Genomic DNA, 72,089 nt, shown 5'->3' with positions numbered 1-72,089 from the left:
ATAAAAATTTTGCTACTATGCTCTGCTTTGAAACCCTGGATACAGTGTTGACGATGTAATGGAAACCAATGCAATGATTTATCTGTCCAGTGTTTTTTCAACGACGTGGGCGAACATATCACTTTCGCAACGAGCAATTGTTCGAACGTGCAATTGTTCCGTGCCAACCTGTTCATATTATATAAACTAGTTCATATGTTTCATGTTTGTTTCATATTTGAAACAGAGTTCTTATTTCCACAAGTATTTGGGTTACATCCAAGTATTTGAGATTCCAAAAACATTTCGTATAAGTAAAGTTGTCAATTTTTTTTACATGCAAAAATAGTTTGAACATGCACAAATAGTACATTGCAAAAGCTTACATTTTCATCGAAAAGTGTTAATCATTAATTGTTTTTGAAGTTCAAAGAGCTTCATGGCCATATAATTTTTCTTTGAAATTCGAATTGTGAAGTTTTTTTTAAAAACTAAAAAAGTTTAAAAAACACTGAAACTACACTGAAACATTTTTTTTGGATTCTGAACTAGGATTAAAAGCGCTTTAATTTTTGACCCCTAAGAGTTTTGTGGCAGGTGGTCAAAGTTAACTAAAATCAGTTCTCACGCCAAAATCTTTCCCACTACCAGGGCGATCCGAACAATAAGTTATACTTTTTTAAGTCCCCAAATTGAAAATTGTCTTCAATGCGGGATTGCTGTAATACATCCAATTGAATTTGGCTCATTGTGTAACTAATTGCGCGACAAAAAGATAGATTAATTGAGTTTGCAAGATTAAATGAACGTAGTGAAGACTGTTATATCGGTCTGGGTGATTTTTTTTTGTTTTTAGTCTTAAAATGCGCTAACAACTACAGATGTGCTTTCATACATATTGATTTTATGAATGCACTTAGGTACATAAAGATTTTTTGAGTTCCATTTGAATTAATCTGCTGATAATAAGATTAGTTCCAAATGCGAACGTGAAAGAGGCGCGAAAAAACATAAACTACTTCTAGTTTTGAAAGTTGAATTTAATTTTTTAGATTTCCCAGGGGATTAAAAAGTTAACCTATGGATCAAGTTTTCAAAAAAAACAAGTCAGTATTTTTCTTTTTCCTTGCGTTCATTGACTCTTTTCCAACTTTCTGGTCGCAATGTATTGCGAATTTTTGGCTCCTTTTAAATAGTTTTGAAAATGGAATATAATTTGAGATTTCCCAGCCAAATGAATATTTTACTTATGGATTTAGTTTTCACAAATTGGGTTATTTTAAACAAAAAAGTTCCAATCGTAAAAGGTTCTTGCCGACTATCATTGTTTACACAGTAAAGCTTGTGTGATATTATGAACTCTCTTTTTTCCAACCTAACTCGCAAATATTAGTGTTCATTTTAAAAGTGTTCCTTCATTGCAGTATATGCGTAAGACCAATAACCAGCTATTACGTACAGCCAATACTAAGGATATTAAAACCGACTATTATAAACAAATATCACTTAAGCTTCAAGGTATCATGGCTCTGTAGTGTAGTGGTAGGAAAGCAGACCTGCAACAAAATAAGAGGTTGCGAACCTGGGCAGGGTCGGATGTTTTTACTGGTTTTCTCGTATACTAGTTAAAATGCATCCGCTCTATAAATTGAGGCATGTTAGTTTGGAAATTTGTTTTTTCAAATTGACTGGTACTGCTAATGCGTCATAATCGGCTAGCGTCACTTAGCAATTATGTAGACTCTCAGTTTTACTCATTTAGTTTTTACCAGTAGCGGCGTTATCGGTCATATTTTTGCTTCTGTATACGAAGTGCAATTTCGCCTCTGTGTTCAATTTATTTGTAGACAATTTTTTGGGAAGTTTAAGATAAGAGACTGAGATAAGACTCTTATATAGGTTCCCATTTTTTTGTTTTAATTTTTCTGGGAACAGTCAAAGTTTATTCAAGCTCAAATTTGATTTTTCGTGGTTTGACTTGAGTTCTTGGTAAGTTCACTTGATTTCTTTTGTTAAAAAAAGGCAAACTCCAGTATCCTACAGCAAAAATTTGCAGGCCACAAAAAACGTGATCGACTTATTGTTTCGAAAGATTTTGATTGATTTTAATTATAGATTTCCCAGAAGAATGAAAAATTAACTATTGATCCAGTTGTCTCTAATTATTTTTTATATCAAAAAAGTGTCAATAATAAATGGTTATTGAAACTCAAAGAGCTCAAAGAGCATATGTTTTTCTCCTTGAAATTCAAAAGTTAAAGTATTTGTCTTTTTTCTGTTTCCTTGCGTTCATTGACTTTTTCTAACTGACTGGTGACTATGTTTTGTTTATAGTTGGGCTGAGAGAAGCCCAGGGGGTCATATGGGTAAAAGTTTTAAGTTCTTACGTCTTTGGTTCAGAACCCAGAAAGATAACTACCCTCGCGATAAGCAAGGGTGTTGCAACCGGGAACTTTGACTTTGATACAAGTTTGTTCACAGGATGATTGAAATTGGCGATGAACATCTTTAATTTCAACAACAAATTGAAAATTTTTGATCATGTATTCATTCAAAGGCCCGTTTTGTTCAAAATTTGTGCGTTATGATGGTTATAAATTTACCAACTCCGATTTCAGTATGTGAGTTTTTGCTTACTTTATTTTCTCTTTACTCAGTTTAAAAGGTTTCAGCTTTTATTGTCGTCTAAGAGTCCTTTTTTTTAGTCATTCCAAGAGCAAAAAGGTTTTATCAAATTATTTTGAAAGGGGACCTAGTTTTATTTGCGTTTTCAAGTTTTCGTATAAATAATTTTTTTCGGCACAATGTTTGTCTGTTCAAGATTTGTCTGCTTTGTTACTGCTTTGTGAGTTTTATTTCGATGCTTGTTTAACATTCAATTGTCTTGCTTCTTGGCATATTTTCTTGAAAGAACCTCAAGACAAAATCAAGACATGTTTGAAAATTTTTGGTAGAGCATTTTTTTAATATCTTGTTTCAAAAAAAAGTAATTTTGCGGTATTCAGCTCTTCTTCGGTCGATTAATTTGTCATTCTGGGTAAATGTCCTCTCGCAAGTATATGAGCTCTCGCTTTGCTTCTGTTTGTGAAACTTCTAAAGGTGCAGGTAATACAGTTCCAGGATTTCATCTTCAGAGTTAACTTCCAAGAGTGTTTCTCGTTTTTTAAAGTCGATAAACGTAGTTTAGACTTTCATACTGGTCGTGATGATTTTTTTAACTCTTTTCTTCAGGAAAATTTGAAGTTTCTTCAGACTCAATTTTAGTTTTTTGCGGTTTGATTGACTTTTGATTTCTTTTTAAGTTACTTGTTAAAAGGAAGGCAAACTCCACTATCGAGCAGCAAAAGTGTAAAGATCACGAAACACGTGATCAATTTTTAGTTCCGAAAATGGATTTTAATTTTTGGATTTCTCATTGAAATAAAAAAATTACCTATTGATCCATTTTTCTCAAATTGGGTTTATTTAATTTTAAAAAAATGCCAATCATTAATTGTTCTAGAAATGCAAAGAGCTCTCAGGCCATCTTTTTTCTTCGAAGTTGAGATTTTTCTTTGAATCTTTTTCAACTGTCTGTTGGCTATGTTCTGTTAACTATCATTAGTTGGGTTTTAATTAACGTGGTCATAGCATTCTTTGCTACTTTGGGTTAGGTTTCCTAAAATGTATGCTGGCTTATATTTTATTATGTATGTTTATACGTTTATTTTGATTTCTTTTGTAGCTTGCTTCAAATTAATTCGCTAAATGGTTGGCGAATTAAACTATACAGAAACGCTTGACTAGCCAAAAAAATCATCAATAGCGCATTGAGTATCGCTTTCTTTATATATCCCAGAGAAGTGAAAATTTTTTTTAAATTTAGCTCATGAATTGTGTTAGCTTCATAAAAACGTCTCAATCTGAATTTACTTTCGAAATTAAAAGATTTACAAGCTGACACATTGTTTGAATCAGTCTTTCTTCATTTTGAGATTTTTGAAACTCTTTGTTAGCTATGTTTATCATTAAGAGTCTTTTTTACATCTTAATTATGAATAGGCTTGCATTAAGCGTAGCATCCATTATCAAATCGTAAAATAGGTTTTTTTTCCAGATAACAACTTCTTCAAGAAAATCACTTCAAGTGAGTCACTTGCTCTGCGCGAGATTTGTAATTGTTCCGACTTTCGATACGAAAGTAACGGAATATTTGTGCTCGGGGTGGGTTTTTTTTTCTTCAGACAAGTTTCGACTTTTTAACTAGCCATTTTTGATGGAATTTTTTTAGATCATTCGAAAGCTATTGTTGTCCTGAGCTTAAATTTGAAAAGATATTTCACCTGTGATTATTTTCCAGAAAGTTATGAGGGTTTAAAGATTGCCATTTTGACCAATTTGGGACAATTAACGCGCGATATAATTCGCGCCATTAACGCGTAAGCGGAGATTTAATCCGTCTTAGAAATCATTCCAAATTGGTTGAAAGAAGCCTATTTGCCATAATTGATTTGTTACAAGGAGCGAAATCTATTGTTTTGTACTTAATATGGCGTGTGGGGGGATGATTTTCATCGAAAAATTTTCAAATTTTGGAAAATGAGTTTTTCATTCATTATATTTCATTTAAATTTTTATGTTGTTTATGTTATTACTGCTCCATAAACAGTAAAAGGCAGTCGGAACTTTCAGGGCTTTGCCCTGATACGAGCAGTCTTGTTTATTTTTTATGCTTGTAAGTTTAGCATCTCCGATTCGGTCTATTTCAGTTTTTATTTCCTAATTTTTTTTGCCTTTTCTGTATAAAAGGCTATAATTGAGTCATATGGCATCGTTTGATGGCGAAAAAAGCTCCTATGCGTGTGTGTGTAAATGAGTATAAGTTTCTGTTTCGTGACAAACTCATAATTTTAATGATGTATCGCAAGTGGTGCGTAGCTTTGCGTCGCTTCTGTTAAAATTAATAGAATCATTCTGTTAAAATTAATATAATCATGTTGATGGTATTAGAATTGTTGGATACTTTATTAATGTTGTAACGCAAGTGGTGCGTAGCTTCCCCTCTTAGTTAATCATGTTACTTGGTATTAGAGTATAATTTTCGGGGCCTAGGAAATTAGACGATAAGCAAATTAGACGGATGCTACAAAAACGAATTTAGACGGAGTCAAGTTTCACAAAGAGTCAAGTTTCACAAATACAAAAAGAACATAAAATGTCAATACCTATCAAAACAATAAGTTTAAATGAACATAAAATGCCAAATCTGAATATTACAGGAGAGTTTTGAATTGAATAAATTATGCATGATTGACTTGTAAAGTTTTTGGCCACCGAAATTGAACTGTTGTCTACAAACAATTTTGATTTTCTAACGCAATTTGTTTGCAAACAAAGTTGATTTCTCTCACTTTCGTCTATTTTCTCACAATTGCAGTTTTGCAAAACCGTCTAATTTCCTTTTAAGTACCTCCGTCTAATTTGCTTATCGTCTAATTTCTCAACCCCCATAATTTTCTGTTTCGAGACAAACGCATAATTTAAATGTTCTATCGCAAGTGGTGCGTAGCTTTGCTTCGCTTCTATGATAAAATTAATATAATCATGTTGATCGTATTAGCAATGTTGGATAATTTTTTGATGTTGTTAAGCAAGTGGCGCGTAGCTTCGCCTCACCTCTTAGTTTAATCATGTTACTTGGTAGTAGAAATGTTAAAGGAATGGAGAAAATCCTTGGAAAGGAAACTTTGCAGCCGCTCTTCTCATAATCAGGTAAGTTTTTGCATCATCAGGTGAAATTTAGACCCTGTTTATTTGAGGACCATAATTTTGCTCTGATCAGATTTCTGATTTTCCTTCTTTCAAAGTTTATACAACTTTGTGGTTGGACAGAGCAGCTGAATGTTCCCACGAGATCTTAGATTTGAGCTTTCCTGTTATCATTAAAATATCAATATCTTTTTTTTGCTAAATAGTATCACGACAGGGCTGTTTTCTTATTATACACTTGCTACGTTAATTTGGAATCTGAAGAAATAAACGTGTTTCTAGTGTTTTGGGAACTATCAATTAAATGTTCCTATTTTCATTTTCTTACACTTTTCCTAAAATGTTTTTAAGAAATTTTTTTAACAACAAATAAGCAAACAATTTTTTCTTGTTGTAATTGCTAACTCATTTTTTCAAATGAAACCTATCCCAGTTTTTCAAACTAATATGGAATTGCTGCGGAGAAAGGAAATCTAAAAAATTATTTCTAGTTTCCAAAGTTTACAAAATTTCGGACATAAGCGTATCTTATTTTTTTGTTATTTGCTTATTATAAAAATTAGAAGGTTTGGATCAAACAACAGTTCCAAGACAGCAATTTCAGTATCTTCGGCTCTTTCCCCTCAATAGTTCAATTTTTTTGTAAAAAAAAACTACTCTAGCGTTGCCATAATGTAAAGAAATTTTGCGTGGTAAATAAATTTGCTATTTTAAACACGTAAAATGTATGAGCATATCTAGCAAGCCTTGTCCACTCGCTGTTTGTCAGGTAAGTTACTGTACCAAACAATTGATCTCCGCAGTCTATTATTGATTTAATCAATAATTGGAAGGTTAACGCGTGGGCATCAAGAAAGCATACACTAGAATTGCCTGTTTTTTTTTAGTTCATATTTAATACTTGCGGCCTAAAGCCTCAGATCTCTTAAAATTTTTTGTTTCGATGGGAGGGTTCGTAGAACGGAATTCGTCTAACTGAGAAAAAAATCACTTCTGAAAAACTTAAATCTGCCCCTCAGAAATTACGGATTGTTAAACAGCCCAAGTGGCTCAGTGTTTATTTTTCTGTCTCTGTTTGCTGCACTTACGAGAGCAATCAGAAACCAGATCTTTTTCAGACAATAATTTTTCTTACATTTGACAGTGATGAAAACCAAGATTCATGATAAATCAAGAAGATCCTTGGAAGTTTATTTTCAAGTAGCTGTTTTATAAAATCCTGCTTCAGAAAATTAATTACAAAATCGTGTTGAATTAATTTTGTGGTTTATTTTTCCTTGGCTGGAAGAGCATCTGCGGACGAGTAGTTGTTGTAGTAGCTAAACTCAATGCCATCGTCTGCGGGATTTTGTGGGGTTAGCTTTGTTGTGAGTTGATTTTTGGTTCCCATTGCTTTCAGTACATCATCTCCCAAGTAGATGAATGTTGATTGGGTTTGTTTCCGCTAGTCCCTGCTGTGTCCTCGGCAGAATAGTTGAAGCAAGCCACACGTGTAATAACATGAATGCTTGAAAAGCACTGGTTTCATTTAGATTTTGCTGCTCTGAAGTTGGATTTCAGCTCTTCGTCGTTCTCGATATGTGCTGATTAGAAGTCAGCATCTTTTTCTTTAATTGACTGAGGTTTGATTCTTAAAGGGAGTTCAGCTCTCTCGCTCCCTCGGGATATGAAGAAACTTCAAGGGGTTGAAGCCAGAGGTCTGCAGTAGCCAAGCCATTCGCGTTTAGGGCGCAGTTAAATATATGATGGACATCGTGCGGCCTCTCATTACAGTCTGGATAGGAATCGTCTGCCTCGCTGTTTATACGGCCTAAATATGAATTAGTGAGCGGACTGAACCCGGAGCGAGGTTGAGGAAGCAGAATAATCAGGTAGTGTTCTGTGGTAATTCGAATCCACTATCAGATGTTTGAGGTGATTTGAGGTTTTTTTTAACCTCGTTGTGATGGTTAACCTTTAGAGCTTTCCAATAGTTTTTATGACTTACTAAGCACGCATCCAGATGTTGATGGAAATCAACACCGTAGGTTTCAGAGTATCTTTTAACTGGATGTTGAGTTGTATAGTCAGAACGGTGACTCTGGTGGCATCCGACTGGAATTTTTTTGGTCAGCAAAAAGCTGAGTCTTTACAGGTAGGACCTAAGTTTCTCTGTGAATAGCATCAATGTTTGACACTTTCACTGAACCAGTTTTCGTTTTGAGGGCAATGTTTCGTTGAATCTGGAGGTTGTCCCAGTTTGTATTGCTTAGTGATAGGTGAATAGGTCCATAGCCAAGCACACAGCTCCCGACGGCCTTGTATGTTACTGTCAGTGTTTCTTTGGAACAACCAGTCATGGCCAGACAAACTTTTAATGACACTATTACGCTTTTGTAGTTTGTAGTTGGTGGCTTTAACATGTTCATTGAAACTAAGTAGGCCGCCAAAGACTACGCCCAGCAGTTTGGGTTTGGGTTTTGACTTAAGCGGAATAGGAACTGTGTTTCAAGCTGGGGGTTAAAAGATAGTTCCTTTGTGCTAGTTGAAAAGATAGTTGATGATGACTTACCGGCTGCGCAGATCTAGGTATGGTGTTATTTGGCACGTAAGCTCAGCTAACTTTGAATTTGAAGACATCAGAGATATGTCATCAATATATGTAGCAATCGGAATCGATCTGGCGGCAAGGGGAATTTGCTCATGTAGATTTTGAAGAGCATGAGTGATAAGGCTCGTCCTTGTGGTACTCCTTGTTTGAAAGTTATTCCGATACTCAGCATAAGTGAACTGACATTCAAAGTATGACGTTAGCCAGCGTTTATACTGTTGGGCACATCCGTTTTCAAAACATCAGTTAGTAGTACGTTGTGGTTAACTGTATCAAAGGCGGCATCGAGGTCCAGAGCTAATAAAAGAATACGATCGCATGGTTTGTGTTTAGTGAGACCCAGCTTGATGTTATTTGTTACGATGTTCAGAGCTGTTGTAGTTGAATGTTCGGCTCTGAAGTCATGTTGGTGCTCTGCTAGGGGGAAATGGAAAAATTCAATTAGCAGTAGCCTTTCGTTCACGTTAGCAGTTTGAGAAAGTAGTGTGATCTGTGGGAACTTTTGTACTCATTGACCGGTTTCCTGGCCTTTGCAGCGGAATAAATAATCCTTCCTTCTTTCCAGACATTTGGTTTTGTCGCTGTTTGTGTCGATGTATTAATGAACTCTGTTAGGTATTGTATGGCGACTGGGCCCAGATAGTGCAATTGAATAGGCGCAATATGATCCGGACCATGCGCCTTACTTTTCTTCGAGTCTTTCATCGCCACGGCAACAGTGTGGGTGGCTTTTGAACACTATCTTCAATTTTAAAACTCTTCAAAGGCCTTAGCGTGTAGAGACGCTCTTTACTAACTGATGTGGGGTGTGGGCTGAAATGCTGATTGAATTTATTGGCACATTTTTTGGCGTGAAAAATGGTGAAGTTTTTTCCACATAAATTGAACCAACTTATTCATGTTTTTTTTTTGTTTCAAAGATAAGTGCGTCATTGCTTGTGGGAAAATTTAGTATAGTAATTTTGATGTATCCTTAGGGAATGAGTTTTCATGCTGCCTTTAACAATGTTTTCCGAAAGCTTTCTCAGCTTTGTAGACGTCATTTGGCTAAGAAGATTCCGCAGGTAGAACTGGAATACCATAACGGGTTGTGGGCATTGAAGTCTCCAACAATTATGCAGTAGGCTTGAGTGAGTAATGTTTTTTAGAATAAAAAACACTAAAAATTCAAAGTTTATGCAACAAATGAAAAAGTTCGTGATTTTTTGAATTTTTTTTTTCATTTCATTCATACAAAAACTGTTGTCAGGTTCGCCTGTTTTCCCTATGTCAATTATGCATAAGTTCTAGTGTTTCGCTCAGATCCTTGCATGAAATCACGCATAAAAAACGACGCTTATTTAAAAATATGGTAGTTTTTTTTGAAAAATATGGTCGGAACGTTCTATGCTACTTGCAGCAGCAACCGGCTATCCTTATTTTACTAATAGTCATGAAATGTAGTTCAGATTTGTAAATAGGTGTGGCTCAAATGTACTTTTTTGCGATGTGACTTTTTATTTCCGTTTAAGTTAAGTTTATTTCCTTTGTTAAAAGAAAGGCAAACTCCAATACCGTGCAGCAAAATTGTAAAAGTCCCGCAAAACATTGATAGATTTTTAGTTTCGAAAATGGAATTTATTTTTTAGATTTCTCAGCGAAACAGAAAAGTTTACCTAATGATTCAGTTTTCTCAATTTGGGTTTATTTGATCAAAAAATGCCACCCATAATTTGTTCTAGTAGTTTAAAGACCTCTCAGGTCGTCTTTTTTTTTCAAAGTTTAATAGTTAAGATTTTGTCTTGAAATCAAGTCAGTTTTTTTTCTGTTATAGTGCATTCACTGACTCTTTTCCAACTGTCGGCTTTTTTTTACGCTGGTTTATATTTTACGACGTTTATATTTTCTCATGTTTTCTTATACGTTTATTTTGATTTCTTTTGTAGCTTGCTTCAACTTCATTTGCTAAATGGCAGGCAAATTACACTCTCCAGAAAAGCTTGACTAGTCAATAAAAATCTTTAATAACGTAATGAGCAACGCATTGAGTGTCGTATAATTGGTCGTGATGATTTTTTGAAATTTATTCTTCGGAAGTCCGGCTCAAACTTACTTTTTCGCGGTTTGACTTTTGATTTCTTTTTAAGTTCCGTTCATTTTTTTTATAAACAGAAAGGCAAACTTCTCTACCGAACCGAAAATGGTGAAAATCTCAAAAAACGTTTAATTTTCGGATTTCCCTTGAAATAATTTTTTTTTATTGATCTAGTTTTCTCAATTTGGGTTGGTTATATTAAAAATTTTCTTCTGTATTATGAGTTAAACAAACCTAATAAAGATGATGAATTTATCTGTGTTTTGAAATTTGATTTGGATCAATAATTCATCTGTTTTTGGTCTCCTTATGACAGTTTTCACCTGTTTTTTAAAACCGCTAAAAAGACAGTTTTTAGTGCACACTGTGTTTATGTCAAACAAGACAACTGAGTGAAATTTTTGTTTTTAATGTTTTTGGATATAAAAATTTTATATAAATTGTAGATTTAAGAAAAAATAGATAGAGCTCTGTTTGGTTGCGTTTAAAGAAATTGCTAACTTTTATTTTGCTGTGACAAAGTTTTTGAGGTGCTGCTTTTATTTTTGTTGTTTTGTTCACTTGCTGATTGTTTTTTATTGCTCCAGTTATAAGCGCAGTTGAGTGTCTGTGCGTTTTTTCAAGTTTTTAGAAACCTAATCAGGCCATTTATTTTTTAACATAGAGAGATTGTTTTAACATAGTGACATTTTGTTTTAACACCCCTATCACAAATATTCCGTCACTTTCTTCTTGCGATAAGCAAAGGTTATGCAACCGGGTACTGCACTTTTTCTCGTAAACCTATTTTTTTCTCATAATTCGCTGGTGAAAATGTTTTTGTTATAACTTCGTTTTCAAGGAGAGTCCTGAGCATATGGCACAGTGGTAACACCAATGCTGGAGACCACAAAAGCCGAGAGATCGATTCCAGTCGGGACCTGTTTTTTTGCAAAATAAAACTTTTCGGCTTCTTTTTGTCCGCTTAGTTTCCACCGAAACCTCCTTTTCAAAGTTTCTAATGCTGCAGGTTATTTTGTTCATGTTTGTATTGCAGTAGGTGCGAAGCACAGCTTGGCCTCTGTACGAGAGTCTGAACAATACTATCTGTGTTGCTAGACCATTTTCTGGTTGATTTGAAATTGAACGAAAGCGAAATTAGACGACAATAAAACAGCAGAACTGAAATAAAAAAAATCTAATCATGCAACTGAAAATCAGAAAAAGACTTTAAGAAGATATAAGTATTGAAGGTCTAATTGAGTTGAACGTGTTATCAATGTTAATTTCCACGGCCAAGAACTAGATCAAGTAGAAGAATTCACCTACCTCGGCAGCAAAATCAGAATCGACGGTAACATAACCCAGGAAGTCCGCGCAAGAATTGATAATTGGTAAAGCCACTGGAAATGTACGGAACCTCAAAAAACTCTGGGGATTAAAAACTATCCCGACATCAATAAAACGAAAAATCTATGCCGCTTGTGTTCAAAGTTTGCTTCTCTACGGTAGTGAGTCATGGCCTATAAAAAAAGTCTGACCTATGCCTCCTTGACGTCTTTGAAACTCGATGCACAAAAAAGTTTGTACCAAATGCATACAAAATGTCCAGATCAAACATACTCGACAGAGCCCTCCTCGGCAATTCCATCAGCCAAAACATTCAAAGAAGACGCCTGAAATGGCTGGGTCATGTACTGAGAATGCCCCCAAGATGAAATTCCAAACGCAGCCCTAGAGTTTGAGAAAGCTGACAACTGGAATCGTCCACGAGGTGGGAGTAAGTTTACTTGGAGACAACTCGTGCAGAAAAATGTCTAGCCCTTCGCAAAACCCCTAAAAATCTCTCTGAAGAAATGGGAAGAATCCTGGTTCAACAGGACAAAAGAAATAGCTGTCAACCAACTGCAATGGAAAGCCTTGGTTCGAGATGCTCATGTGGCGGGCAATGGGCAGTAGCTGCCTGGAAAGCCCTATGATGATGATGATGAGAAGAGATGAGGATAGAAAACAAGAAGAATCATCAGATTTGTCTACTTTTTATGGAGTTTCACTTTAACTCCAGCGCTTTTTTGCATTACTGAGATATACAGTTTACATCTTTAGCGCCTTTATGCTTGGACCAGTATATCTGTGCATATAATGTGGATGCAGTTTTCGTCGCTTGACGACGCAGTTTTTTGAGTTTCTTGAACCAAATTACAGTGGTGGTCCCTATTTTGTTTTATCTGCTCCACCAAATGTAAAAAAAACTTCAGATGGAAAACGACATCATAGTGGCAGCGAGAACGAGCTAACCAAATAAATAAGTACTTTATAAGTAAACAAACCGGAAGTGTATCAAGAGATTATGGATCAAAAGCTGCTGGAGTTTTGATCGGGAATTTATATCACTGGGAGCTTAGTCTAAGAACGACAATTGCGTGTAAAAATTGGCATTCTTCGTGAAATTGGGCAGGTTGACATTTCTACCCTCCAATTTGAAATTTTGTCGCAGGATTACAAAAAAAACTAAATCCGAGTCTTTGTTAAAACATAGAGCAAAGAGACCCCTTTAAGGCGCAAAAAGTTGGCATCATTTGCAGATACCTGTAGACAAAGGTATTTGAAAAAGTTTTCTATTTGATTCTATTCTATGATTTTTTAATTAATTTTATCGTATATTTGCTGTTATGGTTTGAAATTATAATAATGCTACCAATTTTTTGATATTTGATTCAAAAATTGTTTTCTTTTTTCCTAGTTTTCAAAAAAATGTCCACAATTTTCACCTTATTCCATTCCGTTTTAAGAGCGACAAACTCGGCAAGAGAGCGTTAATTGTAAAAAGAAATATCGGATTTCTTTTTTGCTGAATTACTGATCTTTTTATCGTTTGGTGCCGCAAATCAAGAAATATTCGGTCGGAACTTTTTGTTTCAAAACTCGATCAGATAATGTTCTAAACTGAGATTGAAACTCAGCGATGGTAAGATTTCACTGATACTTCTTAAACATTTTTTCTTAGTTTTTGTTTTATTGGCCACCTTTTTTGAAAAAAAAAACGTTTTAAATTAATCTCTGATGGTTCGTTCCATAACATGACGAAGAAGAAGTAAGATGAAAATATACATATGTTAGCCAAACAATAATGAAGATCTTATTTCTGTTCATTTTTCATTATTTCATTAGTTCATTTTTTGACAACAGAAATAATATCTGTACAAATCAGTTGCTAGCACACTGGAATAAAATTCAGTTTTGCAAGTGCTTCAAACTTATCCAAAACAGGTATGATCCAACGTATGACGCGTCGTTGAAATCGTTCTAGCTTTCGAAGGCTACAAATGTTTGGACACTAAGTGGGAGAGCAGTACTATAGAGAGCAAACAGCTGTATAGACTTTTCTGCGGAAAAGGGACGTCTTTTTTTCTTCTTTTTTGCTGGCTGAATCATAATTTTAATTTTTTCTTGTCGCATTTTTCAATTTTTCTTTCGCTAGCTGTATTCTTTGCTGTAACTTTTAAAAATTGCTGTTCTTTTAAAAAAAATCGCGATATGAGCAAACGAAAAGAAAAGACCCATTATTGAGAAAAATCGGTGATTTGGGTCAGTTTTGAGGGAAAACTAACAAACATCATGCGAAAACAATGTTCGCGACAAGTGTTAGTGCAATTCAAAATAGTCGCATAGATTTTTAGCTTGAGTTTCAGTTTTTTTGCTTTGATTTAGTCACGTCTATTTTTTCAGCTTCTTAGGCAATACCAGCCGTTGCTGATTATTACGTCTGTTTCTATGGGGATTGTTTTTTAAAGAAAAGTAAGGAGGAAATAGAAATAGCTCGAATATGCAGCGCTGTCTAAATTGCATAGAATTGGTGTATGACTATAGGACAAACGGAGGCGTAAAAAACTTATTCTGAAATGGAACGCAGCTTTGTGTCCAAACTGAATTCCTAAAGAGAAATTCGCTAGCGACAATTCGCATTGGACCATTGCCCGTACACGTTAACAATGGCTGCTACATTTTGTATTTTTTTGTGAATTGGTTTCAGATAAATTTGGGAGCTTTTAGGAAAGGTATTTTCTTTCAAATCCCGGGCGCCTCTAAAGCTTCAAACATTTCACGCATGCAACTACACGGAAATTATGAGCAGAGAGCAATTTGAGCCCCAATTTAACACTTTTCATTCCATAAAATTATCATGCCAAGAGGAAAAATCATTTTTGTTGCTATCAGTTGCTTTTTTAAAAATATGTTTTTGCTTTAAAATGAATTGCGAAACCAAGTGTGAGTGAATGAAGTGTCTTGTTTTGCACTTAGCTAATCATTTCCTTCATTAAAATGCGTATAAAATTTGCTTAATAGTCAGTTTTCGAAAATGACTGGTTATCCTTTAGTCAGGAAATTGTCTCTTGAACAGTTCACAAGAACATATCTGATTATTATTAAAGTCAGTATCTGTTCGAGTTACCATTCTGTGCTGAAAACCCATCTCTATTTGCAGTTCGCTTTCATCTAAATCCTCCAATTTGAAACGCAAATTATCGGAGTACTAGAATTTAAGGAACTGGTAAAGTGAAAAAGGGAGTCTATTAGTTTTGAGAGCTCTTTGATTGTAGTGTGGCGAAGAGCGCTTTTAGTATTTATCTTTGCAGTTGCTCTTCAATTAGCAGGGGTTTGGTGGGAGTATTTATGGCAACATCAGCAGATGACTGTAACCAGGTTACCCTTTTGGACAAAATAGAGAAGCGAGAGAGTATCGGGGAGTTGTTGAATGATGACAGGTTCATGATCGAGTTCAGAGCGTGTCTGGCGGCCGAGTTTACTGAAGTGCCAGGTAACAAGGAGAGCAGGAGCAACTTCGTTGACTCCCAACCAAGTAAGCTAAATATTTTCAATGTTTTATATAATGGCTGATTTTTATATGAAAAACATAGCGCCTTTATGATAGCATAGAATGACCGCAAACGAGACGTCGATTTTTTATTTAGTTACTGGGTTGCATCTTAAAGACATCGCAGTTTTACTAAGTTATCACTTATTCTTTCTAAAGAAGTTCCAGGACTTTGCAACCAATCTGATGTATCTGGTTCCTTCATTGGTGATTTGCTTCTGGACCACACGTATAGCTTAGGTTTTTTAAATCTCAACCCTTGTTGCTCTGCTTTGGAGAATCTTCACGCTAGCCATTGGCCACTGTCATCAAGTCGGAACATACATTTTTTCAAGTAAACAGTTTATCTAACAGAATCATTACTTTAATATAAAATCAAATTCCACGTCGTCTTGGGTATACATGGTCTAACGGCGACGATAAGGGAACGACGAACTCGGCCAGGACGTGTTTCTGTTTCCAAACTCGTTGAAAAAAGATGTAGGCCTATCGTTTTCCCGCTTCAGTTTTGTCGGGTTAGTTGCCACAGTGCTGAATTTTCTTGTTATTTAACAGTTTCCGCTATAATTTAAAGTCATTTTCATTTATTCCTGTAATTTGCTCAATCCAGTAAATTTTCATGCTTTTCTTTTTCCTTCTATTTCAGCTGAAATGGTTCTAGCTTATTATTCCGACCATTTGAAAACTGTGGAGGAACTTTGTGTTCAGGTGTGTTTTAGTTTTTTTATTTATGTTTTCCACGCAACATCAGGTACCTCAATTAGTCTTCGGAATAGGTCCAGTGATATATCATATTTAAACCCTTCCAGTCGTGATTCGAACGACAATTTGAAATTTTTTAGTTTTCGTCCATTTTCTAGCGTGTAAAGTGATAGAGTAACGTTTGTTATATATAAATATTGGATTTAGGCTAAAAAAGTAGATTTTGCCAAAAACGAAACCAGATTTGAAAGTTTCATTAAGATCTTTCTTGGTCAAAAAAATTTTCTTACAAACTGAAAACTTTTAGAACTTCTTTTCATTTTTTATTTTTTTTTTGGAGACAAATATAGTGTTTTTGCCTAATTTACTATTTTTCTACCCTTTTGTTTTGTTCTAAAATCACACCACATAGAAGAAACGACGCTAATTTGAAGATGAAAAAAAAAGTTTTGTAGTTTTTAACGAATTGGCCGGAATATTATGTGCTACAGGCACAGCAACTGACTATCCTCGTATTATTTTGGTTTCGTAACCTAGTGTTGCGTTGTTTGAAAGACAAGTAGGTGTCAATATTTCTGTTTCCCGAAGGTGATGCCGCTAAAACTTCGTTTTTAAAAACTTGATAGCTTAAGTTTGTCCCACTATATTTTCATTTTTGACTCAACTGGCTTCTACCTTTGTATTGTCGGCTTAATTGCCGCACGATAATTTTTTTGAAAGCTTATTCCATGCTGGTGATTTTTTTTCTCTATATGTTTTTTTCGCATTGAACACGATTACGCTTGCGATAAGCAAGCGTTATCAAACTGGAATATAGACTTTTTTTGGGTTAGCTAGTTTAACAAAATCAATTGAATCACTTCTTTTCCTTTCTCTTCTTATCTTCACTTCTTTCCTTACGTTCTCTTAACATGATTAAGGTTGCTTCCCCGTTGGCCTGGAGGTAAAACAGTTGCCTTTGTACCCTATGGCCAGGGGTTCGAGTCGTGGCCGGATCTTGTTTTTTTTTCAGTATCAAGGAAATTGAAAAAAAAAATCCGACAAAATTGAAGTGTTGATTTTTCGTTTGTTCGCTCAGCTTTTGTCGGTTGAATTGTAGCTCCAAGTGCAAGTGTTTTTTATCCTAATATCAAGGGGGAGTTGAAAGATTTCGCAAAATCTTTTTGAAAAAAAAGTTTTCGCAAAATCTTCTTTTTTTTTCGTTTCAGTTGGTGTCTGCTCAAATATGGTCGGTTTAGTTGCCACATCACTGTTTTTTTGCTTTAAACAACTTTCATTGCAGTTGCATTTGCAAGTACTGTTCATTCTAGTTTCAAATCATTTTTTTCGGTTCAAGTGGTCTCAGCTCAAAGATTGTTGGCTTAGTTGCCACATCACTGATTTTTCTTACAACTTACATTGTAGTTTCAAGTGAAATTGTTGTCCATTGTTGTTTAAGGTGGGACTTCAATATAAAAGCATATTTTTTCGGTTCAACTTGGGTCTGCTCGAAGATTGTCAGCTCTGTTTCTTTTTCTAAATTTTGCTCCGTTGTTGCTGCCTTAAAAATCATCTGTAAGGTATGTTTGCTTGGAATGATTTTCTATCGAGACATATGAAAGTATCAGTTTTGGCTTTTTATCTTCTTATTTTATGTTAGTGTTGTATCGCAAATGGTGCGAAGATCCCTTTTGCCTCTGTGTTCAATTTTAATGCAAGAATTTTATCGACTTAATTACTTCCAACTCATTTTCAGTCTGCTAGCTTACTATCCTATGTTTAGATAATTTGCTAAATGACATAACTCCCAAATAGCGTAAAATGAATTTATTTTACAAATATCATAAATTTAAAGTTTTGATTGAAATTGAAACATTTTGTATCAGCGAATTTTTCGCATTTGTATCAGTAACGAAAACTTGTGAACAAGATTCAGAATTAATTGCTTCCAAACAAGTGTTAAGAAACAGTTGCGATGGAGAATCTGATTCCAAAAAATCGATTAGTAACAGCATACTTTTCAAAATAAAATTTATTACATTTCATCCCATGTTAACATAAATATCTTTCGCGAATATTTGTTTCAATGCAACTTGCATGAATTACATGGCATGAATTTTACGCCGCTAAAGTACATGATTTTAATGCCATTTGGGAATTACATGGCATGAATTTTACGACATTTGGGAATTTTTTCATTTTATGCTATTTGGGAGTTATGCTTGTATGGCATTGCAAGTGAAATTTTCGCTTCGCATCAGTGTCAAATTGTTTTGGTGCAGATAATTAGTGGGTAAATTTTATTCCCCATTATTTAAGAGTAATGAACATAGTGAAGACTCTTATATAGGTCTTGCTGATTTTTTTTTCAGGACTTAAATGCACTTAGCTATAATCCACTTTTTGAGTTCAATTGAAATTTATCTACTGAAAGTGACGTAAATAGCACTCCAATTACGAACGTGGAAATGGCGCGAAAAAACGTGAACGATTTTCCAGCTGAATAAAAATTTAACCTATTGATCCCTTTTTGACAGAGCTTAAAAGGCATCTACTTTTTTCTTGGAAATTCGAAAGTTGCGATTTTTTCAAGAAAATCATTTTTTTATGTTTACTTGCGTTCATTACTTTTCCAATTGGAAGAAAATTGAAAGTTGGAAGGAAATTGAAAATATGCTGATTTTCTGTTGTTTTTAGGTTTTTCAGTTATATACTGGGTCGTTGAAACATACGGACAATTAAAAAAGCGAGTGTTCAAGTGTTTAGGAATACACAATTTGGTTAAAAGTAATCATTTTTTAGAATTACAAAGTTCAACAACGGTTGTTGGAGTTGAAAGCTCAAGCGGAACAAAAAGAGCGTCTCTGCTCGCGTTCGGCACGGTCGGATCCTCCGATGACATTGTCCACACACCTCCTGACATAAAACAACCACACAATAGAGTAGTGTTCGCCAACGAAGTGTCCGTGTTTGCATACCACAATAAGGACCCAGTTAGGCCTGACCTCTTTCAAAAGCGCAAGGAAGGACAGCTCAAATTTCGACAGCTTGTGCAGCAAAAAGTGATAGGGAAACAGAAACAAATTCTGACCTCGTGGCATAACTTGGTCACGAAGGCAAAAGAAAACTCGAAACAAGAGAATAACTCAACTGGACTTTGCGACGAGTCTGTAACAGGAAACAAAAGAGATTATCAGCATGTGACAAATAATCAGCAGGGTAGTCCAGCTACGGGCAAGTTGAGTTATAAAGAGAGATGGCGCAAAATAGTTGAGCAGAAAATTATTTCACGACAGAATATGCCCGTACATCCAGTGTTCGCACAACATCTGGACGAAGAATTAATGGAGGTTCGCCGTTGTGCTAATTCATCGCCTAAATTTTTCTCTGGAAGTTCCTCGAAATTCAATGCGCAAAAGCCTCAGTTCCAAATTGACCTGGATCAGAACAATATTAAAATAGAAATGCCGGTGATTCATGTTTCGAGGGGAGAGGGAAAGTTGCCGGAAGAAGTGACTGAATCTATGGAGACTAATTTTCTGCAAAGGAGCAACACATCCACAGGAGCTGTTCTGGTCGATGGTGTCACGCAAGACGTGAGTTTCCAGAAACTGTTTGTTCTTTCCTAGAGAGATGTTCATTAAGATAGTAGAGCTGAGTTGTAAAGTTCCGCTTTTGATTAGAAACTGGTTTCAGGATGCTAAAAGAGAAACACGGGAAGACGTGGATGCTCTGTCGAAGACTGAGCCAAAAACGCCAGTTGCTGAGCATATGAAAGAGCAGGCTGTTTTCGATTCCGAGGAAAAAGCTCTGTCTAACAAAGGTTGTGCTTTTAGTTTACCCATGTTGTTGTTGTTTATTTTTTTTTTGCGAATTGCTGACTTAAATTTTAAATTTAACGCTGTCTTGGCAAAGGAATTGAATATTTGCCTTGTAATTGTGAATAGTATTTCAGACCCCGAGGTGGAAATCAAGCAAAACAACGGAGAAGTTGACACCAATTATGAACCGAGTGTTAAAGGTGTGTATCGCGTATATTTCCATTTTTTAAGATCGAAAACTTTTTCTCTTACGAGAGCAACTGTATTTTTTGTAATCCGGAGCTTGAATTTCCATTGAAAAAATTTTCGCACAAATCTGCAAAAAAATGACCTTGCTTGATAATGAAACTTTATTAACGTTCATGCCTCTCCCACTTGTACTAATGGCAAGTCGCGTGCCTTGGGAGCTTAAGCTTAGCCGTTGGGTCCCGGCAGGACCTTATCGATCTCCATTGAAAACCTAGAGAAATTGAAAAAAAAGTTCTGTGAAAATTTGAAAAGTCGGACTATCGCTAGCATGCTCATTAATAGTCGCTGACTTTCCAAAGACTTTTCTACCGAGCAGTTGTAATTCAGAGTCGTTCTCTAACTTTAACTGTAAGTTTACCAACACTTATTTTGTACAATAATTTCCGCTTAATGTTTTCGCCTAAGTGGTTTCGCCTTATGCTAAATAGGCTCATTCACCTTAAATTCGTTTTAAATGCAAAAATTGATTTTTTTTGTGTTTCAGATGGGGTAGGGCGTAAAAATTTCAAAACTTTATTGCTTAGCCGTTTTGGATTTCTGTAACTATATCCCCGCTTTAGCAAAAGCGGGATTCATTACTAGCTATAAAATTCTCATATGCTTAACCGTTGATTTATTTCTTTATAGGGGGTATTCGTTACTAGATACCCGAGGGGTGTAGTTAAAGAGATCCGCCTTTTTTATGACAACATTTTTGTTTTGGGTCAACAGGTGTGCACCTAAGTGTTTACGGCTTAGTTCTCGCTCGGTGAATGATTCTGAATGGTTATTAATGCTGATGATTGTCCTACTTGAAGGAATATTCAATCTGTTAAGCAGAGGAGAATGCGTCGAAGAGAGAAAGGAGAATACAGTGTTCGTTTTTATTATTTCTCGACAAAGTTTTTTGAAATTTTTTAGATTTGGTTTTCGTCAATGTTTTTTTTCTGACTTAGTGGCTTTCGACACTTTTTCTATCCTCTATCTCTCTATGCTATGTTTCTGTTGGATCGCAAGTGTAGCGAAGCTCCGCTTCCTTTCTGTAACAATCGAAGCTTCTTTTAATTTAGGAAACTGTAAAACAAGTAAATGTGGTGTACACGCGTTTCGCTTTTACGCAGTTCGGCCTTTTTTGTATTTAGTGGCACAGTTTGCCTCTCACATATATTGCCGTTCACATATCCCGCAAAGTCCCGTATGAGGAGCAATATGTACCACCAAATATAAGAAGGGTGAAACATGAGAGGATAGAAACACGCCACATGCAGTAAATATTCATCAATAGTTCTGTCAATTTGGGCACAGTAATCTATTATATATTTGAATGCGGGCTTCACTATCTCGCCATGTTTAGCTTTTTCAACGTATTATTTTTGCATGTTTAACAAAAGAATTCGTCAGGCATGTTTAACGTTAGGGTTTCTCCGGATGTTGCAATTTCGGCTTCCATATATCAATTAGCAATTCTTTTAGGTTACGAGATACGGCAATTTTCGAGATTTTTCAAAAATTTCTAATAAAATTTATTTTTAAAAGTTTCCGAAAATTTGAAATTCCCAACCCTGTAGTTGGGGGATGTCAGGGTAGTCTCAGGGATTACGAATCTTGCCTCTAAATCTTACTTCTCAAATCCTTGTTGTTTTCGAGATATTTTTTAAATTATTTTTTCAAGATTTTAAAAAGAACTTAGATTTTGATAATTTCACAAAATTTGAAGTTCCCACCTCTATAGTGAGGCTCTGTTAGGGTACTCACAGGAGTTGTAAATTTTTTCTCCAAATATGACTGCTCAAATCCTTGTAGTTTTTGAGATATGACGTTTTTTGTTTCAGAAAATTTTAATCTATTATATATTTAAATGCGGGCTTCACTATCTCGCAATGTTTAAGCTTCTTCAACGTATTATTTTTGCATGTTTAAGCTATATCGTATATTGCAATGGTTAAGAATTTTTTTTTCGATTTTCCAATTTGATTTTAGTGGTTATTTTACCGAGTTTAAATTAAGCAGCCCAATATCAAATTAGGGGTTGCGAATTTGGCCTCCAATTTTGAATGCCCGAATCATTTTCGCTAACGAGATAAGAAGATTTTTGAGATTTTTTCAAAAAATTTTAGAAATTTCAAATAACAAAATAATTTACCAAACTTGAAGTTCCCAACCCTGTAGTTGGGTGCTGTCGGAGTACTCTCAAAGATTGCGAATCTTGCCTCCAAATATGACTGCTCAATTCTTTGTAGTTTTTGAGATATGAAGTCTTTTGTGATTTTTTTCAAAAATTTTCAGAAAACTTAAATTATTTCTAATCTTTAAAAACTGAAATTCCCAACCCTGTAGTTAGGTCCTGTCAAAGTACTCTCAAGAATTGCGAATCTTGCCTCCAAATATGACTGCTCAATTCTTTGTAGTTTTCGAGATATGTTTTTGTGATTTTTTTCAAAAATCTTCAGAAAACTTAAATTATTTCTATTCTTTAAAAAACTGAAATTCCCAACCCTGTATTTAGGTCCTGTCAAACTACTCTCAAGAATTGCGAATCTTGCCTCCAAATATGACTGCTCAATTCTTTGTAGTTTTCGAGATATGACGTTTTTTGTGATTTTTTTCAAAAATCTTCAGAAAACTTAAATTATTTCTGTTCTTTAAAAAACTGAATTTCCCAACCCTGTAGTTAGGTCCTGTCAAAGTACTCTCAAGGATTGCGAATCTTGCCTCCTAATATCACTGCTCAATTCTTTGTAGTTTTCGAGGTGTGACGTTTTTTGTGATTCTTTCAAAATTTCCAGAAAGTGCAAATTAATTATGTTTCAAAATTTGAAATTCCCAACTCTATAGTTCGGTGTTGTCAGGGTACTCTAAATCTTTCCACATGCGACTGCTCAAATGCTTTTAGTTTCCGAGATGTGACGTTTTTCGATTTTTTTTAAATTTCTCAAAGAACTTATCTACAAAGAAATTCAAAAATTTTTAAACTACTAACATGATGAAGATACAACCTTATTGTCAGCGTACACCCAGGCGTCTCAAATCTTGCCTCAGTGGTTGCAAATCTGGCTTCCAAATTTTTCCAGAGGCCCATAAAGTTTTCGAGATGACGCTTTTAAAATGGGAATTTCAAAAAAATTTAAAAGTTCGAAATTACCAACCCTGTAATTGGGTGCAGTCAGAGTACACTAAAAGTTTCGTGGTGCGTTAATTGCTAGTTTAATTTTATTTCTTCTTTTTTAAAATTTCATAACCATTTAGTTTTGGCTGTCAGAGTACTCTCAAGGTCTGAGGTGTTGCTAATCTTGCATCCAACTGTGACTGCTCAAGTCTTTGTAGTTTTCCAGATATGACAATTTTTGTTATTTTTTCAAAAAGTTTTCAGAAAACATAAATTTACTTTTTTTCTTCAAATTTTGAAGTTCCTAACCCCCTGTAGTTGGGGGCTGTCAGAGTACTCTCAGGAATTGCGAAAGATCTTGCCTTCAATTGTGGCTGCTCAAATCTTTTGGTTGTTTTCGAGATATGACGTTTTTTTTCTGGTTTTTTCAAAAAAGTTTTTTTTTAGAAAACTTAATTTTAAGTTTCAAAATTTGAAATTCCCAACGCTGTAGTTGGATACTGTAAGAGCTCTCTCAGAAGTTGCAAATCTTGCGTCCAAACGCGAATGCCCAATTTGTTTTAGATTCCGATATGTTATGGTTCTTAATTTTTCAAAAATTTTAAAGTTTTTCAAAGAACTTAGATATAAAAAACTTTGGTTTTTAAAAATTTGAATTGAAAAAAGTTTCAAAATTTGAAGTTACCAACCCTGTAACTCGGTGCTGTCAGAGTACACTCAAAGGATGCTGATTTTTTCCAATATTTGCGGTTTTTTATGAGTTGTGAAAAATTGTCTTTGAGTTGTGAAATCTATTATCTATCTATTTCTATATTTAAATGCGGGCTTCACTATCTCGCCATGTTTAAGCTTTTTCAACGTATGATTATTGCATGTTTAACGTTAAAGGTATATCGTATATTACAATGGTTAAGATTTTTTCCAGTTTGAATTCAGTGGTTCTTCCACTGAGTTTAAAATAAGCAGCCCAATAGTGGGACGCTGTCAGGATTCTTCAAGGGATTGCGAATTTAGCCTCCAATTAAGAATGCTCAAATCCTTTTAGTGTACGAGATACGACATTTTTTGTGATTTTTTTCAAAAATTTCCAGAAAACAATATACAAAATAATTTACAAAACGTGAAATTCACAACGCTGTAGTCGGGGGCTATCAGAGTACTTTCAGGGGTTGTGAACCTTGGCTCCAATTAAGACTGCTCAAATCCTTGTAGTTTTCGAGATATGATTTTTTTAATGATTTTTTCAATAAAATATTTCAGGAAACTTAAACGAAACTTTTTTCTTCAAAATTTCAAATTCCCAACCATGTAGTTGGGGCGATCAGAGTACTCCAATTATGATTGCTCTGATCCTTGTAGTTTTCGAGATATGACGTTTTTTGTGATTTTTTTCGAAAATTTTTCAAAAAACTTGAATTAATTTTTCTCTTCAAACTTTGAAATTCTCTACCCTGTAGTTGGGCGCTGTCAGGGTACTCTCCTGGGTTGCGAATCTTGCCTCCAAATATCACAACTCGAATATTTGTAGTTCTCGAGATTTGACGTTTTCGGGATTTGAAGGAAAATTTGAATTAAAAAAGTTAATAAATTTTGAAATTACCAACCCTGTAATTAGGTGCTGTCAGAGCACACTAAAAGCCTGCAGATCTGGTTTCCTATATAAGTGGTTTTTTTCATGAGTCAAAACAGGAGGTGCGTTACACGCTAGTTTAGTTTTAAGTCAACAAAATTATTTTTTGCATGTTGGTTTAGTCTACAATGTGTGGGCTGTATACTTTCTGTGCACTGTGCATATCTTCTCTGCTTTGATGTTTGTGGCCTTATCTTCTACTGGACTAGAACTGGCTGCCTCAGAAGTTGCAAGTGTGACAGAATTGCAACGTAACAATGTATCTCTTTTGGCACCCGTCAACGTCTTTTTAGGCCCATCAATCGTATCTCTGTCGTCAGGTGAGCGTATTTTTCTCCGATTACAAGTTCAAAGCAAGATCAGGTAGCTCAGAAAATTTCAGACGAACAGTTTTTTTGTATTGGAGTCAGTTTTGTCTTAAATGAAGCTGGAAAAAAATAGTGTTTTAAAATTGTCACAGTTTTGGGACTTGAAATATTTTTAAGAGCGATGAACGTAGTTCAGACTTTTATATAGGTCGCCATGATTTTTTTCCAGGCTTAAATTCACTTTTTCGTTTCTTTTTTAAGTTCAGTTCATTTTTTTTGTTAAAGGGAAAGCAAACTCCACGATCGAACAGTGGAAGTGTAAAGGTCACGAACAACGTTATCGACTGCCAGTTACGAAAGTGGAATTTATTTTTCAGATTTTCCTGTGAAATAAAAAATTTGCCTATTGATCCAGTTTTCTCAAATTGGGTCAATTTTATCAAAAAAAATGTACCAATCATGAATTGTTCCAGAAATTCAAAGAGCGTTAAGGGCATATACATTTTCTTTGAATGTCGCTATTTGCAATTTTTTCAAAAAATAATTCGGTATTTATTCTGTTACCAACTATTCTGTTCAACTGTCTGTTCGCTATGTGTTGCTTTCCAGAGTTGTAATTGGGGGTAACAGATATACCTCTTTTTACGGGTGGTAGGTAAATAAGACGACAAGACACTAAGATAACATGGCATTAGGACGACAAGTGATAGTTATTGCATGTAAACGGATTGGTTCGAATTTAAGCGATTTATATTTCTCATAATTACAATTGGAGACGTTGTGTGTAGCGTCATGTTAAAGTCTCGTCAATCTAGTTGTCTTAGCAGCTGTTGCCTTATTTGCCGGACGCCCCTTTTACGACACTCCTTTTCAGTCGATCTACTCTATTTTCAGACGATCCAATTTTTTGAAAGGGTTATTTAATGAAAGTACATGTTTTTGAGAGGGAGGGATTTTAATTTTTAACTATTCAAACATTGCTCACAAAATCTTATACCGGCCTCAAAAAACTAAAATGGCTGATCTAAAAAATCCAAATTTTCAAGCTTTCTATAATGCTCATGGTCGCAATATACTGCTCTTATTGCACAGCCATGAGATATTTGTGTTCACGAAATCTTCTTCTGTAGAGGAAGTCTTTTATTTGAAAAATGGGATTCTATTTTTTTAGGTTTGTCAGCGGAATATCAAAAATATCCTTTGTTTTTTTTTCAAGTAAACATCCATTTACTTTTTAAAAATTATACAGGCTAGACGTCACAATTTTGACGCCTTAAAATTGGTCTGAGAAGCCTGAAAGCAGGCTGGATTTGGAATTATGGTGCTCTCTCAAGTGATGTTTTTGCAAAAGAATTTTGTGTAATGACTTCACTTGGAAACATTATGATATTTTTTTAAATCTTCTTTGTCCCATTTTAAAATTTTGTTGTTGGAATTCTTACTTTTCTCGCCATTTCAGATAATTTCGTCAGTTTGTCGGTTTTCACTCATTTAAAAAAGAAGTTTTTTGTCACTAAAACAAAACTCGACTGATTTATGCACATTAAACTATTTAATTATCATTTAGCAAGTTTCCGTAACAGTATTATTATTTGTAAATCGAAACTAAGAGACTTTTTCGGTTTTCCTTTAGTTTTTGTTGCCTTAATTCTGGACTCCATTTCAATATGTTTTGATATGAACCAGCTCAATTTGTTTGATAAACACATCAATTTAAAAACTTTTTCACGTTTTTGATTTTTTCCCAGATGTTTTGTTTTGGCTAGTTTTCTACTGGTTCAAGTGTAATACTACTTTTTTTGCTATTTTTATGAGCATGTTTAGAATCGAAGTGTATCCTGTAAATAGTTCATAGTCCGAGTGGAAAATGTCCTCAGATAACCATATCTGAAAATAAGTATCTATATAAAGCAAGCATAGACGGCGGTTGCGTTCTATGTTCGCAAAATTTTTTCGATCACTCTGTTAAAAGAAAAAAGTAAAACAATCGAAAAAAATCGGTTTTCTTATTTTCTGTTTTAATCCAAGTTTTCCTGTTTCTACGAGGAAGGGCGATTGAACTAGGCGAAGGAATGCACAAATGAACTGCAATTGATAGATTTAAAACTGTAACAAAACGATAACGTTAGAACCGTAGTAGAGTTGAATAGTAGAACTGTAGTAGACCATTCATTCAATTTTTTGTCAGCTCTTATTTATTTTAGCTTGAATAATGAAAAGTTTCAGAGCAGTTTTTCTCGACACTCAGGCATTTTTTTTCAACACATCAAGAAGAAACATTTGAGAGTTTTTTTCAGATACTGAAAAACTGAATTGTCTGATCTTGAAACATCGACGATGTTTTTTTTTACGAAGATGATAATGGTCGTATATTCTGTTCTAGTTGCACATTAACTAGATATTTGTGTTCATAACGTTTTTTTTTGCATATTGCTTCAAAGGTTTCATTTAGTAAATTTCATTTGCTGAATGGAAGGAAAAACCCATCTTCTTAAATTATTAATCGAAAAAGAGAGCATGTTTGTCAATTGCTAACGTGGATTCAATTTTTCTTGTTCGCAATGAAAATTATAAAAATTTGTTGGTTTTATCAGCTAAAATTTGTTCTCTCAAAATTCAAGGCCGTTTTATAAATCAATTACAGGTATAATTACTCTAGCGATTAGCTTAGTGTTTTATTACGAACTTTCTTTTTTTTTTATCTCACTCGCTAATAAAAGTGTTCATTAAAAGCGTTCCTTTATTTGGAAATTTCACTGTAGCATTGGAAATTGCAAAGCATCTGTTCTTTGCTTTTTGTAGCTAGTGTTCTGTACCTTTTCAGCTTCCGTGGCTGAGTGGTTAGTGCGCGAGACTCCTATTCTCTAGATCGCAGGATCGAATCGCAGACGTAGTCGAATTTTTGCTAATTCGAGGCTGATTTCTACTTTCCATTGCACTTTTACGAGCTGATTTTTGTCGTGGTCTCGCTAGTGTTTGCGAAGCGCAGCTTCGCCTGTGTCGATGTTCAATTAGTAAATAATTTGCTAGATTAGGTGTTTCTCAACCTGCTACTGTATTTCTCCCATTGAAACTTCGGTTCTCGGTATGGATAAATTTCATCATATCTTATCTTATATATGAAATGAAGGACAGAAAATTTAATGTCATGTTTTAGCTGACATAAGGCGCAATGTTTTCAGAGCGATCATTGAGCACAATGTTTAAGAATCAATCGGAGCAAGATGAACTAAATTAAACTTCAAGGCTAGACAGTACCTGCCCACTCTTTGTCAGAAATGTTGCGTTTACGGATTCATTTCAGTCTGAAATGAATCAACTAGAAACAGCAACCTCCATGCTTAGAAAAACAATCATTGAGCAGACCGAATCAGTCTTTGCGCAACCTTGAAATATTTCAGAGTTTTTTTTAGCCTAAATAGCTTGCATAGGAAAACTTAAGCTTTCCGCGAACCGATTCGTCTATGAGACAACTTGAAAGTTTTTTCATACGTTGAATAGCTTGAAGAAACTTAAACTTTTCGTGAACCGAATCAGTCTACTAAAAACTTAGAAATATTTGAAAATTTCAAGGCTTGAATAGCTTGGTAGTCTTCATTTAATAATAAAAAATCAGTCAATTTAAATATTCTAGAAAAATTCGGCTCACTTTTGGCATGGTTGCAATCGGAATTGAGACGAAGTTGCGGGAGCCCTTTGTGAATTTTCAACCATCTAGCAATGCAAAAAAGGTCTCTATCCAAGACGTGTCTGACCCCTTTCTAAAACCCCTTTTCGACCGTGCGAATTAAGTTCTGCAGAGTAATTCTACGTTATGACACGTATACGTAATGGACTGCAACCATGCATCCCTTTGGACTGGACATAGCCTATGAGGAGGGTAAAACGGGATTGTCAAAAAGACCTGAAAAAAAAACATTTTCATTCACGGTAAACATCAGTTGAAACATTCAGAGCTTCGCCTTGATACGATCAGTTTTTTTGTTCAAAATGCTTGCTTAGATATTGTCGCATTTCGTCTGGACTGCCTGGTGGCTGCATTTGGGCACACACGATCTGAGCTTTCTGACACTACTGCCGAACTACGCCAGCTCGGAATAGACGAAAACCAAACGACCTGTTGTCTTTCTCCTTTCATCTGTGCAACTAAGGACGGTAGCTTGCATTACGAGAATAAATCGAAGTACTGCGTGGATTTGGGTAGAACAGAACAGGATAGGACTGACGGGGAAGTCTGCCGTAACAGAGTAAGCTGTTGAATAGAATTAGTAAAGTGGAAACCATTTGCGTGGTGTTCAAGTTTGCATGGCTCCAAGCAGTAGCTGTTTGGGGGGAGGGGGGGGGGGGGGGGGGGGGGTGGACGTCCTACCTCAGGAATTCGACCACCTGCCCTGGCTCCAAGACGGCTCGGGTTTCATTAATCAGCGTCACAATGGTTGGTTATCGGGCATTTTTGGGTTTTTGGGCACTTCGTTTTGATCTAGCCTCAAAGTCATCTGTGGTAATTGAAAAAACTGGGCTTAGTCTGATTTGTCTTGTTTCGTCAGAACCATAAGTTCGATTACCTTATCGGAGAAAGATTAATTTGAAGCTTAAGTTTAGAGAAACTTTAGTTTTCATATGTGCGTAAGTTCCTGAGCTGCGCGTGTAGTTATTATCATTTTCCGGACAAAGGTTTTGAATGAAATCAGGAAAACAGACATTGTTTTCGTTTCTACAACGCGTGGAGAAATTGTTGCAATGTTTGCAGGAATGCTTTGCACAAATATGTGGAGACGTGTCCTCTTCAGTGCGAGTTGTGCTCTACCTCATATCGACTCTGTTCTACCCTCTGGGAATACTGGACTGTGCATTGTCTGTATGTTTCATCCTTTGCGTGGGAAGAGTGCTGGAGAAGCACTTTGGGTTTCTTCTCATATTCTCTCTCCATCTTTCATCCTTGAATCTATCAACAGCGGTGAGCGAGTAACGTAAAGTTTTAGGGTCTCACAATAAGAATATGCATGTCACCATCAGAGCCTAAACATTATCTGCATGTCACTGACTGAAACATAAATCTTCCTTATTTTGAAAACTTAATTTTGTGAAAACTTAGTGAAAATAATATATGCGCCTCAAAAGTCGTAAGATATAGTTGCAGCAATCTTGCAGAATAATTGTTCGATTTTCTGGTGTTTTTTCTCGTAGATCTGATCCCAGAAGCGACATATAATTTAACTAGGGTAGATTTTGTTCATTTACGGAAATATTTTGAAACGGTAGAAAAAAAATGAGCCAAAGATTTTGGCTTCCTAATTTGTTTCACGTCATGTTTGAGCCAACTTTCAACAGTTGCACTTATTCAAATTCAAATCAAGTATCTGTACATTCTCATGAAGTTTTCTGATGATGTGGTTTCTCTCATGAAGTTTTCTGATGAGATGGCACAAAATAATACCAAATGGGGGGCTCTTTGGTTGGTGAGGGGATCGAAACCCCCCCACCCCTCTCTCTATATTCGCCCCTGCTCGTGGATAAATATACTTACGTTGAAATTTTATTGCAATATGTTTAATCTATATGTTTTATGTATTGATAATTTTACTTTTAGACTCTTTCTTAGATCTGTTGATTGGAGCCTGGCATTGTTTTCTGCGATTTAGAACTAGACTAAGCACAGCGTGTTTTCGCTGTTTCAGGCTACGTGTCTCTTAGTCCATGACAGGACTCTGGTAGGTTGGACACCCCTGTGCTTCACATATGGCACCCTTTGCTTTGCAGCCAGAAGTCAATTCAGTCAGTGCTGCTTCAGATCGGCGACCAAACGACTAGCTGTATTCTCGGTCTCGGCGCTCATCATCACTGTTGCGATCATCTTGCCCCTGCATTACCTCATTTCTCTGTCGGTTGCTTCAGCTGTCGGACTAGTTCTCGGATTTTTAGTCGTGAACAAATTCGGCAACAGAGAAGAGATCCTGATGAAGAAATGTGCCCTTACTCTTGTTGTGTTCACATTAGTATCTGTTGCAGTTTCTGCGGCTGTTATAATTCTTCAATTGAAACTTGACTATTTCACTAATAGAGTCATGAATAGAAGTAAATATAGCCTAGATTGTGCACTGTTTTCATCTTCATTTTCATGGTGCTACTTGTAGCCTAATATGGAGTAATAAAGAAATTGAATTCTAGTATTTTGATCTTAGCCTTTTTTTGCTCCCGATGTAGTTTATGTGGATTAAGTCGGTTAACCGAAGCGTTCTTTCATTTTTATCGGCAAAAGTTTCAATGTCAGAATACCTGATGAAAAACGCCTAATGAATCTCGGGAGAAGGCATAAAATGGATGCAACATTATTTCAAGTTGAGTTTTTGTATGATAAATGAAATTAAATGGCTGAAAGCAGCATGAAAACAGTCGTAAAAACTTCTAAAAACATATTAAAAAAATTGCAATGCTGCTTTATTTGAGAAAAAATTATCTAGAAACACAGCTCCCGATGATCAATAAGTGCTCAAGAGTTTTTATTGAACGGTACCTAAGCCGACGAAAGTTGTTGTCAAGAAAAACTTGGAAGTTCTAACTTCCTAATTTTTACGCTCCCTTTCACGAAACACACTAAGGTATAAACACCTATTTTTTCTTTCAATAGACGCAAAATTAGGTCCCCAAGATGATAGAACAAGTCAAAGCATTTGAGGCCAAATGAAGGCTCGAGGCGGAAAAAGAAGGAAATTAGTAAAAATTTAGATTAAGTAAATTTACAAATTACAAGAATAAATCAAACGCATTCAATTGCAGCGATAATTGCTTTCAGCGCCAGAAAAATCTGAATTGAGGAAATTTAGCGTACTATTTTTAAATGACAAACAAAAGAACAATTTTTTTTTTGAATTTAAGGGATTTGCCATCCCATGCATAGTTTAAAAAAATTGAATCTATTGTATATTTAGCTTTTCAACGTATTTTTTGTGCATTCGTTGTATTGTTTATTGAAAAAAATTTTTCACGTTCAAGCTATATCGTACATAGCAATAGCTAAGATTTTTTTTATGCGATTTTCCAGTTTGATATCAAGGAGTATTTCATCAATTTTGAAATAAGCAACACAATGGTGGGTTGCTATAAAGATTACCTAGGGATTGCGAATTTGGCGTCCATATATGGATAACCAAATCCTTTTAGTTTAAGATATACGGCAATTTTCGAGATTTTTCAAAAATATCTAGAAAACTTGAAATTGAAAAACTTCACAAAATTTCATTATCTCAAGCCTGTAGTTGGGTAGTCTGGGGGTACTCTGAGGGATTACAAATCTTCCATTCAAATCTCACTTCTCGAATCCTTGTAGTTGGAAAGTCTGAGGGTACCCTCAGGAGTTGCGAATCTTGGCTCTTAATATGACTGCTTAAATTCTTATAGTTTTTGAGATAGGACGTTTTTTTTTTCAGTATTTTTCAAACTGTTTCAAAGAAATTGGTTATAAAAATTTTGAAATTTCTATCTCTATAGTTAGGATCTGTCAGGGTACTCCTACAAATTTCAATTTTTGCTTCTAAATATGACTGCTTAAATCCTTGTAGGTTTCGAGATAAGACGTTTTTGTGATTTCTTCAAAAATTTTCAAAACTTAAATTTAGGTCAGTTTCTTCAAAATTTGAAATTCCCATTTTTGTAGTGGCGGCTGTCAGAGTACTCTAAGGGTCTCAGGGTTTGCAAGTTTTGCCTCCAAATATGACTGCTCAAATCCTTGTAGTTTTCGAAATATGATGTGTTTTATGATTTCTTTTTAAATTTTTTTGAAAACTTAGATTTTAAAAGTTCAAAAAACTTGAAAGTCACAACCTTTTAGTTTCGTACTGCAAAGGTGCTCTCATGACCTGCAAGTTGCAATTCTTGCGTCCAAATGCCACGACTCAAATTTACAGTAAACTTCATTTTATATATTTTTTTAATTTGAAATTCCTTACCCTGTAGTTGGGGCTGTCAGAATTTTCTCAGAGGTTGCAAATCTTGCCTCAAAATATGACTGCTCAATTTTTTGTGTTTTTGTGATATGACGTTTTTTATGGTTTTTTCAAAGTTTTTTTTGAGAAAGTTTGATAATGAAGTTTCACAAAATTCGAACTTCCCAACGCTGTAGTTGGTTAATGTGAAGGTACTCTCATGAGTTACAAATTTTGCATTCCAATACGACTGCTCATTTTCTTTTAGTTTCTGAGATGGGGCGTTTTCTTATGTCATTTTAAAATGTTTTTGAGAACTTCACAGAGTTTTATGGTTTTTCAAACTAAGTAAAAACAAAAATTGAGTAAAAATTTTTTTACAAAATTTGAAATTACCATTCCTTCAATTGGGTGCTGTCAGAGTACACTCAAAGGATGCAGATCTTAATTCCAATATCTGCGTTTCTTAATATTTGTTTAAAAAATCGAAGTACCGGAGGGGGCGTTACACGCTAGTTTATTTTTAACAAGTTGTCAAATAATTCAAACGCCTTTAACCCGGAACTTTTTGGGTCGCGGATGCTGAAAAAAATGATTTTGTTTTAAAACAAGCTATCAATTGATTCAAACTTCTATATTCCGAACTCACTTAATCCCAATTTTAGATTTGCTAATTGCAAATATAGAGGGAGTATTTTCAAAAATGATTTCAAAAGTCTGCATTTAGAAATTACTTATTAAGTATAAGTTTGAAGCACAAATTAAGAGATGATACCACACTTTTTTTTCATCAAAATTGTTCTGAAATCATGTTTTAACAACAGTTTTTACTTGCACGCGAAATCGTTTCAACTGGTTGTGATAAAGTTTTACTTTGTTTTCAGGCCCACAAACAGACGGTTAAAAGATATTGGTACAAATTAAAACCCAGTGTGAAGCCTGATAGACCGTCAATAGACTAAATGGCCCGTTTGAACGTATCTGAGCGAAAACTTTTCCATTTAAGTATTCCTAAAAGTGTACAGGAACTACAGACTAAAAACTATAAAAGCTAAATTCAAAAGTACAAAAAACTGCTGCGAAAAACAATTTCTTCAGATAAAAATGGTTAAGAGAAGTCCATCATTACTAGAGATAGCTACGAAAGGCAGGCTAGAAATGTGAAAATCTTTGCTAAAAAACTGGACTTCCATTAAGAGAGACTAGACAAAAAGAAAATTTTTTTTTTTTTGAAATTTCCAATAACTGACCGGCAACAAAATTGAAAAAAGACGGCAGTATATAAATGAACCAATGGTTAACATTTAAATGACTTTCTTAACAAAAGTTTTTCTTAACAAAATTTGGAAAACATGCTAAAAAACCGGAAACAGGGGCAATCAAAACTCAAAAAACCAAAAGCATAAATCAAGATTGTCTGAAAACAATCTACTTAGATTAGCAAAACACCACTTTAGGGGCGGTAGACGCAAGGTTTGAGAAAATCCCTATGGATTTGCAAAAAGGGACCATAGGTGCAGTTGTCACAATTGTTGAACCAATAAAATCCGACTGGGAGAAACAAAACACCATGATTCAAAGTACTTTTTGGATCTACGAAAAGCTTATGACACCGCAGATTGCGATTTAGATCACTTAGAGAATGCAATTTGTGTGGATTAAGGGGGGTTCAGCGTATTTTTCAATTAATTTTGCTAAAAATGTAGAGGAGCTACAGGCCCAAAAACTATAAAAGCAAAAATTAGATTTGTATCACACTGTGTAATACATGCGTATTACATGAAGTTGAAAACAAACGAATTCATGTATTTTTTAAAGTTTTTTAACGAAAACACTACCACCAGATCTAATGTCAGTTGGAGATGTTTATTGGTGTTAGAAGTCCGTAGAGATCAATACCACCAGCTTTCTCATGTTGAGAATAGGTACATCACCAGTAGATTAATCACCAGTTTTCCAATGTTGAGAGTAGGTATAATGTCCTCCAGCCATTTAATTGTCCTGTCAAATGCATTTTGAAGACTCTTTTGTATGACAGTTTCTAAAGTAGTGTTGAAAGTTGCATTATTGTCAGCATGTACAAGTTAATATTACGCATCAAATTTTTCATGCGTTTGACAACAATGTCAGAACAAGAATCAATATAAGCAATGAAAAAGAAGTTCGAACATAAATGAAAAAATTGATGCCCAATATGGGTCTGAGATAGGTCCACAACTTTTCATTTTTTCAATGATCTAGTGTCTGAACAAAAAAAATACAAAGACTCTTAAATGATGACAATAAAGCAACTTTGAATATTATTTTAGAAACTGCCATACAAGAAAGTCATCAAAATTTATTTGACGAGACAAATAAAGGGCTGGAGAACAATATAGCTGCTCTTAAAACTGGAAAACAAAATCAGTTACCTGAAAAAAATGCAGACGTCAAATAAAACTAGAGTTTTAAATGAGTGAAGCTGTAATTGAAATAAACATTTAAATTAAATTTTACAAAAAAAAGTTGAGACTTTGAACCGTTTAACTGAGTATAGTCATCTCTAATACTGGTTGTTTTGACCTCTACGAACTGTTTAAAATTTTGAACACACTGGTTAGAACTGAAAATGTTAAAATAATAGCAAACATAATTTTCTTAAATCAAGATAAACAAATAGATACCAATTGATAAACACAAAAGTACAAATGCTCGCAAGAGCATGAAAAGTATCAATGATCATATGATTTAGGCAAGTGTTCAGTGTTTCACTCCGTTATCAAACTGACTTTACAGAAACAATATTTAAAATCTTAACTATTGAAAATAGTTTTTGAACAAATAGTTAGCAATCATGGTTTGGCTAATTTTATATTCAACTGATCCTTGATATAGTAGTAGTGTTTTTGTGAAAAAAAAATTAGAAAAAAAACATGAATTCGTTTGTTTTCAACTTCATGTAATACAATTGTATTACACAGTGAGATGCATATCTAATTTTTTGCTTGTATAGTTTTTGCGTCTGTAGTTCTTCTACATTTTTAGCAAATTAATTGAAAAGTACGCCAACACTTAAGCCACAAAACTTGCTTTCTCTATATGATCTAACTCGCAATCTGCGGTGTCATAAGCTTTTTGTAGATCCAAAAAGTATATTGAATCATGGTGTTTTGTTTCTCCCAGTCGGATTTCATTGGTTCAGCAAATGTGACTACTGCACCTATGGTCCTTTTTTGCAAATCGTAAAGAATTTTCTCAACCATTGTGTCTACCGCACCTAAATTCAAGTAGATTGTTTTAAGGCAATATTGAATTCAGTTTTTGGTTTTTGAGTTTTGATTGCCTCTGTTTCCGGTTTTTTAACTTTTGTTAAGAAAGTCAATTAAATTTTAACCATTAGATCATTTATATCCTGCCGTCTTTTTTCAACTTTGTTGCCAGTCAATTATTGGAAATTTAGAAAAAACGCTTTTTCTTGTTTGTCTAGTCTCTGTTAGTAGAAATCCAATTTTTTGTTTTTAGGAAAAATTTTCATATTTCTAGCCTGCCTTTCGAAGCTATCTCTAGTAATGATAGGATTCTCTCAATCATGCTTATCTGAATTAATTGTATTTTGCAGCAGTTTTTTTTTCAAACTTGATTATCAATCCATGTCTTTTCAGATTAATGTTTTGAGGTTGAGTGTGAAAACTTTCTGAAATCAATTCCTATGAAATCAATTCCTTTCTGAGATCAATTTATGCTTTTTTACAGCTTGTATTTTTCTAAATACGTTTTCTTACGATTACAAAAAATATTCAATCAGTTTTGTTCCGAACACTTCAGGAGTCTGCAAAAATATTGAAACTGTCTTGTTCCGACGACTCAAAGAAATGTAAAACGATCTTGCAATTAAGTTGCTGCTATGGTTACATTTGTGAAAAAGACTAGCAAATTGCATAGAGTTTACTTACGATAGTCATTTTTATAAAATGTATAAGATAGTAACAAAAAAAGTCATGCAGTTCTTTAAGCGGTCGGAACAACAACTGATTGAAAAAATTTTGTGATCATAAGAAAACGTGTCTAGAAAATTACAAGACGGAAAAAAGCAACACTGAGCTTAAGCAATCAAACTTGTCGTGAGAAAACTATGCAATTTGCACAGCAACTAATTTATCTAAATTGCATAGAGTTTTTTCATGATAATCATGATTTTTTAAGCTCGAGATGGCTTTTTTCAGCTTGTAGTTTCCTAAACACGTTTTTCTACTTTAACAAAAAATATTCCACCAGTTTTGTTTCCGAAAACTTCAAGAGTCTAAAAAAGATTAAACAGTTTTTGTTCCGATCGCTTACAGAGTACACATTTTTGCAACAAACTTGTTGCTATGTTATACATTTTCTGAAAATGACTAAAAAATTACTGAACAAATTGCGTTGAGCTTACTTACGACAATAGTTTTAAAGAAATGTATAACAGCGACAAATTTGTTGCAAAAATCTTATGTATTTCTTTCAACGGTCGGAACAAAAACTAAATCAATCTTTTTGTAGGCAATTGAAGTATTTGCAATTACCTGATTGAATACTTTTTGCAATAGTACAAAACGTGTATAGGAAACGACAAGCTGATAAAAAGGAAAACTGAGCCTAAACAATCAAGATTGTCGTGAGAAAACTCAATTTTCTATGCTGTGCTAATTGAATAGAGTTTTCTCACGACAACCTTGTTTTTCTTTAAGTGGTCGAAAAAGAAACTGATTCAACTTTTTCGTAAATTCATGAAATGGTCAGAACAAAACTGATTGAATATATTTTTGCAATCGTAAAAAAAACGTGTTGAAGCAACTATAGGCTGAATAAATAGCAAAACTGAGCGTAAACTGCACAAGATTATGTCAAAAAGGAGAGAAAAAAAAACTGAATTGCGCCGGGAGATTTGAGCCGCGTCCAGAGGAGTAAGATTTTTCAAGGTCTTCACAGCTGAACGATACGGATCGTCTGTTTTCTAGCACTTTCGTTGACCTCCAATTTAAGAGCTTTATGTTGAAGAAAACTTGAAAACTTGCATCAAAAATTATTAATTATTTCTCGCATCCTTAGCACGAATGTAACTGGGGCAATAATGCTGCTTTCCATTGTAACTTTATACTCAGCGCCCTTGTAAATTTATATTATGTTTTCCAACCCTTAGTAACTTTACAAAATATAGCAGTTTAAAAATTGTTCACACGGCATTTTGCATGTAAGAATCGTTCAATTGTTTATGTTTTGATTCAGTCATTTTATAGATTTTCATATCCTGAATTCATGAAAAAATCAATGTGGGTACTAGAGAAAAACGGGTATTTATCTTCCATTTTTTAAAACCGGATTATTTATCGTTTCAGTTTTAACAGTTTGTTTTTGTAAAAAGGTCTCGCAACCGGAATGATTCATTCGCGGGTAACTCCAACGCTTGACGTCAACAAAATGTCGTGACCTGTTGTTTTTGCGAAGCCAGATTTTTCTTTGTCGACTTATCGTCTGCAGTAGCGATGTTGGGAGGGAGCGGACGCACCCTTCAGCATTTTGACCCCTTGACCCAAAGCTTATTTTGAGGTCAGAGACCGCCGAAAGACCCTTGCCAAAAAATTTTTGGTCAATAATTTTCATAAAGGGCCGATTTGTCTTTTTGGCCAGTTTCTTATAACTTGCTTGCAGTGCAAAATTTGCTCATAATAGGGTCTCACTCGTGATTTGGCGGCGCTCAGAAAATCAATTTTTTGTTAGCAAGTTAGCCCTGATATTGGAGAAAACCCTATATACGCTCGTGATTGTCTGCTGATACTATTATTCTAAAATGGTGGAGGTAATTGGCTTTTTCTACGTAGAATTTTATAAAAACTGTTATTAACTGAAAATTTTTCTTATTCGACTAATATGCACGATAAAGTTACGCATTCCATAATTATGCTCCTTTTTAGTATGTGTTACCAAATCGGAACATAAATTTTTGGTATGAAAACAATTTTGTCTAAAACAACAACTCACTCATTTTCTAAATTCTGTACTTTCTGTCCATATCAAATCGCCTTGATTGCTTCCAATTGCGTCGTTCCCTGAGTGAAACAAATTGCTTATGAGTGTCTGTTGAGGGGTGACTTAACTTCTTTGTTTTTAAGCTAAATAATGAATCCAATTTTTTCGGGCTGTTTTTTCTTCAAAAATTTACGGCTTTCCTTCCACTAAGAAACTTTCTTTTGATGATAAAGTAACATTGAATTGTTTTATTTGGCTAGTTTTGCCATGAAATAAACCATAATCAACATTGATGCAGTTTCAGGCAAAAACAAGGGGTCAGATAATTTTTCCTAGTGGACATGTAACCTAGGGAAATTTTTAATGTAAATTTAGGTGAGCTGAGTGAACTCCTCTTAAAAATGAGAACATAGCCAACAGACAGTTGAAAAAAGTCAATGATCTCTTAACTTACGAATTTCAAACAAAAAATATTCGCCCCGAAAGCTCTTTGAATTTCAATGACAATTTATGAGTGGCACTTTTGTGGTAAAATTTACCCAATTTGAGAACTGGATTAGAAAGTGATTTTTTTTATTCCGCTTGGAAGTCCGAAAATTAAATACCACTTTCGAAACCGGAACTCGATCGCGTTTTTTGTGACTTTTGCTGATTGATAAGAGAGTTTGCCTTCGTTTTAACAAATGAAATGAACTGAACTTCAGAAGTCAAACCACAAAAATAAATCAAATTTGAGCGTGAAGAAAATATTCTGGAAAAAAAACGAACCGAAGTTTCATCAAGAACTATAAAAGAGTTTCACTACGTTCATTGGCTCTAGAAACGTTTATTTTCTAGTTTTGTAGCTTAATAATCAAATCTTAATAATTTTACAGATTATAAAATGCATTCGAAACAAAACTGTCAGCGCGTAAACAAAAACGATACTATAACTATATATTTAACTAATCTAATCTGAGTCCGAGAGTTCTATCACCGGAGGGGGAGCTTTCGGTTCATTGCACTTAATAAGTTGCCTTGGGGCCACTTTGGCCGTTCGTTCAGAAGGCTTGTTTCTGTTCGTGTAGGCGGAGTTGAAGCTTCGCAAACTATTGGCGCTAGATTGAGGAAGCAAGTGACTCGTTCTAATTCCTGGTCCTTCAGCGACGAATAGCGAATGACCTGGACCATTTTGCTCGTACGGCGAACTTTGCATAGGTATCATATTCTGACCGGTGGCTCCAAGAAAGTTATTAACTGCGAGGCTATTTGATGTATTCGCGCTGTTACTGTTGGAACTTCTAGCGCAGACACGCATTAGTGAAGACGCCGTGCTATTGTCCATCTGAAACACACTTCCATTGCCCGTCTTCAGATAGAACTGACAGCTGCTGGGATTGAGTGGACTTGGGTTTTTGACGCGTGTGAGCGTCACCAGCTCCCCTGCTCTCAGCACCATGTCTTGTCCACTGTATGTCCTGTTTCCCGGAATGCGCACATCGCCACTGAGGGTGAACTGATTCTCCGAATAACCGCTGTCACCATTTGTCCCTTCCGATGAGAACCGATTTGACAAGTGTGCCCTTAACAAAATTCAATGTGAGTCCAAGATACTGCAAAAAAGTCATCTAACAAGAAAGAAATTAAATCAAGCGTCGAAACAAAATTAGCGTCATGTCCTTGACTATGAAGCAGCATTTTGTGTGATGGATTCCTCTAGTTTCAGGTATTCTTCCAAAATTGATTTCAGTTTTTTCCTGCATCCAATGACAGAGTTGACAAAAGTATTCTAGACGAAGTGATTCAGTGACTATGTTACACAAGTTATTAAACCTGAAAAAAATTCCGATTTGATAATACCTTCTAATTGCAAGTGCAACGTAATAACCTTAAAATCTTCGAGTTTGATTATAATAAAAATTGTTTCCAAACAATATCTACAGAGTTATTTATAAAATTTACAAATACAAATCGAATCGTAAGAAATAAGACCATTAAGCCAGCACGGCCCGTTTCCAGGTGTCTCATTATGCGGAGAACATAAAAACAATAGTTATCTTTTTAGATTCAATGATCGTTCTACTGGCAAAAATTGATTAAACATACACCTTTATGCCTTTATACCTCCTTTCAACCCTTTTCTTGTCAAAAAAAAATATTTTTTGTTTTCTCGGGTCGTATTTTCTACCTACAATTTAGAAACCCACAGAAACAAATTCTATAAATTCATTTCAAAGAAAAGCTACAAGCATGCCCAAGAAAATCGTATTTCGTAGAATGTAGTTTTCCAAAAACTGTTTCTTAAGTACAAAATTAAAAGATCAGTAAAAAAAAGATTTATATAAAAAGATAATTTAACACAGAGGCGAAGCTTCGCTTCGCTTCGCAAACACTAGCGACAGCACGACAAAAAATAGCTCTAGAAAGTGCAATACGAAAAAGTAGAAATAAGCCTCGAATTAATAAAAAACCAATTAGGCTAGGTTTGCTGGAATTCAACCTTGCGGCCTAGAGATTATGAGTCTCACGCACTAAACACTCAGCCACTCACGCTGAATACAACACAAACACTAGCCACAAATAACATAAGCAAAGCAGAGAACAGATGCTATGAAATTTTCAATGCTACAAATCGTGACTATACCTAAAGTGCCACCAAATAAGTGAACACTTTCCACTTTCAATGAATATTTTATTTGCGAGTTAGGCTGGGAAAGAAAAAAGGATCGCACTAAAACACTACGCTGATGGCTAGTGTAATTAAGGTGACCACAGAGCAGGTCGGAAACCGCACAAACCGTCTAGTATGCTCTAGTAAAAAGACTACTTAGAGTACATTTTTTATAAATTAACTATAACAGTGTTATAAAAAAGCGCAATCACCACTCTATTATCATAAGTGCAAATGCAACCTTGGTTAAGAGACACAATATCCTTACCATGGTTGCTGCATGTGAATGTGCGTGTGAGGAGTGGCGGCTGAATTGCGCACAGAGAAGGGTCTGATATTGGCCACTGGTCTGTTCCTCCTGGACTGGAACATACTGATTAAGCGGTCATTGCCCCCACTTAGCTCCCCTCCTACTCCTACTCGATTGTACAGGGGTATGGAGTAGTTCCTGCTGTAGGGCGAGGACGAAGAGGACTGCAGCTGCTGTACTTCTCTGGTCTGGCTCTCCCTCTGGTAGCCCTCTCTCGCCTCCCTCTTCTCAGCCACACTCAGTTTGGAGTCATTGTCCACTAGGAGTGACTCGTGTTCAAAGGGGGACACGGAGATCATAGGGTAGTACAGGCTGCACACTTCTGTAAACAACATACTTGAAGAAGCACCAACCCCTTAACTTTATTTCAACATGATGACACTTGAGCAAATTAAGTTACAGTGTTACAGGAAATGAAGTGTGTACCTTGTAGTATGTGGTCGCTGTACTTGTTGAGTGATATGGTGTGATCCACAACATCTGTCTCCGTCTCCTGTCCCTCCCAGTCTAGTAGTTTCTCCACCTCATCTCTCGTCAGGAACAACTGCGGATTCAGCTCATCCACTATCCGCTGCGACATACCCTACGAGCAAACAAAAATAGGCATGCCTGCAACTGAGGTGCAAAACAAGTGATCCTTGTATACGTACAACATGAATTAAAACACTAAAATATTGCCAAAATACAGCAGAAAAAATGTCCATGAACTCAAAACGACGTTTTTTTATTTATTCAGTTTTCGAATTCAAATATCGCCATAAAACTATTTTTAATTTCAAAAACCTTTTAAAATTGTAACTTTTTTGGAATAAAGCTATACCAACTCAGTGTGGAAAACTAGATCAACAGATAGGTTTGTCAACCCGCTGAAATATCTGAAATTTAAATCAGATGGTGAGCATAACTTCCGTATATTTTTGGGTAATTATAACACCCTTATGCAGCTTAAAAGTCAACAGTTGGGCTTTCATTTGTCTGTTCTTCGTTTCCTTATCCTTTCCTTGACCCCCTGATGTTCTCACTTCCCTCCTCACCTGTTTGTTGAGCTGTCTGTCGTACATGCGTTTCTCCATTGTGTTGTTGGCCACCAGTCGGTAGATGAACGTCCGCCTCTTCTGTCCATACCTGAAGAGACAAGTCCAAAACTGTTTGTTTTCGACAGACACATTTTCCAATACAGACTCTTGTGACCACATAGCATATAGTATAGAAAGCGATGAAAGCAAATGAGTCAGATAAAATTTCGAATAAACTTCAAATTCATGTATTTGTTTCAAATGTTTCTCAAACTAAGGAAAGCATGTCGAGAAACACAATCTTCAGCATTAAATGCCCGATGAGCGCGAACTAAGACGAAAACAATTGAGTAGACACCGATTGAGCCAAAACAAAATTTTTACTGTCAATTTCCGCATCAGAACAAACGAATGTAAATAATAATGACTGAGTTCCTGCTCGCCAAAAATAGCAGTTTGATTCAGATGTTTGTCGACAGATTTCGGGTGAGGTTTTTCTTCCTTTGTGTCATCACAAAACATGACGTACTTTAGTTTGGTTTTTTCCTTTTCGGACTCTGATTTCACAAAAGCTGGTACCATTTTTCTCACAAAAGCGAAGTTATGATACAAAGCAAAGAAGAGTATATGAAGTCCAGTCGACCAAATGAAAAACAAAATGCGTATCATTAGTAATTTTTCAAGCGGTTGATAGCTTTCAGATTGTCAGACAAGTGGAGGCTTGAGTATTTTCATCTTGTCTGCCATACGTGCTGCTATTTTTTTTTAATTTTGGTATTGGTGATGACGGTAGTTGTTCTCTTACTCGTCTTATTATTTCATTATAAGCATGTCTGTTGATTGTAGTTTGGCATTTCGTTAAATGATAAACCGCTAAGTAAGTTTTGAAGTGAATCTGCTAGTTTAACATTGACTTTAACCACTGGGATTCCATCACAGGCCATTAGGACGCTGCGAATCTTAATAAGGTCACCCATGATTTTGTTTTCCGCATTCAAGTAGTATGATGCAAATTTGGCATACTTTCTATTTACTCACTCTGGTGTTTTAGGATTTTCAAAAGTAAATTCGATAAATGGGTTACTTTCATTTGATGATAATAAAAGCCGAACTCCATATCTTATAGGTAGAAAAAATTTTTACAGTTTCACAAACTTGCTTTAAATTTATAGTCCCCTTGGTGTGCAATGTCGCTGAGCATGATGCATGTCTCGTTTGTGCTGCCATATTTTTGTGACATAATTGGTTTCGTGAGGATCCAATACATAAGTCTAACTGGTCTCTGGTTTATGGTGTCGATTCAATCTGGTCTTCCGAAATCGTCAAGAACAGTGCTTCAATTTCTCGTTCTGATCAAGGCCTTGGAATTGTGAGAGCTTATTATTAGTTATCTTTGCTTTGATATCATTTCCAAGGTGATCTTGGGCGGTTTTCGCTGTGCTCGATCACGTAAGGAGTAGGAATAATTTTTATAACAGTCTTCCCACATCTGTTAATTTTAGTTTGTGTTGCGACCTTATGCATTCAGCCGTATCTCGAAAAACTGGGTCCATCTTGGCGACCAGAACCTGTTGTTTCATATATCTCCTCCTGTACACGTGCAACGTCTGATAATGTGCTGTCATTGCTGGAGATAGCAATCATTTATCAGCTGAAGGTGCTGGATTGCTGAATCTTACTTCCTTCGAAGCCTTTTTATGGCGTTGAAAAGACCTGCTGAATCCTGCTGAAGGGTTCGCTGTTGAGCAGTACCTATAATCGAAGGTGTTATTGGCCTTTCAAGATTTGGAACAAAAAAGGTCCATTTGGTGGGATAGTGTCTTCATTAGCAGGCGCTTCATGTCCTTCAACAACGAAGTCTATGTGTCCGCAGTTGATGTGATAGGAAATGATGCCTTGTGAATTCAGTATACGAAATAATTTCTAAGGTGTTTCGGAGGACAAATTCAAAAGGACTGGACATGTACTCGAAAAAAATGACAATAAAATAAGTCATTTCAGACGTGGCAATTCTTTCGCATACTTTTTCTAATCATACGATGCGTAAAAAAGGTTTGGAAAAAGTTTCCATTTTATCCACTTTTTTTTACAATTTGGACTGTTAAAATCTTCATCTTGTCCATTTCGCAGGTTTAAATTGCTTGTGTAGGACTCTGATAAAAGAATCAAATGGGTTTGACATTTGACTTGCGTAATTTTTGTTTTGATTAACAGCGTATACGCAAAGCAGTAGTATCGTTACGATTTATTAGCAATGATAATCTAATGACAAAAAGCAGCCTGAATTAATACAGAAACATCAGGTGTTTTCGCGATCAGTGAACCGTCAATTTCTAGGGTTGTAATCTTATCGGTTAGCTTAAGTACAATTGATTTTAACGGGTCAGTATGCATGCGCGATAAAAATCATGCGGCTGCCTTTGCTTTGCCGGGTACATGCCTACGTTGCTAAAGACAAGCCGATCAACAAAATTCTTCAAAGATGGGTAAATTGATTTCGCCTCAAAAACCTTTTAGGGTTTATGTTATTAATGAGGAGTAAAATAGGTTTTCTGCCCCCAAACAGAGTGCGAAAAAAAGTTCATGGTAAAGTTAACAGCCGAGAACTCTTTGCAATGAGTTAACAATTTTAATTGACTGATGAAACAATTGGGATCCAAAAAGAACAGGTGCATATTGGACTTTGCTTTTTCGTTTTTATTAATTAGATAACTTGGATCATCAAGACAAATGTGCTTGGTGAAAACTACCAACTGGGAAATAAAAACTTTTGGTAAGGTTTTGCTGGACGCAGTGTCATTTTAGTTGCTAAATGTAAGTCATTTTTCAGTGTTTGCAACGCTTTATCTCGTGTTTCCTATGTGTTAATTTCTAAGTTTTTCTTTAAAACTGATAAGGTGGCAAAAACATTCGTTCAAGCTTGGCAAAAACTGGTAAAACACAATCAGAATCTTAGCTTGTTTCAATGTCTCTGGCATTTTTCATCAAGCTAAGCAAACGTATGAGTTTTTCCGATGCTGCTTGTCTCCCACTTGGCGTGATAATTTTTCGCAACTTGCCTCTAAGCGGGTGAAAGATTCAGACCTGAACGCTTAATGAATTCAAAAAATTTACGCAAGCTTGGCAAGAGTTCAGATAAGGTGTTTGCTACAGTGGCAAAATTATCCATGTATTGTGTGCAATTTTAGCGGCGATGCAAGAATCAAGATATGCTAAAACAAAGGAACTAAATCATGTTACCGAGTATTCGAGGCCTTGTACGAATCATGTGTACAAGTATGTACGTGAAGCAAAATTGAAAGCTAACAATTGGACTGTCAGTCAATTGAACGCAATGGAATGCCTACGAACAGTCTAGTTAACAGAAAAAACAATTTCGTGCGAAAAGCTGCACTTAATCTTCCCTAGAATATTTTTAAAAATTTTAATTTTTGTTATCATGTTTTAGTAAATGGTTTATGCCGCGTAAATCAACGAGATTACTGTCGTCATTTTTTTTCGCAGAACAAAAATGGAATTGCTGTATTTTGATGCAGACAATGTTGTTATCTTATAGTATTGCAAAAGATCTTACTCAATTTGCAATTATTCTCGTGGAGTAGTACTTGTTACATGACTGTGGAAATAAGATAAAAGGGGATGTTTCGGTTTTAACTCACTTTATACTCAGTGTTGTATCCTACGTCAAATCTATGACGAGCACAGATATCATTAAACTCACCAAGTATTTGTTCAATCTGCAATTTTCAATCAGAAGATAGTACAGAATCTATCTATAAAAATTATGATAAAACCGACCTTTTGTTTTGCCAGTTTTTTTTGGCTGCTTAATTCTATCTGTTTAATCTCGAGCAACAAATCCTAGACAAGTTTACAGGGTTTTCGCACGTTTCCGGTAGAGGAAATCATAAAATTTCCTTGTCAGAGCTGGGTCTTGGATTTTGGGAGGGATATCTAAAACATTCGTTTGCGATTAGTTGATTTATGGACTCTGCAAAAAATTTGCCTTTTCTAAAGCTTGACACTTATACAATTGTGGACCAAGAAAAGACAAATTTTCTGGGTGTCAAAAGTGATATAGTTTAAAAAAAAGGGAGAGGCTGTTGGATTTAAAACTGTGAACGATTCTGAGTGTGAATTTAAACTGCTCAAGATTACGATTGGCTTGATTGCAATATGCTGAAACAAAGTCATAAGGCATAATTGTATACTGCGGAGTTGTTTTCAAGACGTACGATTGGATATACTCGTACATTGATGAGAATTACATCCTCCGTAGTTTACTTCGCATTCAACTACTAACTACTCTTGTGGTTGGATCGTAATTGTTTTTTCTAAGAAAACAAAAAATTGATTTTAGGTTTGATTCACGGTTCATTTTGGTCCCTGGGCTTGCTTTGGTTATTAGAAGAAAATACGTTGATAGTTTTAACCAACCAGATGACGAAAAGAATCGATATTTTATTTTTCGAAAAAACAGATACACAAAATGATGTTGTTGAATTTCGGAGGCGACTTTAACATGTGTAAATTGACTTGGAGTGATGTCAGAAAAGATAATTGAATTTTCTGATCTCAGTTTTCCATTAACTTATAGAGATATAGCGCTAATACAAGCGCTGCAGCCAACAAAAGCTTTGAAATTAGCAAAAAATTTCTCTCTCCATTGGAATAACTGCGCAAAAATTAGCGTTATTATAATTATTATATGAAAAAGTTTCAAGTGATTCAGATTTTTTCTGTGCTACTTCCCACATGTTTCACCTGCCTCTGTTCGTTTTTTGACTGGGCTGGGGAAAAATTGACAATCTCATTGCTACTTTAGGCGTTGTATACCAGGACAGAATCTGGACCAAGTTAACATCCCCCCCCCCCCGAATACGCTTAGGGGGAGGATGTTAACTTGGTTCTGAGTTCGATTTTTCAGCCAATCAGAATAGAGCGTTTTACACGCAGCGCTTAGCAAATTTAATTCAAACTGAACGCTTGGGTGGAGGATCTTAACTTGGTCTCTTTGGGGGGGGGGGGGGGGGGGGGAGGATGTTAACTTGATCCCAGAATCTTTTAATATGTCCAGGTATGCCACAACCGAGACAAAAAAATAGGGCCCATCGATGTCACAGGAAAATGCGGTCCTTGAGAAAGAGAGTACTGATAGTTCTGAAGGCCCGGATTTGCATAATTTTCTTGTTGCGGGACATTTTGTTGCTGGGTTAGCTCAGCCTTTTGCACGGGTCTTATTTGATCATAAAAAGTTTGAGGACCGCCCATTTCTACTCCCTGTAACGTTATATTGTTTGAGTGCCCCCATTGTTGCCTTGACCAAGAAAAATAAAGAGAAGTTGCCCCTGGCGGTGTTTTTGCTTGCCCTAATAGTTTTTGGGATCTGTGAGCTACTTTTTTTCTAGGTAGCAACTTGATTAGTGCTGAATAGAATTTTGCTCTAACTTGGTGTTCTCAAACTGTTTTGTTAGCGCTTCAGTACGGTTTTGCATCTCTTCTGTTTTATTAATTCTAGTGAGTGCATTTATAAGGTTTACCGTGATGTCCAATACTACTTCAATTAAAACATATCCTGCAAAATCGTTCGTTGGGATAATTCTGTTAAACACAAGTAACAGACTGGTGAGCGTAAATAAAAAATTTCCTGTGCCGTTTAAACGTTACTCTAATAGTTTTATTCTAATCCAATTCGGCATTTCTTGTTTGAAGACGCGAATCACTAAGTGATCATATTTTTGCGTTGCGAATTTCGGACGCTCAACACTTGCTGCGTTTTCGCATGCTATACGGTCTACATCGGCTTGTCCTAGAGCTGTGTCAGCTTGTACAACAGGTACGGGTGTTGCGTCAGGTAACGTACATTTTGGTAGCCTTTGAAGTTTTACTTGAAATTAGTCTTGACGCATTTTTTTTTGCATCAAACCGATTACATTCCAACAATATCACATGAAGCTTAAGGAAATAAGGGTTGTTAAAGCGATTTCACAGTGCTGCCAAAACGCTAACGAAGTTTTCCTGAACTATTTGCGGTAGTGATAAAACAAATTGTAAAGCCTGTTTGAGACTGCCAAACTTTGTATACTAACATTAGAATTAGGGTGAGCTAATTTAGAAATGCTTTTTTAAAAGTATCAATAATTATTTCACCATGAGCATTAATTTAAAATCAGTGTTTCAAGTAAACTTATCATACTTCAGTCGTATCAGTTGTGATTCAAAGAATGCTGTTTAACTAAAAAAAAAGGTTAGACCAACTTTTTTTGATCTCAAACTGCATTGAGATGAATGTTAATTGATTGATCTCTAAAGTCGAACCAATTAACATTGAAGTCAAAAAAAGATCTATTGGTTCGACTTTCCGTCTCGCAATGTTTCATAACAAGTCGTAAAATTTAACTAGAATCAAAATCTTAAAAATAATACGTGAGAGTTTTCAGTCAAAATCTACAATTAAGTCTATGTGTGCCAAATCAGTCTGGGACTCGTGTTTCAGTCCCAATAGCTCAATGGAAATCTTATGTTGATAAAGTTAGCTGGCGACAATGTGTTTCATTTTAAAACTATGTGTTCTGTCATTTCTATTATCATGTGTTCTTTCATGTGCTCTATTATCATGTGTTCTTATGTTATATTAGCGTTTTTTCGAGTAAACTAATGTAACTAAAATCAATTTTTTTTATTTCGGACTTTTTGCAATCGAAATCCTAAAATGTGGTTATTTGTTTATGCCATCACTTAATGTAATAGTTGTTTAACACCGCGATTTCAATTGATTTCAGGGCACAGTGGTTGCGATCATTCAGAAAACACCAGTTTCAGTAACTCAAAAAGCAGCAGTACCAATCTAACGTTTCCTCACGAAAACCCTATGAGCGAAAACACATCAAAAGCGCGGAGATGGAAACAAAACACATGTCATTCCCCACTTGAAATCACAACTTTTTCCACGAAATTGCAGATCCTTCTGTGCGCGATGCTGCATTTGGTTTGTTCAGCAAGCTTTCCCCTTCAGCTGAGAGTGTCGTCAAACTGCCTTCGCGACTGGATCGATCGTCACTTATTCGACTGGATCGGTAATCAATTGACAAATGTAACTCGAAGTAATTCAAATGAAGAGAGCGTATTTAAAATATTTACAATTGAATGAATTAACGATTCCTAATACCAGATTCTATAGAAGTCATACGAATAGAGAGAGTGAATTGAAAGATAGCCCTGTCTAATTTAAACTTAAGGTTTACGATATGCCTGAGCAAATTTGGGCTTCAGGTTTACGTGCCCGAGCAAATTTAAGCTTCGGAAAAGCGGGCTGGAAGGATGGAAACAACTGTGATAAACTTATTTAGCCTAATTGTTGTGATAAACTTATTAAATAGTTTCATATAAATGGCTCCGATCAAACGCACGAATCGAGCAAATTCAACTGCTGAACAAGATGTGTGTAAAAAATGTTCTGAGACGATTGGTGGATGGATCTTCTGCTACTCGTGTAGGAAGTGGATGCATGACAAGTGTTGTGGAATATCACCAGAACTCGTTCAACAGATCACCATGATTGACAACATTCAATACGTCTGTGGTGAGTGTCTGAAATCCAATGAACCAATCAATCAGAAAATCTTGGACAACACCTTGGATAAGGTTATTACTCCAAAGATCGAAGTTATTTTATCTAATTTTACCGATAAACTTACTGAGAAATTTACTGAAATTGCTGGTACAGTTTCGAGCTCTGCTCAAACATACGCCGCAGTTGCTTCAACTCCTACTACAGTTCCTGCAATTTCTTCTCCTGTCGATAATACTTGGACTCGTGAATTGAAAATTGATGGTATATCCGAAAACAGAGGTGATTTCAAATCGCAAACTGAATCTGATATTCACCATATTACTGCTATTTTGAATCACCTAGGTGAGGATTCTTTTGTTAAAGTTAGATCTTTCAAGCGCCTGGGAAAACGTATTGCTACCAGTACGCGCCCACGCACCTTACTTGTTGAATTTACTTCCCAATTTGACTGTGTCAAAGTTTTATCTAAAGCTTACAAACTGCAATCCTTTCAATCTCCCATTTACATTTCAAAATCTCTGTCTCCTACTGACCAAATCAAATTGCGTAAAATATTGAAACTGAGGACTGATGTTTCCACCAAAGACAACATTCCAAAGAGCGATCTCAAGATAAAAAACCTGAAACTTTACCATAATAATGTGGAAATTCCGTTACCCGAATGACTAGCGGATTTGAGGTTGTGTCTTATCAACGCTCAAAGCTTGATAACAAGTACTCAACGTCTCAAGCTACGCAACTTTCTGCTTTCTAACAACATTGATTTACTGTTTATCACCGAAACCTGGCTCTATGATGAGATAGAGAATCACGAAATCTTCCCTGCTTCTGGCTATCACGTCCTCATGCGAATTGACAGAACTTCAGGAGCACATGGAGGAGTGCTTATTGCTGTCCGTGTGAGCCTGGAACTCAGTATTTTATCATCCTTTTCTTACTCTGATTTTTGCTGTTCTATCATTATTGATTTCCATAAAGCATTTTATAGTTTCTTATTGATTTACAATCCACCTCAAACTTCATTATTCAGAGTTGATTCTTCTGTGCTTGTTGAGGCTATGTTTAACCACCGTGATGAGGTTGTAAAATGTCTCGGTCGCAAAGTTGCGAAAGACTGAGTTGTTACCGCAGTTCTCGGTGACATCAACCTTCCTGATGTCTGCTGGAGCTCACACACTGCTACTTCTGATTATTCAAACAAATTTTTGATAGCACTAGATGATCTTGACTTGCTTCAAATTGTTGATTTCAGCACCAGTTAGTTTCGGGCAATATCCTTGACTTGCTCTGCGTTTCAGATCCTCATCGATTCATAGTTTTTCGAGGTGCCACTGCTTTTTCTGATCATTATCCAGTTTTTGCGCATGTATTTGCTGCAAGTTCAATTTCACATTTTACTACAAAGCGATCTGTCACTTACTCAAAAAGTAGTCTTAATTCAGAAAGTTTCAGTCGGGCTATATCGCCCTTATACTCTATCTTGCATTCTAACTGTCATAATGAGTTCATTGACAAGTTCAACGAAACTGTTTGTCAAGCACTTGATTCTTCATGTCGTAAAATTACGGCTCGCAGAAAAGATTTTCCGTTCTATTTTTCATCTCATTCTATTCATATTGCTAATAAACTGAGAACTCTGAACAATTTGAATTGTTTTAATCGCCAATATCTGTCTCAATTAGAGAATGATTTCTCAAACTCAGTTGAACTCGATAAAACTCTGCTGATTCAACGTTTTTCGCCGAATTCTTCCAAGCATGCTTTTATGTTTCTGGACCAATTTAAATCAACTCAACCTGTCCCTACTAAACTTTTTTGGGGACGCAAACAGGTCGAGAGCGATGTTTTAATTAGTGAGACTTTCAATCAATATTTCGCTTCTGTTTATCAAGTATCTGAAAATAGTCCTTCTGCTGGTGGTAGTTTGGCTGATTCGGAAATCAAACTTTCCGAAGTTGATGTCTCCCCCAGTATTGTTGACGAGCTCCTGGCTAAATGCAAAGAGACTCGTTCTACAGATAATATACCTGCATTCATTTATAAATCCTGTCACAGCATTCTTTCTCCGCTTGTTTCTTTCCTTTTCTTATCCATTATACAATCTTGTGTTTGGCCCGATTCCCGGAAAACTGCACTCATCACTCCTGTTTTCAAATCTGGTTCTCCTTATGATATTACTAATTATCGGCCAGTTAGCATACTTCCTCCTCTTTCACTCATCTTCGAGCGTATTTTGTTTAATTATATTTACCCTCGAGTCCGATACAAAATTTCGAATGCTCAGCATGGATTCCGCAAGAAGCGTTCCACCATAACGCAAATGCTCTCATATCTAGATGAAGTATATCACACTCATGATGCCAAAATTCCTTGCGCTGCCATGTATTTCGATTTTAGCAAAGCTTTCGATTCTGTCAGGCACGACATTCTTGTACAGAAGTTTGCTGCTTTTGGTTTTGACGATATTTTTACCGCTCTTTTGATTTCTTATCTTTCAAACCGTTTTCAATGTGTTAAAGTTCGAACAAGCATTTCCACCACTTTACCAGTTACTAGTGGTGTACCTCAAGGGAGCGTACTGGGTCCTCTGCTTTTCATATTCTTTATTAACGATCTTCCTGATATATTTAATCATTCAAACTGCTTTCTTTTCGCTGATGACTCAAAATTCATTTGTAAGACAAATTGCAGTGATTTACAGTCTGATGTGGACAGTTTCACTCATTGGTGTACTCAGAATGGTCTTAAAATCAATAAAGACAAGTGCAATTTCATTATATTCAATGGAAAATTTCCTGATTGTATTTTTGTTAACAACCAACCTGTTCATTCTATTAATTTACTCAAAGACCTTGGTCTGCTTGTTAGCTCTGATCTTACTTGGTCAAACCATATTAGTAAAAAACTTCTATCGAGCAATAAAAGCTTTCATTTTATCAAACGTTCTATTCCATATCACATTCCACTTTCTGTTAAACTCATGTTCATCAATACTTGTGTTAAAAGTATTTTATTGTATGCTAGTCCTGTGTGATCTCCCTCTTTAACTATGTTAAGGAAGCTTGAGAATTTCAACAGGAAATGTCTTACCTGGGTTACAGGTCATTTACCCTATTTAAAGCAACTTTCTTTAACGAATTCGCTTCCCATATCCTTCACGCTTATATTTAACGACCTTATCCTTTTCCACAAAATGTTAAATGGCGACTCAGAACTCCCTTTTGCTGCGTATTATTATTTTAAGGTGACGACATCAAGATCCAGCACGTTGATGACAGTGAAACCCGCAAGAAGATGGTCAACCGAGACGTTCTTCACCCACAGAACAGCACGTGCCGTGAACTACATGCTGAAAACAACGGAGATCGACTTTTTCACCTCTTTGCGCCGTTTTCGCAGTACCCTCAAAGACTTCTTACTAGAGCGCTCTAAACTCTTCAATCGTGAAAACTCATGCACTTGGTTTTTGAAGTGCCGTTGCTCTTTCTGTAGATCCTAGTTTTGTTCATCTATTTATATAAATTATGCCTTATTATTAATAAGGGAATTAATTCTTTTTTTGTTTTGTTGTTGTTTGTTTGTTGTGATAGAAGTTATATTTCTCTCTGGCAATATTGTGATGGATAACAATTTTTAGATCTCTTTTTATACTGCATTTATTTTACATCCATAAATAACATTAACATCTCTGCTCGGTCATCACTTATAATTTCAATTTACATTTTTCATATTTGGTATGATTGCATAAAATATAGTAAAAACTTGAATTCTACAAGCAAGAACGCGACAAAAAGTAGCTTTAAAAAATGCAAAGAAAAAGAAAAAAGCCTCGAAGTAGTAATACTTTCCTACGTATTGGCTTCGAACCTGCAGCCTCTAGAAATGGAGTCTCACGCCCTGCCCTCTCGGGCACGACGTCTCAGCAATCGGCAACCACTAGTAAAAATAAAAGGAACTACATATGCCAATAAGATGCATGCCAATGTCATGCAGCAAAAGTGGCACAAATAGACACAATTTTGCAAGTAATAATTTGGAATAAAACTAACTGAAGGAATTAAAACATGTATTAAATTGGAAAGCATCAAGCCACATTATGTATAAACTATTGATTTCAAAAAACTGCGGGATATAGTGAGTTAGAAAATTTCTGAAATCTAGTTTTTATTATTGTTGTTGTTTGAAAAAAATAGCTTTTTCCGGTTCATTTGATGAATTAAAAAGGCATCAACTGTGTTAACTTATTAATATCGAATGTCGAAGCACATGCTATCAAAAATCCCTAAAAGTGCGACCAAAAATGGCGCCAATATTTGCTGCTCAGGTTCGAAAAAAAAAGTACGCATGTGTAATCAACGAAGATATCACGATATCACATACAGCAAGAGCTATTTCTGGCAGCTTTGTACGAAAAATTGTCAAAGGAAAAAAGTTCCCGGTTACAACATCACTTGGTCTAGCTAGTGAGAACAAGCAGAAATCCGCAGTCATTCTAAATTAAATACATTGTCATTTCTTAATTTAAAATAAACGTAGTCAATAAATTTAAGTTTGAGTACCTGAACACTCTGCAGACGGCCTGTGCGTCGTGGCATGGGTTCCAACAGACATCCATGATGACCACTCTGCTGGCAGCCACCAGGTTGATGCCCAGACATCCGGCCTTGGTGGACAGCAACATCACCCAACCACATCCACCACTGTCACAGTCCTGAATCGAAGATAGACAACCAAATCATATTGAAAAGAGTCTCAGAATGACTAGAAACACACAGTCAGCTAATCATCTTGATGAACAATATACTCACAGAGCGAACAATCAATCCATCTCAAGTAAATTTCTCAAGTTAAACTTTATATTTTATATTTCTAATGACTTGTAGATATTCACCATTACACAACCAACTTATACAAAATGGAGCCACGATTCTGAGTTCAATGGAACAAATGCAATTTAATGATATCATAATGACTGTACAGTGCTCGATTGCGTGACTTACATCGGGACTGGAGGATGGCTGCAGGGTGTTGAACTTGTTGATGATGTGGCCCCTCTCAGTGGCACTTGTCTCCCCATCCAATCGGAAGTAGTCCCTGTTGCGCTGCCAGATGCGGTTGGAGTGGGGCACCGTGCGACTGGCCAGGCTCCTCTCCACCAGAGTGAGGGTGCCCAGACTCTGGCTGAACACCAGCACCTTCTCGCCCACACTCACGCTGCAACACAAACATGTATATCATTCCAGGTACAACAAGTGTACAACAAGACGGCAGCCAAACTCCGTCTTCTAATTTTGCACGCAAAGTTTTGCGCATTTATTTTTTTCGGAAAATTTTTTGAAATGTCCACGGGTGGCACGCTAAAAATTGGCATTGCTTGAAAAAAATTGTTCCGCTCTTTTTGAATTTCAGCAATTCACGAAGTGAAACATGCTTCAAAATTTATTTGCATTTTAACCTACGTTTCATTTCATGGAACAACATTGAATTTTTTACCTCATATCATTTTCAACGCCATTTCATTTTTTACCTGGCTACCTTTTGCAAAACTAGTTAAGTGAAACAATCATGCGAGCTCCTTAACTATCAACTAATCAAGCCACCTGAGCCTGATGATTTCCATGAGGAGTAACAGTTTGGGCCCATCGTTGATATTTTCAGGCTTGTATTGACTCATCAACGACTCAGCCCACGAGTAGTCAATGAACGCCTTCTTCCCACTTCCTCCCCCGCCGCCCCCACTAAGCATAGCTTCCTGTTCTTTCATGGCCTTGTAGAGCACATCTGGGTGGTTCCACACTTTACACAGAGTTCCAAATGCTCGAATTGGGTTCAGACTGGGCGGCTCCGTTGCTTCTCCTACTGATGACACCTTGCTGTGCACGGATATGTTAGACGCAAGTCTTTTTTGGTTGTGAACGCCTGCCAGCTCTTGCATTGGAAACTGCGTGGAATTTGAGCCCGCGTTTTTTACTTGCTGTGTCACTCCATGTTGTTCACCTGATGGGCGTTTGATGTGGCCCAGATACCGACTGTAGAGCTCCTTCTGAATGGGACTCATGCGTACGAGGATGATGAACTCTGTCTTCTTTGGGAGTGCCTTGATCAGCACCGAGTGACTCCTCCGAAGTACGAACCCGCGCAGCAGAGATGTCAACACATGCGACCTAGTACAAATTTTCTTTCTCCCTTTGAACAAATAAAGCAATTGCCATAAAATTACAAAGAAAATCGTTGTCGATTTAGTTTGAGCCCCGAAAATGACTGGGCCTAATGAAATGAAAATATATCGGAGCCCAAAAAAGTACCGTTCGAAGTAAAATTGTATTGGAAAGGGAAAATATGATGTATGTTGACGTACCTGTATTTCATGAGTTTGATGTCTTGTGGTGTGCTGTCCACACACTGTCCGTTTGAGATGGGTCTTTCGAACATGTTGCAGAACTCCTGCCGAGTGCCCAGATAGTTGGGACGCACAAAATCCACCATGCACCAGTACTCCACCAGATTGTTCTGCGCCAAAGCAACCGTATTTTTATTCACAAGTTAATTGTCATTTTTCTGAGATTAACACGAATCAGAAAAAAACGTTGGTTCAAAACAACATGTCAATTTATATATTTTTTAAACCTGTTAAAACTATTGACCGTCGGACATGAAGTGACATAAATTTTATAAGTTGAAAACTTACATTCGCCTCAATTGCAATAAATGTAAGCGAGAATCATAAAATTATATTTCGATTTCTTTTAAATTTACCTGTAGCGGATACCCAGTGAGCACAACTCTGCGTCTTGTGTGTATGGCATTGAGACTCTTGGCTATGGCCGAATCACAGTTCTTGATTCTATGGCCCTCGTCACAGATGACCACCTCAGGCCCACTCAGCAACTGCTGCTGCAGGCGGTCAACCAACTCTGTATCCTTCATACTTTCTTCCTCCACTTCTTTTCTAGTTCTGAGATCACCCTGAAATTAAATGCACTTTGAAAACCCATCATTTAAAAGGGGGCGAAGCTGAACTTTGCGCCAACTCCGATTTAATGGAAAGCTATGCTCCATAGAAACAATTAATTATCGGTCATTGATAACTATTCTGATTCAAAGTTTATCATTGCTTTAGTGAAATTCCAAATGAAAGCAACTATAGAGCCTTTTGCAAAACTTTTGTTATCGTTTGTAAACGGATTAAATGACATTACCTAAGTTTTGCAAAAGGCTTCATAATTTCTGTTATTTGGAATCACAAAAAAAAACTTACACCAGCAAAATTAATCCAAAAAATGTTCCACCGGTACAAGTTCCCAAAAGCATTCTCAGAACCTAAATATAGCCAACAGACAGTTGCAGAAGTGTAAAGGTAACCGAAAAAATGTGTAAGACAGTTGTGGAAGAATCGAACACTTGCAGAAGTGTATATGAAACAAAAAAAATGATCACTACGGTTATTGACACTTAACAAGTTACAATTCGTGGCAAGCAGCTATTTGCTGTGCAAATACCACAAAGTTTGGACCACATTCATTAAAAAAACTTTAAAAAATGCGATTCATGACGAAAGAAATTACACGAAAGCTAAGAAAGTTAGACAAAATGAACTACAGTTCTCTGCAAAAAATAAACATAGCCAACTGAAAGTTGGAAAAGAGTAATGAACGCAAGGAAACGCAAAAAAAAAGAATTTTTTTTTAAAACGTTTACTTTCGAATGTCTATAAAAAAATACTTGAAGCTCTTTGAATTTCACAAACAAGCTAAGATTGATGCTTTTTAAATAGAGTTGACCCAAAATAAAATATTTGATCAATAGGTTAAAGTTTTATTTCGCCGGGAAATCTGACAACTAAATTCCATTTTCGAAAATAAAAGTCGATCACGTTTTTCAAGACATTTATATTTTTGCTGTTTGACAGTGAAGTTTGCCAGAACGAGTTATACGACGTTTTTCATGAACAAACTTTAGGACTTTTCCTGAAAAAAAAACTATTTTCTAGTCTTTTAGCTTAATAACCGAATCTTAATAGTTTAACAGATTATCAATTGCATTCGAAACAAAACGACATGTCCAGTAAAAACTGTCAGCTCGTGAACTAAAACGAAACTATAACTATATATTTAAATAATCTATTTGAGTCCAAGAGCTCTATCACAGGGAGGGGGGAGCTTTCGGTTCCATGCACTTAATGAGTTGCTAGGAGGCCACTTGGAGTTCTGTCACAGGGAGGGGGAGCTTTTGGTTCCATGTACTTATTGAGTTGCCTGGGCCACTTGGAGTTCTATTACAGGGAGGGGGAGCTTTCGGTTCCATACACTTATTGAGTTGCCTGGGGGACTCTTGGAGTTCTATCACAGGGAGGGGGAGCTTTCGGTTCCATGCACTTATTGAGTTGCCTGGGGGCCACTTGGAGTTCTATCACAGGGAGGGGGATCTTTTAGTTCCCTGTACTTATTGAGTTGCCTGGGGGCCACTTGGAGTTCTATCACAGGGAGGGGGAGCTTTCAGTTCCATGCACTTATTGAGTTGCCTGGGGGCCACTTGGAGTTCTATCACAGGGAGGGGGATCTTTTGGTTCCATGTACTTATTGAGTTGCCTGGGGGCCACTTGGAGTTCTGTCACAGGGAGGGGGAGCTTTTGGTTCCATGTACTTATTGAGTTGCCTGGGGGCCACTTGGAGTTCTATCACAGGGAGGGGGAGCTTTCGGTTCCATGCACTTATTCAGTTGCCTGGGGGCCACTTGGAGTTCTATCACAGGGAGGGGGAGCTTTCGGTTCCATGCACTTATTGAGTTGCCTGGGGGCCACTGTTCGTTCGGCAGGCTTCCTTCTGTTTGTATTCAAATCAATTTAAGTTTTATATTTTAATCAATTCAACTTTTTTGAATTTTTGCAGTTCTTTTTTTGATTTTTTCAAAAACTGTTTATTGCCAAAGAAACGTCAAAAACTAGTGTTCCTTGAGTAAAACTTAGTTTTTCACGACTTCAAAAAATTACTTATTATAACTTGTACCCAGATATTCGCTTGCGTTCCTCGCTTGGCTCAGAATTTGAATACAGGGTTTTCTCGAAACACTGAGAAGCCTTTTTAAAACGTTTAAGGTCGCGCCATCGCGACTGATAGCGCTTTAATATGATGAATTACTCGACCCATTCTTGTGATTAATTATGATACCCGATTTTACGTGAAAAAAAAGTAGAAATTAAAAAAACTGGTACACATCGGAAGATGAAGTTCCTCCCCTCATTAAGTCGTCGGAACAATTATGTCAGCACTTGAACAAACAAAAAAATTGTAGGTATTCATTGTCGAAACCAACGTGGCAAATCAGTCGACAAAAAGGAGAAGAGCTATATGGCTTGATAGCTCAACTATTCTGAGAATCCGCAGAATGTGTCTCAGGTTTTTCTCCAAACAATGTCAATTTGAAAAAAGCAATAAAAACAATTGCGAAATTGTAGTTAAGCAAGAATAAGCTTTTGTAAACGGCTTAAAATAACCATAAATAAGCCTGCTCGCTGGCTTTTGTCGCTTGAGTTCGACGAAAAAAAATTAGTGTGGTTCGAATCCTGATTGAAAGGACTTTAATATGATATATCACTCAATCCAGTCCAATGGTCATTTGTGGTACCTGATTTTGCGAGGGAAACAAAAAGAAAAAAAACTAAAACACTTATTAAAAACTAATTTTCAATGGTCGGAACAATGACCAAAAAAAATTGAAGACAATAATGGACATTTAACAAATCGAGTTGGTAAAATTACAACCAACATAAAAAACAATCGTTGAATCGGTCGGATATTCAAAACGCTAACGTGCTCAAAAAATGTCTGTTATTGCAAAAAATAATCCATTGAGTCAAGGATCCAGATGAATCTTGCGAACAAAGTTATTTACGGGAAAACGTCTGGTACCGGATTGCAATACCCTAGCTTATCGCAAGGGTAACTATCGCAAGGGTGATAAAAATATTCGTCGCACAGAAAAAGATCAAAGAAGTTGTCCACAACTTGATGAGATGACTGGAAATAAAAAAAAGAGACAGCTGGAGAATTGCCAAGGAGACCGAAAAAATTATCGACAATTTTGATCGAAAAAATCACAAAAGAAAAAATATATATCACCTGAAAAAGAAAAAAACGAAAAACTAACAAAAACACGACCCATGTAATTGGCTGCAATACGTTCATTGACACTTGAAAACAAACTAATTTTTATCTAACACGGCTGAAATGACATAAATAAAACTTACCACTCTTTGGTGTTTATTTTTTTTTGTACATGAATGATGCAAAAATCACAAATCCGAAGTTTTTTTGTAATTGCCCCGGCCGAAGATATCCTTTTTATCTTGAGCCTTGCTTCCATGGAGGAGCAACAACTCACAGACAGTTCCATGACAATATACCCAATTCCAATCTACCCTATACCATTCTACCGCATGCTAATCTAACCTATGTTCCAATTTAGCCTATGCCAATCTACCCTGTTCTATAAACTGTTCAATTAGTCAGACATAACTAAGCTGACGATCTCGGTTTAAGGTCACCACTCAGCGGCAATAATCGGCTCAAATTTTTGTAGACAGTCCTACCATAAGTCGACAATCTCGCAACAGGTTGATGCGACTGCCGCGGTCATTTTTTTGTTGTTACTATGCCGTCTTAATTAGCCATAGGTCAGATTCGCGCCGGCAGACATACCTGCGTGTAATTCGCGTGGTTTTCATGTTTGTGTGAAGCTGTAGCAGTGGGATAAGTGCTGGCATTTCTGGGAGTCCTGGCGAGTGCAGCGGCACTGAGTCGGGAGAGCAGTCGGAACATCTCGTAGCCCATTAGCAGCACTCCTCCCTTCGAGTGCCACTTGTTCACCACTTCCAATCTGTCTCTGTTATTCTTGCAGTCATCACTCAGTCTATAGACTGTGAACTCACTACTCGCACGCTTCCCATTCTCCTCACTTGATGCATCCTCTGAGTTCTTGTCATTTTGCACACTTTCCGTTTCTTTATTCTCAGCGTCATCAGCTATCACATTATCCATTCCAGCAATTGGCTCATTCTGAGAATCTGACTGTTCACTAGGTCTAAGCTCTTCCGCTTTAAAGTTAACTGTTTGCCGTAACTCTTGATTATTTGAGAAGTCTGGAGCATTATGACCGCCAAATCCGGTTTTCTGAGAGTTTTGTTGTGGAGGCTCAATTTTCACGTGTTCCTTGTTTTTAAGTATTGCATCATATTGGTCTTCATCAAATATTTCTTTAGTGCTATTCTCTCGGCCTGTCAGAGGAGAACATGAAAAGTTCATGTCATGGCTTATTCCAGGCTTCATTTCCGTTCCGGCACAGCTGACTTGGCCAGGGGTTGATACCAACGCACCCGTTTCAATATTCCTACTCATCTGTGAACTGATAGCATTAAGTCCATCACTTCTCGGCATAGCTAGTGGCAGAGATGAGAACAGGTCTTCAAAGTCCGGCAAACAGTCCAGCGAAGTGTCTCCCACTTCTGTTGTTAATATATTATCAGCATCAATGTCAAGATCTGGTAACAAATTTGAATCGAAAACAATTGCAGGTTCAATTGCGTTGCCGACTGATTTAGTTTGACTCTCGGAGTGATTTTCACTTCGAGGTTCGAAATATAGTTGCTGCATTTGGGCTTCTATTGAGGCAAAAGTAAAAGTCTGACCCTGCAGTGGGAAGTCAAACTCGATATCTGTCCAATCATCGCACATGTTAGTCAGCACATGGACTATTTGTTCGTCTTCATGTGAAGGAGGCGCAGAAATGACTTTGTTGACGATTGCCTCGAATCTGTTCACGAGCTGCTGCTTTGTGTCTATGACTGCCTGTTTGCGTGCATCTTGCTGTTGTTTCGCTGACTCACTTCGGAAGACATTCAGATCGAACACATCACAGTTGGTCCAATGAGAAAATTCACTCACCCAATTCTAAACACATATCAAAGTGAATAAAACGTTTTACAATTAATAATCCGAACCTCAGCCAATCAGGTATTCAACTTTCGTTTTCCCGCCACTAGTAAGACTGATATAAAATATAAGAATTCGTCATATCCGATGGACTTTAAAATGGAGTTGAAACAAAGCGGCAGAATCAGAATGTGGTGACACTTCGGAAATGATGAACGAAAGAAGCACCTGTATGGTGTTGATGGGTACAATGACGAGTATGCGTTTGCAAATGTGGTTTGTGAGTAGGAGGTGGGAAAAGGCTACCACCTGGAGTGTCTTTCCCAGTCCCATCGAGTGGCCCAGTATACAACCGAAGCCAGCACTCTCCCTGAATCTAAACACATACCAAATTCAGAACTATTTCCAATGCTTGGCTACTTAGTTAATTTAATTTGCTGAGGCGAGAAATATGTAAAAATCGATATGAACAAGCAGATTATCCGTTTACTACCTTAGTCTCGTCAAAACCAAAAAATGAGTTGAAATACGAATTCAACTAAAAAATAATACCTGGATAGGTTTTCGACTACGTTTGCATAGAGGAACCGGATGCCCTGGATCTGGTGTGGTTTCACTGTCCTAGATATCTCCCGAGAGAGACAAATGTCCGGGTCCTCGGAAGAATGGCCCACATTCACGAGAATCCTGTTCTGACTCACGATCCCTATCGACCAAATTTGTTTATAATTCCAACAGTTTGTATTCACATTTAAAGTTTCGCTAGATTTTTAAGCAAACCATACGACCAAATACGACGATATTACTTCACGAACTTTGCTTGCTCAATTCGCTTACAAGCTTATAAGCTAAGTTAACTTTTGCTTGAAAGTGAAAAAAATTAACGCGTGGCGGGCGATAGAAAAGTTAGAAAAGAAACGATTGAAAATTTAGCAAGGGAACGATAGAAAGTTTGGCAAAGGAACGATAGAAAGGTTAGCAACTGTAACAATTGCCAAGTGTTCAAGTTATTAAATGAAATAACCGGTAAAAATACAAAAAGCAGTGCTGTTGAAGGCTTGCGCGTTAATGGTTCAAATGTCGTTGAACAGGGAGCATTTTCGAAAGCGTTCAAAGAGTTCTTCACTTCAGCAGGATCGAATCTAGCAGATTAATTTGCAAAATCTGAGCTAAACATCAAAATCTTTAGTGCTTCGCAATCAATGTATCTGTATTGCTGCACTTCTATGAGGTAAAAAATGCATTGAACAGACGTAAGCCAAAACAATCAGATGTTGATGAATAAAGCAATAATTTCTTGAGGGTGGCCTCCTGTCTCATCGCGCCCCATCTAACTTTTATTATAAATCTATCCTTCGAATCTGGCTCTTTTTATCTGAAAATTCAGATAAAGTTTTATACTGTTTCTGTTTTATACTCCAATATTCTGTTTTATACCCATTCATAAAACGGATAGCACGCTAGATTTAAATAATTACCGACCCATTTCTCTGCTGAACAATTGCAGCAAAAGTTTCATCTTTGACGAAGGAGGTTCCTGTTTGATATTTTTCAATTTTTTATAATGATGCGTGACGTAATGGTTAATTTCAAAAATTTGACTTTGCCCAGAACCTTAGTTATTCCTCTACTACAATAAGTGAGAATAAAGAAAAATTTTCAGATTTCGAAATTTTCACAAAGACAACTATCTGTTGCAAAAAATTCAGAAGTAGCCGCTTCTGCGGGAAAAAATTAGCGCAACCGCTTCTTTCGATTGCAACTTTCATCATCTCAAAAAAGGGCTCAAAAACTTGACTTTTCGGTATCCCTAAACTTTCACTTGTTTGAAGACCAAAAAAGATTAGTGGGCGTAGCAAAGTTTAACGGTGAGCTTCCAACAACCCGTTGTGTCGTCGATTAAACCTATGATTACAGATTTGACAGGATAGTTATCGAGAAAATTCCAAAAAACGTACATGTCCGAGAATCAGATTTGGCATGTGATATCAGATTTGGCAGGATATTTATCGACGAAAATTCAAAAAAACGTTTAACAAACCAGAAAATTGTTATGTCCGACGACTATAGTTTTGTTGAAAAAGATTGGTCGTCGCCGCTTATACAGAAGAGATTCTTTCAACCTGTAATTTCGATTCAACCCAAAAACCCAAGTTTCGCAGACAAGTTCGAGAAAAGTCGAAAATGTTACAAAACTGTCAAAACATCAAAACTTTGACTTTTCCAAGAGCCATAAATTTGTGTCAAAAGCAAGTGGGCGTAGTAGCGTATACAAAGGAGCTTTCCACAACCCGTTCTTAGGGTTGAACACAGAATCTCAGACATGGGAGGACGAAAACTTTGTTAAAAAAACTGAATTGCCGCTAATGCATAACCTCATATCTCCATGATTTAGGCACTCTTTTTTAATGAATACCCTTTTTTGAAAATTTTTGAGCTGACAAGTTGAGCCGAAAAAAAACTGGTTTTGTAAAAGACTTGAAATTTTCAAGTTCCCCCTGAAACTACCCAAAAGTAACTAGAACCCACCAGGTAGTTAAATTTTAATTTTCAGAAAATTGAGCATGTCATCTGCGTAGCATGTCAAGTGATTTGAAAGATTTTGTTAAACCAGTTGTTAACCCGAAAAAAAGCCCGCATTCCGATTTGAAAACGCTCGATAAGCGCGAGCGTTAAAAGATCATGTAATCACGAACCTTCAATTATTTGGAAAAATTCAATCTAATTTAATAAAAGCAATTAGGACTTCCAGAAAAAGATGCAATTATTGATGCTTAACCGAAGCGTTGAGACTCAGTTCTAAAAAAAACAATAGGTAGTTTCTTTTTTGATTTAAGAAAAGCATTCGATACTCTCGATCATAGAAATTTGCTGATTAAATTGGAGCTCTATAGAATCAGAGGTGTTAGTCTTAAATGATAAAGGAGCTATCAATCTGATACGTTCCAATGCGTTGAGATAAGTAATGAAAAATCCTACCGGCTTTCTATAAACCAAAGTTCCTGTGCTGGGTCCACTCCTTTTTCTTTTATACATTAATGATGACTCGCGTACCAAAAAATTAGGAGGCACTTCTGTTTGCAGATAAAAACATAATTGTATCCATTCAGACTCCAAGTGACTTTTATTTAGATTTGTTGGAGCTCCATGCTTGGTTAGTCTCAAATAAATTAACCAAAAAGCAGTTAAAACTTCTGACAAATTTTATTCACAATACTGAAGCTTTCAATAATGATGCTGTTTCTTCCAAAGTATCGTGTGCGTATCATAGTGGACAACAAGTTACATTTCCATGTCATATTGCCAAAATGAGATTGAGCGGTATTGATTTAACATAAGAATGCAAGATATTGTCAGTCCATGAACTGTTCGTCTTATAAAATCAACAATTTGCAATCTGATAATTTTTTGAATCAGATTTTTGCCGACAAATATCCTTTAATACTCAAAAACTTTGTGGTAAGATTCCCAAAACCCAATGTGCTTTAGTAAAATGACATCTGCATCGCTGTAGAATCGTGGATCAAAGCTTCTTAATATTTTATGCGAGAACTGTTTATTGCCTGCTAAAATTAAGCAAACGAGCAGTCGTCAAAATTTAATTTTTGTACACAAACTGAACACGGAGGCGAAGCTTAGCTTTGCACAACTTGCGATACACAAAGCCTCCGACTCATTAAAAATTAAAACAAAATGCCAAAAAAGATAACCCGAAATTTTCAACTATTTGTTTCAAACTTAAACTCGTTTTGATGATAACCTGTGACCGAGCACAACAGCCAGAATTGAACTAGCTTGAAAAACTTCGAAATGCGCTACAAAATAGTCAGTTGAAAAAACAGACAGAAGCCAAAAGATTTTCTTCTAAGTTAAGTTGAAAAAAATACTTGAAAATAGAAGGTGAAAAAGTTCGAAAAACTGCAGCTACAGAAACTTCATGGTTATATCGGATGAGGTTCATAACAGCCTTGAAAAAGTGGAATTACTTCACCAAGCGGCAATAAATTTAGGGTCGAAGCCTGTTGAGCCAAAAACAAAACTGTTGTCATTAAACATTTCATGGGTTTTACGACCCATCATACTGAAGCACATAACCCTTTACGAATACATTTTGCCCTTAAAATTACGCAATATAAATTGACTAGGCCGAAATAAAAAATCTGTTGAAATATTTTTAAAAAAGATATAAATATACGCAAAATCGGTAAATTTACAACTTACTGAACTTTCAGTTATAGTAAAATAAAAACTGTTATAATTGGAATAAAACCATTTTAAAAAGTAGGCCAATAGCAACCCTGCCAGATTTTTAAAAATGATTTTCAAAAAACGAGGGAAAATGAATCGACAGAAACTCATGAATGAATCGACAAAAAACCACGAACCCGGAAAAAACTTCGAGTATTTTTTTTGAAAAATTAATTTCAACCGGAAACAGCCTTTACCTAGATACTAGTTAAAGGATAGAAGTTTTATGTGAATTTCAAGGAAGTGGGCATGTTAGAATTGATATTTTCCATTTCTACTAAGATGACTAATCTGTGAACAAAATTGTTTATGGGGAAAAAGTCTAGTACCCGATTGCAATACCCTTGCTCATCGCAAGGGTAAAAAGAATTTTTGTAGGAAATGCCAAGCTTTGTCTCTTTATAATTTTTATATTTGATAATTAGTTTTGATTATTTAGGTTAGCTTTGATTAATTGACACTTATTAAGGCGCAGTCGGGAAGCTAAAGTAGGGCTGCGAATTTAAGCTGAAAATTTGACCGTCTAGATCCTTGTGGATTTCGAGAAATTGCTGCTTTTACGATTTTTCAGAAAAAAATTTGATGCAAAAAAACTAAGTAAAATATATTTCTTTGTTGGTCTTATTCTTTTTCATATGCACTTAATGGAATGCAACTGACTTGTTTTTGGCCAGCTATCTGGTCTCTAGGTTTGGTTTTAAGTCTGAATTTTGTTCTTTTTCTACGTAAAAGAATTATATATTGATACATAAGTTTTCGTATTTGTATATTTTTATTAAACCAGTTAAAATCTTGAAGTAATGACATGATTATCTTGAGAGTAGGCTCAAACTGGGCATTTTCAAGTGCCTTTCGCCTATCCTTTCCATTGTTATACCGAGTAAACTGTTCACAAATTTGCTGAATACTACATGGAGAAATAAATTCTTCTCTTTTTTAAAGACAATTACCTGGCGAGTTTGAGTTGGACTGATCAGCCTCTCCATTTGGCTCCCCTCCGTCTCCGCCTTCGTACTCTGCGTCTGTCTCTCCCTCGTAATCCTCCCCCGCACCGGTCAGCTGGGAAGAGGGCAGATGGGGCTGACTTGTTCGCTTCTCACTGATACATATAATATCGTCTTCGTCGGAGGAAAAACTCTCACCGTCTAAAATACCAATAACTTGATCATTAAAAAACTTGTCATATAGTCGCTCTGGGCAGACACGAAATAAACAATGAATAAATGAACTTTTCTAAAGGACAATAAACTTACGAATGATCTGATTTGATCCAGCAGACAGATTGTCACTACTATCATCATCTTCATCACTCAGAAGAACAACCAGTTCATTTGCCACGTTTTTGCCGCTGATTCCACTTTTACCTTTAACAGTAGGCTTTTCAGTTTCCTGCGCTTTTATTACATCTATAGTTTGATCACGTGGGCTTGTATTTTTGAGTTCATCGTCTTCTAACTCGCAATTCATTTCTTCCGACAACAGCTGACTCCCAGCGTCGTTTTCTCCTACCACAATCCCTAATCTCTTCATGCGTTCTTCTTCCTCTTTCAGTGCTCGGAGGGTATCCGAATTCAGGTCACTACTCTGCATTACGTTCCTGATATTCCTTCTTGTAACACCTCCACCGCTCCTCGACTTTTTACAACGTTCTTTTTCATCATCCCTGATTTTATCCACTCTTGATCGTTTTCTTCTCTTTTCCAGCAGTTTTTCTCGTTTGCTCAAAACAGACTCATTTTTCAAACCAATCGAGCCTCTGCTACGTTTTAAATCTGTTCTAGAACCACTATGTTGCTCCACTAAATCTTTTCTATCCGAATCGGGAAATTTAACTCTAGCCTCCTCTATTCCATCTAAAGCTAAGATTGATGTTTCCACCAGCTGATTCGATTTTGCTCGCTGGTCATTTCCTCCCATGTCTTCGTTTTCTGAGACACTCGCTGCTCCTTCCGTGTCTTCGTCAGATTCTTCAGCCCCGCTTCTGACGTCATCGGAGTCCAAATCGACGTCACTGTACAGATCAAAGTCATCTTCGCTCATATTTTCTTCTTTGCTGTGGTCGTTCATTGACTGATCATAATCAGTTACTTTAATCTGAGCTTCTGAATTATTAGTAGCTATATTTAATCTGGCATCTTCTTTCTTGTTTAAATCTAAACTACTGTCTCTAACATTTAAGTCGTTGCCTGCTATACTATCTATTCTATTTGCCGAATTGACTGTCTGTTCGCTGACATCTTGCTGTCTTGCATTCTTTTCCGGTTGCATCACTCCTCGCAAGTTCTACCCGCATCAATATTGGACAGTTTTATTATTACAGAAAGAAACCAGATCCTCCTTTGCACCATCTGTCAGTCCACTCATTCCAGAATATTTCCATGAAAACCTTAGAGAAACAAACAAATGACCGAGCTAATATCGATTGATTGAGAAAAAGTAATTCATCAAAACTGAAACCTATAGAAACTCCAATAAATCAAATACACCCATGTCCTGAATACTGAAAAGCCAGTTTAGTTTAAACAGTTAAATGATACAAATTAATCTTTTCACCTGTCGCTAAGAATATTATCCGTTTTTCTTGTTACTACTAACAGGTGACTAATTAATAAACAACTAACAGATTATTTAACTCAATTTTAGGTATCTCAAAGAATATTCAAAATTGATTGCGTTTAGTATCGTATTGAAGCACTTTCAGTCGTTATTTGGATTCCAGCACTGATTTGATAGACAGAACGATAGGAAGAAGTAAAGAAAGAAGTAAAGAAAGAAAGAACGAAAGGAAGAAAAAAAATTATTTCCTAAGCCCACATTTCAATGCTATAATAATTCAACCAATGAGACGATGAAAGGAGAAAGGATGGACAACGAGACCGTTAGGTCCTGTAACGTCTACCCTTATTGAATTATTAAATCTTCTTAGAAAAAAACGATAATAAAAAAATCGAACCTGAATTCTCGAAATTTTTCAGATCGTGTTTATAGGCAAAAAAATTAATTGATCAACACAAACTGATTATTGCTATGAAGGAACGAGTTGTTGAAGAGGTAATAAAAAAAATGCAGAAAAAAACACAAATTTTGTTTCTTTTTCTGTGTTTTTCATTTTGGTTCCGTATAACGCTGATTTCTTGTATATAAAGATTAATCTGAAACGGTACAAGCATATCTGCACTCTAAATACTTAAGTCAAATGGGAAAAAAAAATCTTTTTATTTTAAAAATCGAAAAATGGCCACATCTCCTTAACTAGAAGCTTCTGAGGCCTCAAATTTTACCAGGTAAAATGCTGAATAAAATAGCATGCTTGGTAGTATTTAACCACTCACGACTGTTCAAAAAGAAAAATATATAGGTTAACGACAAATTTCAATAAGTCATCATTTTGCAATAAATACAGATTTTTCACTTTATGATAGAAGACGTTAATTTCTTATTCTTACAAATTCTAAATGTTTTCAGGAACAAATTTTCCGATCTTAGTTATCGAAGAGTTTACAAATACGATATCGAATAGAAACACGCTCAATCTTATTCTTACATAGTGGTTCTACAAGCAACTTGAATGTCCATTTCCTTGTTTGTTTTTGGTTTGTATCGAAAGAGAACAGGTTGTTCAGGAAGTCATTTAAAGTAAACTTTTGATTGAACGCAGTACAAACTTAAGCAGTTATTAACCATAAAATTTGAACACAGATAATTGTATTTCAGAAAGATGTCATTGCAGTTCTCACTTCGCTTACGAAAAAAAAAACATAAATTTAATATATTTTTTGCAGAAGAAACCAACACTCGACTGAGCTTTGACAACAACGGCCGTAAATCAGAACACCATATTTAATTATTGCAACAACATTGCTTCTGTAGTATTCTATCAATTGATACACTTTTTAGACTGTTGTATATCAAACAAAAAAAATTCGCCAGTATCATAAGAAAATTAAAAGAATCAAGCATGAACAACCATAATCAATTGAAAAGGGAGGGAGAAAACAAACAGAATTTTTCATGCCTACTACTTCGAATACTAGTTGGTTGTATATTAGAAAAAAATTGAAACAGACTAATAATTACATTTTTTAATGCAAAGAATCAATCACCAATTCGCAAAACAATCAAGAAAAGATCAGAGTGAAAGGAATTAACCCTTAATTGAAGCACACAAGCATTTTTTCAAAATGAAAGGGGTTGGAGGTAAAAGGAGATGGATAGAGCGGCTGTATCTGATTATAATACTAGCATATGCAAGAAAAGGCCGGAAAACTTGAATACATCAACTTTTTTCAGTTTTTATTGTGGTGAGTACTTTGATATGACAGCCAACCGGCAAAATCTCAAGGCAAACATCTCTAAGCAAGTTACTTTTTAATACTCAGCTTTCTAACTTATTTTTTTCACAACCTCGAACTTTCAAAGAAACTCAGATATTTTAACATCACCCGAAAATTAATAATATCTTAATTAGCAAAGAACAAGTGGAAGCCGCATTTGAGAAATGATGCATCGGGTAAGCGAGGGGTCCTGACGGTTTATGAAATTTACCTCTCAAAAAACTTGTTGATTACTTAGTTCTTTTGAAACTTGTCTTCAATGCAATCGTAGATAAACATATCTACCCTAACTTATGGAAAACTAGTAACATTATACCCCTGTTTAACCATGGAGATAACAAGAAATTTCCAAGTATCGTCTCATCTCTTTTCTGGCGTGCACATCAAAAGCCCTTGAAACATGAATTTTTGATAAACTATACAGAGAAATTGGGCTTAACATCTACAAAGATCAGAATGGCTTCACGAAATATAAACCTACAATGACACAAATGATCCTATACTTGAGGGAAATGTATGACAATTTCAAGCTTCCAATGCTCACGGCTCTCTACCTCGTTTTTGAAAAAGCGATCGACAAAGTTGGCCATGAGAAAATCATGGAAAAGCTACAAAACAATGGAGTTGCTACCTTAGATTACGAAAACAGAGGGCAAACCAGGGCTTGATGACACTTGAATATCAAACAATGTAAAACTCTGAAGCTGAAAGAAAACGTAAGTGTCCCGCTATATGGAAGAACAATCGAACAAGCAGAGAATGAAAAAGACCTGGAAACCAAAGGACAAGTGGAAGCCACATTTGCGAAATGATGTATCGGGTAAGCGACTTCCTGGTCAGCAAACGCTGCAAAGTTTGAAGATGTGAGAGAGTATTTTAAGAATATCTTTTAACATGAAACGAAACATCACTAACAGTTTTGGCACGCCAAAAAAAAATTCTATAGAAACTAAATTGACCCAATCATTGCATACGGTGCAATTTTGTAAAAGGCCAAAAAATCAGACTTAAGGATGATCGACAACAATAAGTCACAGGCTTCAAAGTAAATCATAGGCAATAAAAGTTTGGAGGTTAAAAAAACTTCCATTTTTGCCACTATCCTTA

The 72,089-nt window shown here is 36.0% G+C and overlaps 2 protein-coding genes across 2 annotated transcripts; one reads left to right on the top strand and one right to left on the bottom strand.

Moving 5' to 3' along the window:
- Positions 1–13,887: 13,887 nt before the first annotated feature.
- Positions 13,888–31,154, top strand: LOC134854797 (uncharacterized). The gene is made up of 8 exons (XM_063871155.1): positions 13,888–15,189; positions 18,730–19,523; positions 19,624–19,750; positions 19,883–19,948; positions 24,835–25,032; positions 29,023–29,267; positions 29,771–29,977; positions 30,699–31,154. The coding sequence occupies exons 1-8, from the start codon at positions 15,045–15,047 to the stop codon at positions 31,152–31,154; spliced, it is 2,238 nt and encodes a 745-aa protein (XP_063727225.1). The 5' UTR covers positions 13,888–15,044.
- Positions 31,155–38,235: 7,081 nt separating this feature from the next.
- LOC134854796 (helicase ARIP4-like) lies at positions 38,236–69,030 on the bottom strand. The gene is made up of 14 exons (XM_063871154.1): positions 67,902–69,030; positions 67,599–67,793; positions 62,953–63,106; positions 62,629–62,776; positions 61,171–62,418; positions 57,230–57,439; positions 56,832–56,983; positions 56,074–56,637; positions 55,474–55,687; positions 55,033–55,184; positions 42,919–43,009; positions 42,311–42,467; positions 41,843–42,206; positions 38,236–40,486 (listed from the first exon to the last, which is right to left on the bottom strand). The coding sequence occupies exons 1-14, from the start codon at positions 68,914–68,916 to the stop codon at positions 39,874–39,876; spliced, it is 5,277 nt and encodes a 1,758-aa protein (XP_063727224.1). The 5' UTR covers positions 68,917–69,030; the 3' UTR covers positions 38,236–39,873.
- Positions 69,031–72,089: the final 3,059 nt, after the last annotated feature.

Source organism: Symsagittifera roscoffensis, chromosome 9 (assembly GCF_963678635.1).
Source record: "Symsagittifera roscoffensis chromosome 9, txSymRosc1.1, whole genome shotgun sequence".
Classification (NCBI taxonomy): Eukaryota; Metazoa; Xenacoelomorpha; order Acoela; family Convolutidae; genus Symsagittifera; species Symsagittifera roscoffensis.
Note: the sequence above shows the minus strand (reverse complement) of the source record. Positions and strands in the feature narration are given on the sequence as shown.

Excerpts from the sequence above, each read along its gene's own strand:
- LOC134854797 (XM_063871155.1), top strand. The coding sequence starts at position 15,045 with ATGGCAACATCAGCAGATGACTGTAACCAGGTTACCCTTTTGGACAAA. Across the intron at positions 25,033-29,022 it reads AATCGTATCTCTGTCGTCAG|ATATTGTCGCATTTCGTCTG; the intron begins GTGAGCGTATTT and ends ATGCTTGCTTAG. Across the intron at positions 29,978-30,698 it reads CCTTGAATCTATCAACAGCG|GCTACGTGTCTCTTAGTCCA; the intron begins GTGAGCGAGTAA and ends TCGCTGTTTCAG.
- LOC134854796 (XM_063871154.1), bottom strand. The coding sequence starts at position 68,916 with ATGCAACCGGAAAAGAATGCAAGACAGCAAGATGTCAGCGAACAGACA. Across the intron at positions 42,468-42,918 it reads ACAGACAGCTCAACAAACAG|GGTATGTCGCAGCGGATAGT; the intron begins GTGAGGAGGGAA and ends GTTTGCTCGTAG. Across the intron at positions 42,207-42,310 it reads CAGCGACCACATACTACAAG|AAGTGTGCAGCCTGTACTAC; the intron begins GTACACACTTCA and ends TGTTGTTTACAG.